This window comes from Sphaerodactylus townsendi, linkage group LG14 (genome assembly GCF_021028975.2).
Source record: "Sphaerodactylus townsendi isolate TG3544 linkage group LG14, MPM_Stown_v2.3, whole genome shotgun sequence".
Classification (NCBI taxonomy): Eukaryota; Metazoa; Chordata; class Lepidosauria; order Squamata; family Sphaerodactylidae; genus Sphaerodactylus; species Sphaerodactylus townsendi.
The window spans coordinates 29795105-29866340 of record NC_059438.1 but is presented as its reverse complement, the minus strand read 5'-3'; the positions used below and the strand labels follow the sequence as shown (position 1 = coordinate 29866340).

The window sequence follows — 71236 nt, the reverse complement described above, 5'->3', positions numbered from 1 at the left end:
GACTCAAAGCTGCCTTTGGCAGATAGTTTGGATTATATAAGAAGAAGAATTTGGATTTATACCCCACTTTTCTCTCCTGTAAGGAGACTCAAGGGGGCTTACAAACTCCTTTCCCTTCCTTCCTCACAACAAACACCCTGTGAGGTAGGTGGGGCTGAGATAATTCTGAGAGAACTGTGACTAGCCCAAGGTCACACAGCAAACTTCGTATGTAGGAGCGGGGAAAGAAATCCAGTTCACCAAATTAGAGTCTGCTGCTCTTAACCATTACACCACACTCATGTGCAGGAGTGGGGAATCACACTTGGTTCTCCATATTGGGGACTGCCACTCTTAACCACTACACTACACTTCCTAGTCACTAGGAAGGGCCAACCTTTTAAAGAGTGTAGTCTTGTTCATTTATAATTTGCGTATAAAAAGCTTGATACCTTCAGTGGCACATTCCACAGAGTTTCCAACTCTGTACGTTGTTACATTGACATATCTCATTCTAAAAAATTAATCTGAATAATTATATACTTCAGTTTTGGGATGATGTTGCTCTATCAAACTACAGATGTTTTATATTTACACATGCACACAGACCAGATACAGACCACACTCGTTGGAGTGTCACAGAACAGCTGTACTAGAAAACTTCATGGAGATGTCTTGTTGTATGTCTGCTGTGGAGAGGAATGTGTACTACTTTGTGAAGTGGCAGCGATTAAGGCTGTAGGCTGTATGTTTAATTGTTCAAAAATTAATCATAGATTTTTAAGAAGACTGACAATGCGGATCTGCCAGTTTCTGCTATTTCAGGAAACATTACATAAACTGGGGTGTTGTGTGGTTTCCGGGCAGTATGGCCGTGTTCTGGTAGCATTTTCTCCTGACGTTTCACCTGCATCTGTGGCTGGTATCTTCAGAGGGTCCTCTGAAGATGCCAGCCACAGATGCAGGCGAAATGTCAGGAGAAAATGCTACTAGAACACGGCCATACACCCTGGAAACCACACAACACACCAGTGATTCTGGCTGTGAAAGCCTTCGACAATACATTACATAAAGTCCCAAACAGTGTCACAGTGCTGGTTGATAAGTCTAGGAGAAACAATAAAGACAACTTTCGAATTCTTTTTGGTTCATTATTACACCTTTAGATCCAACTTAATCCAAGGCAAAATAAGATGACAGAAACTATAGTCCATGTAAAGGTGCACGTCTAATGATAATGGCAGAAAGATAGTAGAGTCTTAGTAAAAAGTTGGAAGAGAATCAAAAGGAAGGGGACTACAGTACATAAGGGAAGTTTGGGGATATGAAAGCCTTCTGCCTTGAGAAATTTGTCAGGGTTTTCCCCCTTGATTCACACTGACAATTTCCTTCCTGACTATTTATCCCAGGTTGAAATTGACAGCAAGCAAGAAGTGGTGGTGTATGATCAGAGCTCGAAGAATGTGGCTTCTCTTTCTAGTGACTCTTTTCTGACTGTACTTCTTGGAAAGCTGGAGAAGAACTTCAGCTCCGTTCATCTGCTTATAGGTAGGAGACTGCGCAAAGAGTTGCGTAATACCCAAACCTTTCAAGCAGGATTCTGATGCCAACATAGCTGAGGCCAGGATGCTCGATAATGATGTCTCTCTCTTCCTGTTTCGACATAGAACACAGGAAATACAAATGTAATTTGGGTGGAGTCTTGTTGCTGGCTTCCATGTGCTGCTAAAGTTCAGATCAGTTCATTCCATTTCAATCTAATGACCATTTAAGGATCAAACGTCATAGGTCTTGGAACACACGCAAAACACCCTCTTACATAGACTTAGTCCTTTTTAATTGTATTCTAACTGCAGTTGATAAGAATTTTGGCCCTGAATTTTGGCCCTGATCATGTACACTCAGAGGTATAGCTGGGCCAAACTGCACCCAGTGCTAAGTCTATATTTTTTACACGCACCCACCCACCCACAGCAACCCCCCTTCCCACACTTACCTTAGTTCCTTTCCTTTTCCTAGAACTTTTTCAGGATGAACAAAATGCCTATTTACAGTTCAGGCTTAAAAATGGTCTGATGGGAACTATACTTCCCAGGACACCTTGTGAGCCCCAAGGGGGAGGGGCCTGGGGAGGGGGTTGGGGTCGGGTGTGCCCAGTGCATGGTGCAACCCCTGTCCCCTGGTAGCCCCGCCTCTGTGTACACTTGTCCTCCCTCCCCCATGAAATTACAAACTCAGTGAGTTTACTTGAAACTTCAGAGGTCCAGGGCACCATCCAATTAACAGCCCCATTCAAAATGTGGGTAGGGCTTATGGGAGTGGTGCAGCCTTGTGCCGGCACGTTTGCCCTCCCTGGGGCACTGATCCCAGAGGAGGGGGCAGATGCGCCGGCAGCTGCCCATCATGTAGCTTCACCTGCGAAGAATCTGGAAGTCTGGCCTGTGGCAGGGCTGCCCTGGTGTTCCTGGGAGCAGAGCTGATGTCACCTGGCTCCCACCTGAGGCTGCAGGCCAGCAGCACAGCGCCCCGGTCCTCAGACTTACACCACTCTTTGGGTGGCGTTAGTTCTGCATGCTCTATGGGACTTTTTAGCTGCTGGAGGGTTTCTGGGCTTTTTCCTGATCCTTGCTATGCCGGAAAGCCACATTGTCACAGCGTCCCGCCGTGTCCAGGTTTGGATGGGGCTGCCCACCATGGTGCAGAATAAAGACGGTGAGGGATCTCCTGTGAAACAGACTCTACAGCATTACTCTCTAGAAGACATAGGCTGTTTCCGCATGGCCCATAAACGACGGCCTGGGGGCGGTAAAAACGCCGCCCCCAGGCCGCCGTCCGCACAGGCGCCGCTGCTGCAATGCAGCAGCGGCGACCTGACTCCGCTTCCCTTCCCCCAGGGCGGCGTCAGGCCGCCCTAAACAACAACCCTTTAAAGGGTGGTTGTTGGGGAGGAAGCGTCTTCCCGACGGCACGGTGTGAACCGCGCCGCCGGGAAGACGCTGTCTCCCTCCTCCGTCGGACTCACGATGTCCTCGTCATCGCCTGCTGGCCGTCGCAGCCCTGCCCACACTGCATGCCTCAGAGCCTCCAGGGGTGAGGAGGGCAGAATGGGCGAGGCCGATGGCCAACAGGCGGCAGCGAGAACATTAATGAGTCAGACGAGAAGAAGGCGGAAAGAGGCGGCTCCGTCGCGGAGCCGCCTCTCCTGTCAGCGACCTCTGCTTGGCCTGCTGCGCCGCGGCTTGCCGTGCTGCGGGCTTCCGACCCTTACGCCGCCAGAACTCTTGCCGGCATTAGAGTAGCCGCGAAGTAACCGTCGCGGAAGCGTATACTCTCTCAGATCAAGAAATCTGCTTAAATTTACTCTCCAACCAAACCATTAGTAAGGCTTGATCATCTTCCTAGAGTCAAAACCTGTTGACATACAGGGTCAATAAAAAGCATGATCTTCGGCTGAGCAGCATATTCAGATTGAAGGAGAATCCTAGGAGTCACGGAGAGCATGAACTTTTCGCTTCTGACTCTGAACTTTAAGAGTCAATACCACTCATTCGTGGTGTGCACCGCCTCTGCATAAAATAACCCAAACTAAGATTTAAAAAAATATTTTCACAGGTGTCAAACTCACGGCCCTCCAGATGTTATGGACTACAGCTCCCATCATCCCCTGCCAGCATGATGCTGGCAGGGGATGATGGGAACTGTAGTCCATAACATCTGGAGGGCCGCGAGTTTGACACCTAAGTTCTGAATGCTTCCAGAGTCAGTGCCTGGCAAGATCAGTTAGCCGTGAAGGTCAAGGATTGACTATAACCCACCAAGCCCAGTTGGGCTCTAAATACCCCCTTCCTGTGCTTGGGAGGCCTGTGACCGGACTGATGCAAATAATTAGCTCATACTGAGGGAGGGGCCCACAGCCAAGTCCCACAATTTTTCCAAAAGTTTTATGCAGTATCAAAAAAAGTAATGAGAAGATTCAAAAGCAGCTACCTCAGTGTGTATTTTTTTTGTGGGGTGGGGATGTCCTTCAGTTGCTTTGTATTATTTTTTTTTATCCTGTCCTTTCTCTGAGATGCTCCCTGGCTCTCTCCTTAATCTGTTTTGGCTCTGCTGAAATTGACAAGACTTGAAATAAGCTTGTAGCTGAGACTGTGTATCCTGTGTCCTTCAAGCGAGCGAGAGAGATCACGTGTGTAGACAAAACCAGCTCTGCATCGAGAAAATCTAAATTCTGCATCCTGTATAAGTTGAATATAATGTATCTTTTTTTTTTCACCATGTGCAAAATTTGGGCATAACTTGTTTTGATTCAGTTTGATTCGGTTTTTTGATTCAGGGAAGAGCACGGAGCTAAGCAGTAGTGGAAGGTCTGTTGCAACTGCAGATAATTTTATTCAGCCAGCTATGTGTGTAGTTATTTTTTGTTTTGTTTTAACTGGAAACCAACTTTCTCAGAGCTCAGTGTATATGCAGGCATATCTATATGTACATACATGGACATTTGAATGAATTAAGTAAGCTGCTTTGGGATCCCCATTGGAGAGAAAAACAGGGTATAAACAAAGTAAATATTTAGGCTGAGATTCGCCCATTGTCACCTGCTTTCATGGCAGAGCGGGGATTTGAATCTCGCGGATCTAATCAGACACTATCACCACTAAACCACACTAGTGTTTATAGCACCATTTATATAGCTTGTGATTCTAGATTAATTGGCGTCTTGTATAGTGTTGGCTGGTGCTACTGGAATACTTGAGTGAGTTTCGACTGGCAGTGCAACGGTCTGATAAATGTGGTGTGTACTCTTTTCTCCCTACTTTGGTAACTAGATAATATAGTCTGCTGTTCATGGCTGTAGAAATGGAAAGTTGTTAAAATCAGAGAAATAGCAGCCAGCTTACTACCTGTTGCATTAGCATTTGTACACTTCTTTGAAATTCTGGGTGAACTATTAAGAAAAAAAAGTTTATATAACACGTAGCACTATTCAAGCCACACTCTGGTGAGTTTCCTTATCTTTTGTTTCAGTAGCCTCTAGATTTTTTTTTCTTACATAAGAAAATAACTTGCAGGGTCAACAGTTCTGTGTTATCTTTTTAGCCTAAGATTGGCAAGTAAAGAGAAACAGCTCTTACGCAAATGGTACAGTGGTCCGTATGCTAAATCACCGTAAGAAATGAAACACTGATAGCATTCTGTTTCCTCCAGGAATACCCAAAAATTCTGAGCTTATCCTGTTGTGTTTTCTGCCCTCCCCCTGAATATTTCCATTAAGGTGCAGCTTAACTGAAGCACACAAATGATTACAGAAGAGTGAATAAAGTTGTCATCTCAGCAAAGGGATTACAGACATTTGCAAAATGTTTGAGTCCATCGGTCAATGTAGTGCGTGAAAGACTGGGGGTGGGCAGGGTGCCCGAAGGTAACATAGCCTCTGCTTTGTTTACAACAGTGTGACAAAACTTTTAAGTCACAAAGAAGTGGCAGGAGTATGCTTTGGCATATAATTGTTTCAAAATGTCCTTTAGTTGTTTCCTTGGCCTCTTGCATGGGTTTCTTGCCTTGACTATAGTCCATTTTCTTCAGCGTATTCCCATCAGTCATAAAAGTTAACAGTGGCGTAGTGGTTAAGAGCAGGTGTACTCTAATCTGGAGGAACCGGGTTTGATTCCCCACTCTGCCGCTTGAGCTGTGGAGGCTTATCTGGGGATTTCAGATTAGCCTGAACACTCCAAGACACGCCGGCTAGGTGAACTTGGACTAGTCACAGCTCTATGGAGCTCTCTCAGCCACACCTACCTCACAGGGTGTTTGTTGTGAGGGGGAAAGGGAAAGGAGTTTGTAAGCCCCTTTGAGTCTCCTACAGGAGAGGAAGGGGGGTATAAATGCTCCTCCTCCTTCTCCTCGTCAGCGTTGTCGTTGTCGGCTGCTGCTGCTGCTGCTGCTTCTTCTTCTTCTTCTTCTTCTTCTCCTCCTCCTCCTCCTCCTCCTCCTCCTCCTCCTCCTCCTCCTCCTCCTCCTCCTTCTTCTTCTTCATGCAAAGACTTGCCGACCATTGCTATCTGTTCTTGGCTTTAGTCTTTCCCCCACTCCTGTTTCCTGACATGAAATGGTCCATGGGTCTTTTGGTGAAACCTCAGGTAGTGCACTCCCAGGACTTTTGCTGGTCAGGAAAATGGCAATGGGGTGGGGAGGCTTAAGCTCCTTCTCCATCTGTGCCACACTGGTGTTCTGACTAAATGTGGAGATTGAGGAGAGCCTTCAACTGATACGTGTCTATTAAACAAGAGGCAGAGTGCGGCCTCCAAGCCCGACTTACGTTCACCATCATTTGTCAGTTGATTCTTTTGCTCAGCAAAAAGTGAGGGAGAAATGAAATAGGACCAAATAGGGGGTGTGGGATGTCACGACTTCTAAAGAGACAGGTCAGGCAAAACTAACACAGTGGCTGAGCAGTGAATCCTCACAACCCCAGGGTAATGAGCCACCCCCAGTCTTTTTTCTAACTCTCCAGCCAGAGACCAAGGGACAGAGTTTCTAGCCCTTCTGGCTGTTAAGAGAGCCAGAGTGGTGTAGTGGTTAAAAGCAGGAGGATTCTAATCTGGAGAACTGGGTTTGATTCCCCACTCCTCCACCTGAATGGTGGAAGCTTATCTGGTGAACCAGATGTGTTTCAGCACTCTGCTGGGTGACCTTGGGCTAGTCACAGTTCTTTGGAACTCTCTCAGCTGTACCTGCCTCACAAAGCATCTGTTGTGGGGAGAGGAAGGGAAAGGAGCTTGCAAGTGTTGCTAAACACTGATCATGTACTCTGCAGCTGCATGTAGGGACAATCAAGTAATCAACCCTCCTCCATCGAGAGGTCCTTGAGCGAATGAGATGGAATGTGGAGGCAAAACTCTGCCTCCCACCCAGTCCTCCGGCCTTGAAACTTCCAGGTCCCAATGATCCTACTTGCACCTGTGTCTCTTTCTCTCTCTAAAACTGCAAATTCTTTAAATTCCCAGAGAGAGGCCTTCTCTGATTTTACTAGGTGAAAGCCTGAACCAGTTTCTGAAAAACCAAGGAACTGCTATGTAGAGCCAGTTTCTTTACATGGAATGTTGCTTTCCAGTGTTTTCCAGTGTGAAAACAGCTTCCCTTTTGCCTCCCGCGCTAGTTCTACTGATATGCGTGTGCGTTTTCACATGGAGGAGTACTAAAAAGTGGTCGTGGAACTACCCTTTCATTTTTCTGCCTGGCCAGTCTTTGATGATGCCTGGCTTTAAGAAAATTGCCTCTGAGATAAAGGGGTTGTGACGTAGCATATCTAACATTGTGCCATTGCTGAAAAATAGATTCTTGTGTTAGTAATCTGGCTTGGCTTGTGCGGTAGAGGAGTGGAAGTCCGGTGGAAGTCCTTTCAACATATTGTCACGTGCATTAAGTGACATTTATTTCACAGGTTGGCAAATATGTGTTTCCACCACACTCTAAAATCTTGTGTCTGTCTACATCCAACCCCCCCCCCCCCCGCCCCAGCACAAGAATAGAAACCAACAGATGGATCCTGTAAATAGCCAATTGCTTATTTGCAAGCAGCTTGGTAACAGGAATCACAGCTGGAAACTCTCTGCCATTATTGGAGCTCTCCTACGCCTGTTGTATTCTGTATTTAGTTACTCTTCCATTAATTTAAAACTCAAGATGCCTGTTTGTTGTTTTGGTTAAAGATACACTAGAAAAAAATTTGTCCTGCAGTAGTTCAGAATACTTTTGTTCTGTGGAGAGTTCCAGGTGGTTTCCCATCTACAAATTGACCGGATCCAGATGTAGGAACAGTTGGTCAGGAAAAGTGGGTGTTCCTGGTAAATGGGGACAGTAGTAATGCGTGCTTTTTTTGGCGACGCAGGTGACCAGCTACTAGCCTCAACTCCTGTTAAATTGTTGGGGAGAAACACAACTGAAGCAGGATGGGCATCAGTGACTGCATTTTCTTTGACTTGCAAGTTCTTGATGGCATGTGGCCTTTAGACTGGATTCCACACACAGAGAACCTTTCATCAGGTGGAAGAGTCGTAGTTTTCCTTTGCAGAGAGAGGACTTTGTGAGAGATCGCTTTTCCTCACTTAGTGGTCTAGAGGCAGGACCAGAAGTCCAACATCTTTTCTCAGCCAGCTGTGTAGTGGTGGATGGCGTTGGGAGGGATCCCTGCCAGCTCTTGCCTTACAGCAGAGGGAACGGGCGTTTGAAACTCTGTCCCCAGCAAGCAAAAGCCAGGTGTACAGACCACATTTGCTTTCTTCATCTCTTTCCCCTCCAGCCAACGTGCAGAGTGGGGAAAGTCAGAAAGTGTGCACAGTAATAATAAGCATAAGCATTTTATTGTCATTGTGCACGCACAACGAAATTTACAGCAGCATTCCTCGATGCACACAATTTCAGACTCATACATCATACTCATACAATTTCATACAATACATCATACAATACATCATACTCATACAATTTCAGACTCATGCATCATCCTCACTTTCCCCTTCCTCCACCCATCCCTACACAGCCCCAAACACATCAACACGAAGCCGCGGAGTTTAGCATAGCCACAACTCTAGAGTAGAAGCTGTCTCTAAGCCTCTTTGTCCTAGTTTTGATAGACCTGTATCGTCTACCAGATGGTAACAGTTCAAAAAGAGAGTGTGCTGGATGAGATGGGTCCCTCAGAATATTTTGGGCTTTTTTTAGGCTTCGGGAATTATAGAGTTCTTCCAAGGAGGAGAGAGGAGATAGTAATACCTGTGAGGCTGTTCCAATGAGCTATACATGAGTGTTACAGTATTGGATTTTTTGTTTCCAGTACCTTTCCTAATATTCTCCTGCCTGGAATTCTCCTTTTTCATGGCTGCCACACACTGTCTGTTCCATACGTGCGAAGCTCCAAAATAGGGCTAATAACACCCCTCCTATGGCCATTTCAGCGTGGAAAATGCCACAGTCGCAAGCCAGCTTGGAAAATGATTTCCTGAGCCCAATCATGCTTTTGTGGTGGTTTAAAAAACAGTTGTGGGGAAAATGAGTAGGGTTCACAAGGCCCCCAACCCCAAAGGTCAACATGTTAAAAATGTAATGTGTAGTTTGTCCCTGAATTGATATTTTCATCAAATTATCCAGCACAACTTCAAAATCTCTTTCCCTCTCTGCCAATTCCGACCCCAGTGGTATATATATTTTTGTTTTAATGTGCATAGTTCCAACGTGGATAGTTAAGCTCATACAAGACACTGATGGCTACAAACTTTTGTGGACTCTCTTTTTGCAAGTCTGGAATCCAGGCCAAGTCAAATTTTGTAGTGATGAATCAACTTCAGCAAAAAGAAAAGAAAAGAAAAGTAACTCCTACTTTATGGGTCTGGTAGTAATTCCAGAGGAGTAGCCCTGTTCATGCTTTGCAACAAAAATAAGCAAGAGTCTTGTGGCGCCTTAAAAACAGATTTTTATTATATTACAAGTTTTTATGAGCTCACTTCCCACTTCATCTTACAAAGTGGGCTGTAGTCCATGAAAGCGTATTCTGGTCTCTGAGGTGCCGCAATACTCCCGTTTCCTTATGACTCTGGATTATTTTAATCCATTGTTCAATGCTCTTGGGATGCAATGTGAAATGATAACCTTTTAAGAAGAGAAACAAGTTTACAACAGGTACAGAGTTTCTCTTATGACTGACGAAGAGTCCCTGGAGTCGTCTCTTGCCAGCAATAGTTTGTCCTGAGAGAGACACATTTTGGGTTCTCTCCTTTCCCTGGGGCTATCACCTTGCCCGGATATCTAAAGAAAATTGTCTTTGCTGTTGATATTGAAAAGGGTTTGCTCAAAAAAGTTTGGAGCACAAAGCTGTCTGCCGTGTTGTTTTTAGCAGGGCTCTGTTGTATGAACGGCTTATGTAATGGAAAAATGGCACGCACAGCTGAGTAACCCGAGCAGGAATGCATCGGTCGTAACCGTTGGTATAAAATCAGCAGTTCATTTTAACAAAGTGGAAACATTATGAATTCATAAGAGGGCTCGAGTCAGGAAGTTCACAGTGACCTTTTAGCCATATGAGGTGTACTTTTAATTGAGGCCAGGGAGGAAGGTGTTGTAGTTGTTCCTAAAATGTTTTAGACTTATAAACTGGTGTTGTAGTTGTTCCTAAAATGTTTTAGATTTATAAATCTGAGTTTTTTAAAAGAAGAAGAAAAAGAGTTTGGATTTATATCCCACCTTTCTCTCCTGGAAGGAGACTCAAAGTGGCTTACAAGCTCCTTTCCCTTCCTCTCCTCACAACAGACACCTTGTGAGGCAGGTGGAGCTGAGAGAGTTTTGAATGAACTATAACTAGCTCAAGGTCACCCATCAGGAATGTAGGAGTGCAGAAACACATCTGGTTCAGCAGATAAGCCTCTGCCACTCAGGTGGAGGAGTGGGGAATCAAACCCTGTTCTCCAGATTAGAATCCACCTGCTCTTAACAACTACACCATGCTGGCACCACTTTTTACTGGATAAAGTTTGCACATGTAATATTGGGTGCAGAATTTAGATTTCTAGGAACTCTGACTTTCTATTTTTAAAGGCTTTCCTTGTCCTCATGGATGTCACGACGTGCTTCAAGGGTGTGGACAACCCCTGAGAAAACCTTAACAGACAGAAGCAAGACTGCAGAGGTTTTGCCAGGGGTATGTGAGGAGGGGAGGGGACTTCATAGCATAGCCTGTGTAGCTCCTTGGGCTTCAACCAGGCTAGCAAAAACAGAATAAATACTTCCAAATGGTAGACATTGCACAATATATTTCTTTTTTCAAAAAAAAAGAGAAGCTATTCAATTGTTTTCAACCTGCTTAATTTATGTAGGATATATAGTCATACCTCGGTTTTCGTCGCCTTTGGAAATCGTTGCTTTAAATTTTTTTCCGATGGGATCCAGCCGTTTGTTGCCTTCAGTTTTCGTCGGTCGCCTCGGAATTCGTCGGCTTACGTAAATTACTATGCCATTTGCGTAAGTTGCGACTTTTGCATAAATTGCTACGCCGTTTGCATTGTGCCTGTGCAAACGGCGCAGCCTCGGGTTTTGTCAGTTTCGGTTTTTGCGGAGGTAATCCGGATGGATTACCAACGAAAACTGAGGTATGACTGTATATAATTTCATAGAATCATAGAGTTGGAAGAGACCACCAGGGCCATCAAGCCCAACCCCCTGCTGTTTCTAAAGCTGTTTCTAAAGGCATAGAGTTTTAGCACTGAGCATTGCTCCGCCAATAGTGGCTGTCGGCCGGTTTTTATGGGAGTACCCTTGAGTAAAACATTTTTAAAAAATTATTGCCTGCCAGCAAGCCTTCTCCAAAAGGACAACTCTCTTTATGATGGCACTGTTAAGATGTAATGAATTTGAACAGTTTACACCTGCAAGGCATGCTCCTCTCACTGAGCCGTAAAGGAGCATCGTGTTTTCTCCCGGAAGTCAAGCTGTAAAAAGAAAAGAAATCTGCGCACTGCCAGGCGGCGCTGTGCCAACCCAATTGTCCTGGAGACACGTCACATCTTTACTGCAGCCGCTGCCGCACTGTGGGTTTGGTTATCTTCCATTATTTCTTTAGCCATCGTCCCTGTGGTGTTAACTCTACCTAGTCTTCCAAATGTTATAGAGCTGAGAGGCAGTGTATAGGCGAGAGAGCACTTAGGAGCAGTTACCTTGATCATAGTGGAAGGCCTCATGATTCCAGAACCCTGCTAACTGGTTCACTCACTGCAGTTTTCTAAGCTTCCTTTTCCTCTGTGCTACATCTCTGTCAGGAAACATGAACATGGAGCTCAGATTCCTTGCCTGAGAAAAAGGGCAAGGGGGGGGGGCGTATTATGCTGGCTTCCTGTCTCCCCTGAACATCTTGGCTTGGGAGTTCTGGGACAGGGGATGGAACAGGATTCTGGATTGCCTGACTGGGATCCACCCCACTTCCAGTTGTATATGGCCCCTTCCGTACATGCAGAATAATGCACATTCAATCCACTTTTACAATTGTTTGGAAGTGGATTTTGCTATTCTGCACAGTAAAATCCAGCTTCAAAGTACATTGAAAGTGGATTGAAAGTGCATTACTCTGAAGGGGCCTATAACAAGTTCCCAGTCTTTGGCTCAAATGCTGTAATTAAATTGAAAGGCTAAGCAGGGAGTCAGATTATCCCCAAAGGCTTCCTTTGGCACAGCTATGGTGTCTGGTGCCCCTGACACATCAAAGATTCCTACCGCAACCGGAGCTGATCCAGTAACTTCTGAATTGGGTCCCAAAATTTTCAGTGGCGGGTGTGTTCTACCTGAAGACACTATGGCCCCTTCCACACATGCATAATAATGCACTTTCAGTCCACTTTCACAACTGTTTGCAAGTGGATTTAGCTATTCCACACAGCTGCAAAGTACATTAAAAGTGGATTGAAAGTGCATTATTCTGCATGTGCAGAAGGGGCCTATGTAGCTTCACCAGACTGACGTGCATTGTTAGTATGGGGTTGGGCATCATACCATTGAGATTTTAGGTGCATATCTATGCATAGGCATCAAACATTTGTCTTTCACACATTCCTAACTGAAATGGGTGCAATCAAAAGCAGTCGGAGCAGGGATGCGTGAATTAGCTACAAGGGGGTTTAATTTTATTTGCGTTGTCATTGTCTTCTTCCCCTCTCGCTGATTATTAACTATAAGAGAGGACTAAGGGGGAAAGGCACTATTCCTTTGGCGTTCGGACGTCCTTTAAAAAGTGATCACGTTTTTATAATAAATAATAATACCTAAACAGTCTGTAGAAACTCTTGCCATATGTTGATCAAAGAGAAGTTTTGAAACCACCACATTTTAACACCCTCCTACCAGCTGGATAATTAAGTATTATATTGAATCTTGGCAAGATTTTGTGGCTGGAAGTGGGAAAAGAGTCTGGTTTTTGCAAGCAAAGATCTGGGAGGTATTCAGTTTCTGCACAACAAAAGCAATTTGGGCTCTTTCGACCACAAACGGCTTTTGGCGCCTTAAGTTGGTTTCATAGAAACTCCCATCTGCAAGTTGTAGCCACAAGTAATAAACTGAACAAGCCAGCACTGGAAAAGTTGCTCACTGCATTAACAGGGGGGAAATATCCACAAACCACAAACTAAATAAAACAGCCGGTTCTGTTAACTGATACCCTGAACACCCATTCATGGAAATCCTCTCTTCTACACGCTAGCAAATGAAACTGAGAATACTTTCATTCTTCTAAAATAATTGCAACTTTAGATTTACAACCACATGACATTGGTTAACATGCATAAGGGCATTGTTTCAAGAAAGGGACAGCGCAGTATGATGGACACATTTAATTTGCAACTCAGTGGGGGATATTGGAGTATGTGTGTCTCCAGCGTGGAAAACAGTCCATCCACAGCAGAGTAGGTTTCCCTTCCTGTCCACCCCAGCTATTTATGTGATCTGGAGTTCTGTTTGTGCATTTTTGTTTATAGACGCCTATGGGTCAGCAGCCGGAGGTGCCCGGTCGAAATCATTTTCTTAAAAGTCAGTAATGATGTTAACCTTATTTACTTCATTTATACCTACTCCTCTCCCCAATGGGAACTCAACGTGTCTTAAAGCATTCTCCCCCATGATTAATTGCCTTTCTGTAGGATTTTCAAAAAAAATATTCTTGAACAGTAATTTTGAAAATGTATGTGCATTGCTAGATCGTGCAGTTGATTGTGTGCATGTCACATGGAAACTTTCTCTGTGATGAGCCATTCATGCACATGATATTACAGTCCTTAAGAGTTACTTGTGGAAGAAGAGAAGAAGAAGAGTTTGGATTTATATCCCCCCTTTCTCTCCTGTAGGAGACTCAAAGGGGCTCACAATCTCCTTGCCTTTCCCCCCTCACAACAAACACCCTGTGAGGTAGGTGGGGCTGAGAGAGCTCTATAAAGCTGTGCCTAGCCCAAGGTCACCCAGCTGGCATGTGTGGGAGTGTACAGGCTAATCTGAATTCCCCAGATAAGCCTCCACAGCTCCGGCGGCAGAGCTGGGAATCAAACCCGGTTCCTCCAGATTAGATACATGAGCTCTTAACCTCCTACGCCACTGCTACTCCATGTATTCTTATGAGAAATGGTATGTAAATCCCCAAAAGGGTGTCTCACGCACCATGTTTTTTCTCCACGTATAAAACCGAAACGTCACTTGTTCCCTTCAGGTGGATTTGCTGACTTCTCAAGATGTTTCCCTAGCCTATGTGAAGAAAAGTCTGTTCTGGTGCCTTCCTGCATTTCTCAGCCCTGCTTACCCGTCTCCAACACTGGGCCAACCAGGATTCTGCCTCATCTGTATCTCGGTTGTCAGAGGGACGTTCTCAACAAGGTGAATTTTGAAATGTAGTGATGGTAGTATTGTGGGTAGGGGAATGTGTAATAATAGTAACTGAGTCCAAAAATCCAGGACACAAATTCTGATGTGCAGTAAAGTAATATAAACAAAATGATGTGTTTGTATACTAATAAGTCAGAATTGGTTAATTCAGTCATAACCTATTTCAGTGTCCATTACATTTATGCTAATTAAGGTTTCTGTCTAAAAAAAACCACCCCTCAGTAGGAGGGATATTTTGACCCTTGTGTGAAACCATAGCCAAGCCAGTTCTGAAATTATAAATCAGCCCTATTAAATGGAAGATACAAATTTAGTCATGCTGAAAGTTGGTCCCCAACTTTTTTTTTAACTTGAGAATCTCTTGGCAAATAATTTCCCTAAAATTGCAGTATATTAGCACACCTATTATGTAATTCCTTTCACATACCCCAAAATTGTACCCTGGGGGCATGAGTACCCCAGGCTGGAAACCACTGCTATATTCCCAAGGGCATGATTTACCCATTTGAGCTTTCTCCCTGAATGTGTAAATTTCAGGGTGCAGAATTTGTAAAAAAATATCTTCTATATGTGCATAGTGACACGTAGTCAATATCTGTCATTGTCACTGTACCTTAATGGGGAGTGAGTAAAAAAAATCTGACTGTAAGAAGTTGTTTACTGTCATATTCTTACAAAATGAAAGGTGATGTTGGTTGCCAGAAATGACATTCTTCTATTTTTTTTATTACTCTCCAATGGCACTGCAACAGATAATTTAAGATGTGTAAAAGCCTTTGCGAGAACTTGCCTTTAACCCTATTTTAGGAATGGCATTATGTCACACTGTTACATAACCGATCAGATGGGTATCAGCAATCAACTGAAATCAAGGCCAGAGGGGATGATGTAACGAACTCTGGTTGCTTTCATACAACAGTGGTCCTCTGTGTAATTTTCATGGCCACCTGACAGTTCCCCCCCCCTCCCTTCCTTCCCTCAGCCCCCCCCCCCCCCCCGTGCTCCTTTCTCTCTTATTCCAGTAGAGATCTCTTTAACAATTCGGCAGTTGGCACAGGCTATAACATAATGATCTAGCCATTAGGTTCTCTGGATCTCCGGATTTCCTTTCCTAAATATAATGCTCTTGCCCCTTTTATTGGGGATATATAAGAGGAAAGGCATGCGTACACAATAAAAGGAGTTAGGAACCTGCCTTTTAAAAAAAAAGCTGCGTATTCAAAGGAGCTAGTAGGTAGCTTGAGGAGGTGAGGCAAAAATGGTACCAAATGTGGGCAAGACCTGAAAAAACATGCATTTTCCTGCCACAAGGCATTCAAACATGTTTTGACTATGAAGTGTCCAAAAAGATGATACCAAACCAACGCTCATTCCACACATGCAGAATAATGCACTTTCAAACTGCTTTCAGTGCTCTTTGAAGCTGTATGGAATAGCAAAATCCACTTGCAAACAGTTGTGAAAATGGTTTGAAAACGCATTATTTTGCGTGTGCGGAAGGGGCCCAAGTTTGGGAAAGATCACAGTAATGGGGGGGACACAGGAAATAGATGATTTCATGGATGCTAAGAAAAAGGGAAAGCCTGCCCTGATTTTGATCCAAACCAGAGTAAAATGACGTAAAAGCAGTGGTCTAGGCAAATATGTTGGGGTGGTAGTCTTTTGTCACCAGTATTTTCAGCAGTGTCAAACCAGTTCTGGCTCCTCCCTAATTATAAGTATGATTTAACCAACTCTTTCTTACATTGATTTGCACCTACTGACTGTGGCTGTGATGGTGACATTTTACAGGAGCTGATGAAGCAAAATGACATTGGCTATGTACTGAACGCCAGCAATACTTGCCCCAAGCCGGACTGTATCCCAGACTCTCACTTCTTAAGAGTCCCTGTGAATGACAGTTTCTGTGAGAAAATTTTTCCCTGGTTGGACAAATCTGTGGATTTCATAGGTAAAGCTTTTAGAGAATGCAATCTCTCTCTCTCTCTCTCTCTCTCTCTCTCTCTCTCTCTCTCTCTCTCTCTCTCTCTCTCTCTCTCTGCGTCTCTTTTTTAAATGTACCAACTAATTTAATTCTACTAAACATGTTGCAACAGAGGCATGGACTCTGAAAGAATTCTCGGGGAAAAACACGGCTAGTTTCAATAATAAAAGCACTGTTTGTTTTAAAAACAAACATGTGATGCTTGCACATCTAAAACCAGAGGCGAAGCTTGCCTGTTTCACGACTCTTCGTTGAAAGTGTGACCATCCTATTCAGTTGAGGATAACAAGCTCATGAGGGTACCTCTTCCCCTCCAAAGTTTTATCAGGAAGATCCACAAGCATCCCCTCACATGAGCAACTTTGCCTCAACTCATTTTCCCATATTATTTTGAAAGGCTCTCAATTGAACAATCATTTATTTACAGTCAAGGACCAGTACAACAGAACAAAAGTACAGAAAGGCTCTCTGTTCAATCAGCTGTGTAAACCCCCTGCATCTAACGAAGGGGTGGGTGAGCTGCCATTGAAGTTTGTCCTCAGATGGATCTAGTTGGCAGTTCTGTATGCGAGCCAATGTGAGTAGTGGTTAGAGCATCAGGATCTGGGATCCCCACTCTGCTTGCTTTGGGTGACTGAGGGCCAGTCAAAGACTCTGATCCTGCCCAACCACGTAGGGTTCTTGTGAAAATAAAATGGAGGGGATGAGAACTATTTGAGCCATTGGGGAGAAAGGCAGGGAATAAATGACGGCAATAAATAAAAATATGAGGCAGCGGGCTCTGAAAACAGGACGTGACTAAGTTGCTTTCCTCTTTCGGTGCCTCTAGAATACAGTGAAAAATGGTAAATCTGGAAGAAGGGCATGGCCATTGCAACGTTGGGCATGCTGGATCAGTCAAGTGGCACTTCTGGTCTTGCATGAACATAAGAACAAGCCAGCTGGATCAGACCAGAGTCCATCTAGTTCATCTCTCTGCTACTCGCAGTGGCCCACCAGGTGCCTTTGGGAGCTCACCTGCAGATGTGAAAGCAATGGCCTTCTGCGGCTGTTGCTCCCAAGCACCTGGACTGTTAAGGCACACCCTTCCTTTCACACAGGGGCTTGCAGGGGACACTTTTCCTCACTAAGGAAGGGCAGCATCTCCCCCACCCCCCTGCCCCTTTCCCAAGCACTGCTCTTGGAACTGCAAACAGGGGAGGCAAACTATCTTGTTGTTGGTGTAAAAAAGATAAGTAGTTAGCAGAATAAATTATCAGAAGCTGCTGCTGGTTAGCTTAAATAAAGAAGAAAAATAGAAGGGAAGGGTAACATGGTACAAAACAAGCAGTCTTTTCTAAGCTGAACTACATGCGGCTTCTACACTGTGAAAAGGTCTAAGGCCCCTTTCGCACATGCCGAATAATGCACTTTCAATCCACTTTCACAATTGTTTGCAAGTGGATTTGGCTGTTCTACACAGTAAAATCCAGCTGCGAAGTGCTTTGGAAGTGGAATTGAAATTATTATTCTGTGTTGTTATTCTGTGAACAAAGATGAGAAGTTACTTTTACAACTTCCTCTCAGTTGCATTTGTGCATGGAAACACAAGGTCTGTGACAGTATATTGATTAGTCAACGACAATCAATGGATCACTTCATTAATGCAGGAAACGATGCCCCATTGACTAAGCTAATCTAGCTATTGTTTACTAACAAGCAGCATCATTTAACTATTTCATGACTGAAAAGCTGACATTTGCATATGCCAACACTTAGCTTCTTTTCCGGCACTTCTATACAACATGCAAAGTTAGCGAGTGCTCAATTTGTGACAACAAAGTGATCGCTATAGAAGAATTTAATGTAATATGTCCATCCAGAACCATCTTGGGACTGTGATTTAGGGGCAAATCTGCTCTTTGAAAAATACTCCCCCCCCCTCCCCAATTCCTCTAAAAGAGGTTGCTCTGTGTTTCCAGTGCATTGAAATGATAAAAACTCTCTAACTTATGACTTTACTTTGCAGTTTCCTTGGCTAGGAAGCTGGGCCCATATGTCTAAATGGAATGAAATTTTTGTGTGTGAATGGAATGAAATTAATATAGGGCAGCGCACACCAGATGCTTAAAACATGAGGCTTAATTCTGACGAGAATATTGCGTGCCAGCTCCTAGAAACAGCCGCTTGTTGAGTCTCGCTCCGCATGGAAAATAGGTTGCCATGCTTTTCTGTAATACCCCATGTTTTGTCTAAGCAAAAACAAGGCACAGTACATAGCTTTTTCTGTGGAGAAAATCTTTTAACCCTATCCCTTCTCACATCAAAATGTTGTATAAGTAGACATTCATCCCTGCAAAAGACTTTCTGTTTACAACACTGTCCTAATCTGAGTTGCATCTTTCTAAACTCATTAATTTGGATGGGCTTAAAAAAAGGTTAGTGTGTTTAGGATTGCATGTTCTTATGACTTTCTCTGCTCAACCACAAGATTATTTGGCACTTGGGCTTTTTAAATAGGCAGCAACTTGCTTGCCTCCAGTTGGTAAGAGTTGGCCCCAAGCAGGGAACATTTTGCCAACTGGAAGACATTTTTTCCCCCGCTTTAGGAATGATCTGTGTGGGCAGGTAAGACTAGCAGAGTTGTTTGTGATCTTGTCACTTTTAAAGACTTCTTTTTTGTGTGTTAACAGATTGAGAAGGATGTGGAGGATGGAAAGATGTTTTCCTTAGGTCCTCCCCAGGAACTGGGTGTCTCATGTACCAACGTGTGTGGCCTACCTAGTTCACTTTTAGCCTGCCTTCCTTTCGAGACTCTTAGCTGTAGCATGCGTGGTTGTCCATTTTATGCTTGCTGAGAGAGGCTACCCTCAGATCAGCTAGTGAGCTTCATGGCTACACAAAGGATATGAATCCAGATCTAACGCGCTAACCACTATACCAGACTGACTCTCCAGACCAGATGATTAGTCATGGTTATTCTGCCACTTCTTGCTAGGTCAGAACTGCCTTTTGTTGGTCTCCACGCGTACATGTGTCTTTGCCGGCTATATTTGATGTTGGAAGCAGAAAAAGGGGACATCAAGAAACAGCCAATGACAGAGGTGGATTTTGCATGGGCCAAAAACAGTGGTGTGAAAACGGTGTAAAATGGTTTAAAACAGTGTAAAAGGGTTTAGAAGAGAAGAAGAGTTTGGATTTATATCCCCCCTTTCTCTCCTATAAGGAGACTCAAAGGGGCTTACAAACTCCTTGCCCTTCCCCCCTCACAACAAACATCCTGTGAGGTGGGTGGGGCTGAGAGAGCTCAGAAGAACTGTGACTAGCCCAAGGTCACCCAGCTGGCGTGTGTTGGGAGTGCACAGGCTAATCTGAATTCCCCAGATAAGCCTCCACCATTCACACTGCAGAGCGGGGAATCAAACCCGGTTCCTCCAGATTAGAATGCACCTGCTCTTAACCACTACGCCACTGCTGCTCATGTTTTACACCGTTTTCATACTACTGTTTTTGGCCCATACGGAATCCGCCTTGATGTGGGACTTCAGTTTACCATTCATAGTTCAATTTTCTGGTTCCAGACACAGGAATAACATAACGGTGATCGATCCAGAGATTATAATTTGATTCATGTTTAGTTTTATGACGCTCGAGATGTTTGGCATTTTGAAGTTTTGTGGTTATTATTCCAGCAGACATGAGCACATGAAGAGCTGGGGTGTGGTTGTTTTAAATAAATAAATAGAAACATCTATATGCGAGGTTGCAAATTCCCTCCCTCTTTGATCCACGCTACAAGGGAGATTCTGCAATTGTTTGCATTGGTGTTTTCCAGTTGAGGATCCCTTGAGCTTAGATTTCTAATTCCAATGACTTTGAAAATATCATTAACCTTAATTTTTGGTTGTTCTCTCCCACAGAAAAAGCGAAAGCCTCGAATGGTCGCGTTCTGGTACACTGTTTAGCTGGAATATCTCGCTCTGCCACCATTGCAATAGCGTACATAATGAAGAGAATGGATATGTCCTTAGATGAGGCTTATAGGTAAGGAATTGGGACTTTTTTCCAGGAGCAAATTAACATTGAGGGCTGGCTTCAAACATCTGGACAGTGGCTTGGGGGGTTGAATCAATGGCTTTTGTACATCTAGGGCTCTCCATGGCTACTGTGATATTTTAAGTGGCTCCCGATGCCTGTTTAACCAAGTATATCGTAGTCACCCAAGGTCACTGCTGGCCCCAGGGATCTATGGTGGTCCCCAGGCATTGCCCCACCCCAAACACACTAATTTGTCTTACTGCAGAGAACTCAGTGGGAGATACTCTTGATATGGAAGAAGTATATCATACTGTTCTGGGAGTTCAGAGCACTTTGGAAGAACTGTGGCTGTTTGATGCAGTCCTTGTAAAGAACTGCTGAGAAAATGTAGGGCAAAATGTTTTCTATACTTGGAGCAAGTGTTTACATAAGTGTCAGCTATTGTTATTTAAGCTAACCAAGGAATCTGTGGTAGGGACAAAATGCTACTGCATTTATACATTCAGCCCCCTCCTCTTTGGATTCCACAGTAATTTACCTGCATAAAAGCAGGTGTTATTGGGCTGGCTCAAATGTTTCCAGCTAAAAGGTGGGCTCACCTTTCAGTAGTTTTTTAGACTTGCAATTCTGGGGAAATATACAGGACTACCACCTCTGGAGTGATTCTACTTGGGAGCCTGTTGCTGGTATATTGGTAGGTGGCTTCTTGGTCTGTAACCTGTGGCTCTCCAGATGTTCATGGACTACAATTCCCATCAGCCCTCCCAGCATGGCCAATTGGCCTGTCTCAAGTCAAATGTCTTGGTCTGTATGCTATACCTCTGATAACTGTGATATCAGGGTTCAGCATTCAGATTGCTGAGATCGCAGCTTTTATTGTTTGAAAATTAAGTCACTAGTCCTCATGGATACTGTGATATAAATGAAAGCATGTGGACAAAGTTTGACATCTTGGGTGCCAGGCGTTTCTTGTGATCAGTGCTCTGGTGGTATTTCTTTTACCGTCCCCATGATCACAAAAGCATAGTAACCTGTGTAAGACTGGAAAGAAAGCTGCAGAAGAAATCATGCAAAGTCATTTCTGCTGCATTTATATGAAGCAGGACGTGAAAGAGATTAGTTTCTGCCCCGAGACATTTAGAATTGGAATTTCTTCAACGGAAATGGACATGTGCAAATGTAGTTTGCCAAGAAAGGACTTTGAGGCAGAGGCGGAGCAAGGGGAAACTCTGCCTGGGGCGCATATGCTCCCTTGCCACGATCCCTCCGCGGTCTGGCCACGCCTCCGCCATGGCTCTGCCCAGGGCGTCACACGTGCCCCTTCCCCATAGGTGCTACGCCACTGCTTTGTGGGCTGAGCAGCTGGCTTCATTGGGATATGGTGGGAAGGGGAGAAAGATGGTATCACAAAAAGAAGTTCTCTAGGCAAGAGGGAAGTTGAAGACCATTGACCTGCCAGCGTGGTGTAGTGGTGAAGAGCAGGTGGATTCTAATCTGGAGAACTGGGTTTGATTCCCCACTCCTCCACCTGAGTGGCAGAGGCTTATCTGGTGAACCAGATGTGTTTCCGCACTCCTACATTCCTGCTGGATAACCTTGGGCTAGTCACAGTTCTCTGGAACTCTCTCAGCCCCACCAGTCTCACAAGGTGTGGGGAGAGGAAGGGAAAGGAGCTTGTAAGCCATCTTGAGTCTCCTTACAGGAGAGAAAGGTGGGGTATAAATCCAAACTGTTCTTATGCTCCCTTCCTGTAACCAGCATGCAGAGAGTCCTGTGGATCACCTTCAGGTGTCTTCCTGGGGGCTCATATATGGGGCTTGGTTTGCCATAACGTACCAATATGCAGGGCACCAGTTTTAATAAGCCAACACTGTGTGGCCTAAAATATCTTTTAAAACCTCGTTTTAGATTTGTGAAAGAGAAGAGACCCACCATTTCTCCTAACTTCAACTTCCTCGGCCAGCTTCTGGACTTTGAAAAGAAAATCAAGAAGCAGACTGGCCAAACGGGGCCCTTCAGCAAACGGAAACTTCTGCACTTGGAGAAAACCGGCGAGCAGGGACTGGGTTCGGACAGCGGGCACAGCAGCAGCCTCCTTTCCTCCCCGCAGCTGTGTGCCCCTGCCTCTTCCTTGGAGACTGTGGAGCAGTCTGTGGACTCACTTAGCCTGGCAGGCCCGCCTCTGTCATCTCTTGAAGACAGTCCACTGATTCAGGCCATCACCGGACTCCGCGTGTCCTCAGATAAAAAGGTGGAGGACAGCAACAGACTGAAGCGGTCGTTTTCCTTGGATATCAAATCCGTCTCATGCATGGCAAACAGTAACTGCCTTGCAGCTTCGGGACAGGGGTATTCCTCTCTGGAGGATACGTTAGAATATTACAAGCATTCAGCGGCCTTGGAAAATAGCACCAAGCTGTGCCAGTTCTCACCTGTCGAGGAGGTTTCGGAACAGACGCCAGAGAGCAGCCCCGACAAAGAGGAAGCAAAGATTCCCAAGAGCTCCCAGAAGGCCCGGCAGCCTGACAGTCAAAGCAAATGGCAGCATTTAGGTCGAACCACTACCACCACCACCCAGAGGTCGTACCCCCTGCATCGGAGCGGCAGCATGGAAGACAACTACAGAACAAACTTTCTCTTTGGCCTCTCCACCAGCCAGCAACATTTGGCCAAGTCAGCTGCAGGGCTCGGGCTGAAGGACTGGCATTCGGACATTTTGGCCCCTCAGACCTCGGCGGCTTCCCTCACCAACAGCTGGTATTTTGCCACAGACCCCTCTTGCGTCTATTCCGCATCTGCTTTGTACGGGAGCAGCGCGGCCTACCCCGCCTATAGCTGCAGTCAGCTGCCCACGGAGGGCTCTTGGAAACGCAAGCCCTCACGCCAGTCGCGCCAGGAGGAGAAAAAGCCACGCGATTGCTTTCGGGGAAGACTGCCTTGGCGCGGATTAGCCGCGAACGCGAGCTCTTTCGAGAAGCAGTTCAAGCGAAGGAGCTGCCAGATGGAATTTGGGGAAAGCATCAGGTCAGAGAACAGGTCCCGAGAAGAACTGGGGAAAGTGGGCAGCCAGTCAAGCTTTTCGGGCAGCATGGAGATCATAGAAGTATCCTGAGCTTGTTCCACAACTGCGTGACTTTCCCCCTTTCGGGGGTCGGACAATTCCCTGTAAATCTGAAATTTCAAAAACAAAATGCAAACCGTGGGCCTTCTGTGTGAAGGAAGTGAACCTATACAATGAGAATGAGAGAGTGAATATATATGTATGTATGTATATTAAGAGTAATTAAATGATAAACCTAATACCTGCACGGGGCAATCAGCTATTTTCCTCCTGGTCCCTTGCCCGCCAAACACCCTTCACCTTCAGTTTGTTTCTTTTGAATTCTTCCCGACAAATGAAGCAGTTGTATACAAAGAATTGCAGGTTCTTATCGTCGTTAAGGAATCGTTGTAAGTTGGGGAAGTCTTTTCAATTTTACTGAATTATTCTACTACAAAGCCAAATGAGGTGTGTCCCCCCCCCTCTCCGATTCTGTTCCCCAAGTTCTTCAGCAGTGCACCTGAGCCAATCTGATGAAATGTCCTATTTCGAGGAAAATGAAAATGTAACCACCTCCCCAGCTCTTGTAGGTACCCAGGCTGGGCTGAAAACCAGCAAGGCCTCTGGCCGGACGCTGTAAGTGCCGATTTGGTGGACAAAGTTTACGTTCTGTGTAACAAACCAGTACCTCAAATGAAAAACATGGGCAAGGTGAAGCAATGTGAAAAAAAAAACCCAGCAGAGTGCTTGTTCGTTGGTTTCAAGCATGGTATTCAATGTTGATGGTGATCTGTCTGCCTCCCTGTCCATGGTTCATTCCCCAGTGGCGTGCCCCAAGAGGGACTGAAATGTACCTTGAAAAAAAATTAAGCTATTTTGTTGGATGTGTTTTTTGCTTGTGCCGCTTGGACTGGTTCCATATAGCATTGGTTTCCCGCTCTGCTGATATATGAGCAAGAAACCGAACGCCTAGAGGTTCTGTCCCTGTGACTTGGGTCGAATCCCCACTACCGTCTTAGCCAGGTTTCAGAACACAAACTAACCAGGTTTGAGGGATGACCTCCCCGGTCGAATCCCCACTACCGTCTTAGCCAGGTTTCAGAACACAAACTAACCAGGTTTGAGGGATGAGCCTCCCCGGCGGAGTCCGCACTACCGTCAAAGCCAGGTTTCAGAACACAAACAAACCAGGTTTGAGGGGCGACCTCCCGGTGTCCGAATCCCCACTACCGTCTTAGCCAGGTTTCAGAACACAAACTAACCCGGTTTGAGGGACGACCTCCCCGGTCGAATCCCCACTACCGTCTTAGCCAGGTTTCAGAACACAAACTAACCAGGTTTGAGGGACGACCTCCCCGGTCGAATCCCCACTACCGTCTTAGCCAGGTTTCAGAACACAAACTAACCAGGTTTGAGGGATGACCTCCCCGGTCGAATCCCCACTACCGTCTTAGCCAGGTTTCAGAACACAAACTAACCAGGTTTGAGGGACGACCTCCCCGGTCGAATCCCCACTACCGTCTTAGCCAGGTTTCAGAACACAAACTAACCAGGTTTGAGGGACGACCTCCTCGGTCGAATCCCCACTACCGTCTTAGCCAGGTTTCAGAATACAAACTAACCAGGTTTGAGGGACGACCTCCCTGGTCGAATCCCCACTACCGTCTTAGCCAGGTTTCAGAACACTAACTAACCAGGTTTGAGGGATGACCTCCCCGGTCGAATCCCCACTACCGTCTTAGCCAGGTTTCAGAACACAAACTAACCAGGTTTGAGGGACGACCTCCCCGGTCGAATCCCCACTACCGTCTTAGCCAGGTTTCAGAACACAAACTAACCAGGTTTGAGGTCGTTTGTGTTCTGAAACCTAACTTAAGCAACTTGTAGTGGTGAAATTCGACTGCTGGAAAGGGCTGGCCTTATCCATGATCTCTGAGAGAATGGAAGGTCTTGTCACCAGCCTGTGATGTTAACCAGCTTACCTCCCAAGTGCGAACATGTCTGCCTGCATGGTGTCGTGGTTAAGAGTGGTGGACTCTAATTTGGAGAACCGGGTTTGATTCCCCACTCCTACACATGATGCCTGCTGGGGGACCTTGGGCCAGTCACAGCTCTCTCAGAACTCTCTCAGTCCCACCTTCCTCACAAAGTGTCTGTTGTGGGGAGAGGTTTTTTTTTTAGCTGCCTTGAGTCTTCTTACAGTTGAGAAAAGTGAAGTATAAATCCAAACTCTTCCTCTCAGAGCTGATTGAGAAAACAGTTCTTTTTCAGGGCACGAGGCAGGCTTTCACTTCTAAGTGACAGAAACCAGTTCAGGAGGCTCTGCTCTCAGTGCTGTTTGGAACAAAACTGAAAAAGGAAACACCCTTTTTTGTTTGTTAAATACGGAGTTAATGTGGTTTTCTTCAGCATCCCAAGAAAAGTTAATGCTGCTGTTACTGATCTGGGGGAGGTCTACTTCGAGAAGGGGAAGTATGTGAAACTTAACATAGTAATATTCTTTCTATTCTTGATGTCAATTTTCCACTGGGGGCATCTCACTGCATCCCTGTGTTGTACACCCATTTTGTGTGAGAAACTTAAACAACCAAGCACTGGACTAATTCACACTTGAACTGGTGTCCAGATGTGAACTCACATGTGTTTAACTGAGGCTGTGGTTGTGGCTCCTGCATTCAGGTGCTGAACCCAATCCCTGCTATCTTCAATCCATGGAACACTGCTGCCAGTCAGAGTAAACAATACTAGACCAATCATCTTGCTTGGTACAGGGCAGCTGCAAGTGCTCAGATATCCAGTTTCTCTTGCAGAAGTACAAAATCAGGGCCCTCACTGCTTCTGTATCTAACCCATGGTACTATGGCCATTTCAACAGCCGTTGGCCCTTCAAAACTGATCTTAACTCCTTCCCTTTCCTTCCCCCCTCTTCTTGATTGTGGTATGTTTATGTGAGGAGGGGGAACTGTTTTTAGTTTAAATTATTCCATCCCAATTGGATTTTTAGGCGCAGAATGCATTGTATATATTTTTATTGAACAGGTTGGAAGCCGCTCTGAGGCTGCATGTCAGAAAGAGATAAAAACTGAATGAATAAATAAATGTTGTTCATACATAGAATGGGAATGCTATGCACTCCCTTTGGGTTAACAGTTAAGTAACAAATTTCCTGGTTCAAAACTCACCTCCAGAGCAACCTTACTAATTCACAAAGGCATTATCCTCACAAAGGGCAGCTGGAGAATTGTGGAGTTTGTGTAAGTGAAGTGCTACACGAATGCAGGAAATCATCACTTATTGGTACTCCTTTGTTATCTGCCTGCCCCAAAGGATTTCTTTAATCACCTGTTTCCTGTATGGTGGAAGAGTCAACCACAGGGTTGATACTGTACACACATTTCTCAAGACATCTGTGGATACAACTGGCTTTTTTTCCAGGGTAAGAGTGGTTCTCATTTTCCCATATTATGTTTCTTTGTGGGGGGTTTGGAATATTAAAATCTAGTTGATCTTGGATCATAATAAATGACCATTAATTTTTTCAATCCATTGAGCCTAGCTTTAGGACACCTATAATCACAGGATCTCTACACTGTACCTTCAACTTGAGGCCATCCACTCAAACGCAGTCCCCTAAGAGGATCCGGTGTGGTCTTCTCAAGGGTGCATAAAGTGGACCATGGAAGCAGTGGGGGGTGGGGGTAGCTGGGCCACGGAAGCCGCATTGGGTGGGGGGTGGTGGAGTTGGCTTTGGGGTTGAATCAAGACAGGGAACATTTCCAGCTACTTAACAGGACTTGTGCCTGGATGGCAGTTTTAAAATAAATATTCCCTTTTCGTACCAGGCAGTTGGTATGACTCACCTGTCCATTTATTAACAAAGTCAAAACAATAAATATTTCAAGTTGAGATTACATACCATGTTCAGAGAAGTAGCACAGAGATAAGAGCTACATTTGAAGAAAACAGCAAGCACAAATCAGGCAACCTGCACCAAAACCGCCTTTAAACTACAAAAGTACCAGGTTTTTTTGCCTGAACAGTCAAGATGAAAGCAGCTTCGGCAGTAGCGTTCTAACTTCAGGGGGACGTCTGCTGTCAGAATCTTAAAGGACCGCAGAAATTCTGGGGCGTGCAGGTCTTTGGGGTGGCACATCCGATCCCTGAGAACAAAGCATCCATTCTGGTCCAGACAGCCGAGTCTCTGGAGCAAGTTATCTTTCAGGGAATGTTTTCTGCTGTTAGGGACTGCTGAACGAATCCTTATCACAGGAGTTTCTCAGTCTTTCTGAAACGCCACCCACTTTCAAATGTTGGCCCCTTCCGCACATGGAGAATAAAGCACTTTCAATCCACCTTGCAGCTGTGCGGAATAGCAAAATCCACTTGCAAACAATTGTGAAAGCGGATTGAAAGTGCATCATTCATGAGGAGATAGAAAAAGGGCAACAAGGATGATTGAGGGACTGGAGCACCTTCCCTATGAGGAGAGGCTGCAGTGTTTGGGACTCTTTAGTTTGGAGAGGAGGCGGCTGAGGGGGGATATGATTCAAGTCTATAAAATTATGCATGAGGTAGAAAATGTTGACATAAATTTTTCTTTCTCACAATACTAGAACCAGGGGGCATTCATTGAAAATGCTGGGGGGAAGAATTAGGACTAATAAAAGGAAACACTTCTTCACACAATGTGTGATTGGTGTTTGGAATATGCTGCCACAGGAGGTGGTGATGGCCACTAACCTGGATAGCTTTAAGAGGGGCTTGGACAGATTTATGGAGGAGAAGTCGATTTATGGCTACCAATCTTGATCCTCTTTGATCTGAGATGGCAAATGCCTTAACAGACCAGGTGATCGGGAGCAACAGCTGCAGAAGGCCATTGCTTTCACCTCCTGCATGTGAGCTCCCAATGGCACCTGGTGGGCCACTGCGAGTAGCAGAGAGCTGGACTAGATGGACTCTGGTCTGATCCAGCTGGCTTGTTCTTATGTTCTTATTCTGTATGTGCGGAAGGGGTCTTACTGTGCCGTTCTGGACCCACTTCCAAAGTAATTCCGCGCTATCTCCCCTTTGCCGCCCCAACATAAAATGCAGGAATTGAACACTTGGTATATTTATATTCTCTTTTGTTTGATATGTGTAAATATATATGGCATTACTGAGTAACAGGCTATGTTTTATGGCCATTTTCACACTGCGCAGAGCGATCCCAGGTTTGCCAACAAACCTTCAGCATCTCCTTCGGTCCTGACACCACCTGTGAGAAAGTCATGACAAAATTATGGGTCTCAAGCTACAGTCTGAGAACACCGGCCTACAGCAGAGGTCTCCAAACTTTTCAGTACCAGGGTGTATTTTGCAGATATCAGCAGGCTGGAAAAAACTGGTTTTATGGGAACACTCATAGCCAGGCCTCTTAACCAGCGTATCATTCATATAAGAGTGGAGAACAGTTCAATATAAAAGCCACGTGATTTCACATACAACAGCGAAGGTGGGTAAACATGTGAGTCACAGTGGAGGATTCTAGCCCAAAACTACTTTCTTTTATTACCCTCTTCTTGGAAATAAACACCCGAGTTCATTTCTCATCGAAAGTGCTACAAAAAAACCCAGCTAAAGCTAAAACCAGACCAGGATGAGAAATGAACTCTTCTAACTCCAGTTTGCATTGTGGCCTCATGGTTAGAATGTCAGACTGGGATCTGGCAGATCCAAACTGGAATCCTCCTGCTACAGAAACTTATTGGGAGATGTCCGGCCTATCACACACTCTTAGCTTAATGCCCCTCACAGGGTTGCAATTGAGAATAAAATTAAGAAGAGGAGGAGTTTGGATTTATATCCCACCTTTCTCTCCTGTAAGGTGGCTTACAAGCTCCTTTCCCTTCATTTCCCCACAACAGACACCTTGTGAGGTAGGTGGGGCTGAGAGAGTTAGGAGAGAACTGTGACTAGCCCAAGGTCAGCCAGCAGGAACGTAGGAGTGCGGAAACGCATCTGGTTCACCAGATAAGCCTCTGCTACTCAGGTGGAGGAGTAGGGAATCAGACTCAGTTCTCCAGATTAGAATCCACCTGTTCTTAAGAGCCAGCGAAGTGCAATGAATGGTTAAGCAAAGAAGAAAAGGCAGGATATAAATGAAGAATATGAGTCTGGAATTAGCATTTGGCAGCTGCTTCTGCCATCTGAACAAAAATCAGCACCAGCCTTTTCAGCAGAACCTCCTCAAGTTATGCTTTGTGCTTCCAGCACTTTGAAACAGCCACCTACAACAAAACTAGACAAAAGCAAGCGAGTTTCAATGAGTGTGCAAAGCTCTTTATCAGCACCAAACTTAGACCCTTTCCGCAACGATGCGGGGGTGCGTCGGCATAAACAATGCCAACGCACCCCCCTGGGTTCGCATGGACGGTCCCAGGAGGGCGGCAGGCGACAGCGCAGCCTTCGCACACGCAGCGCCATCACTGAACGCCTACCTTGTCTCCTGGCTTCCGGCTTGTTGCAGAGGCCAGGGGACACGCCCCCGCAGCCTGGAGCGATCCTAGAGCATAAAGGTGGTTTTCCAGTCATCTGGAACCATTAGGTTCCTTGCATGGTTTGGCATGCCCTCTTACCGGGCTAGTGACTCTACGCCCCGCATTGCTTTCTATGGAGCTCGGTAAGGATATTATAGCTCAGGGGGGGCGTAAAAATTCGGCTAAATCCGCCGAACCATGCCATCCCTCCCAAAGCATCTGTGAAGTGGATAAAGCAATGCAAGAATATCGCATCGCTTCCGCCAGGGCTTCTTCTGCAGATTGTGGCTAATACGCTCTGGGCGAAAGAGTTTGAAACCCAAGGCCATTACGCGGGCGCTGACGGAGGTGCAGTGGCTTCGAAAAGGAAGGCGGAGCAGTGGGGAGGGGCGGCTGAGCCGCTGGGAGAGTTTGAAATGGGTGAAGGAGCCAGGGGGGTGAGGACAGGCCCACCAGTGGATAGGAGAAAAATCTGGGTTGAAATTGAAGGTGAAAGATCGAAGGAGGGCGGCCTACAGCAAGGGAGCCGAGGGTCTGCAGGCTGGGATGGTGGCGACAAAACATTGTCTCCATCGCCAGTAGCAGCTACATCAAGGCCGCTGGCTCTGTGCGTAAGAGGCGCCTGATGTTTTCCCAGTCCTTAAGATTCACCGTCCCCCCCTCTGGGTACCTGGCGGACACTGAGTTTCAATCTCCTCAACCAATTCTTATGCAGCCTCTTTACGGGACTCCTGCCGCATTTCGCTAACGCCAGTTCGGCCAACGGCTTGTCATAAGCCCTGCTTTTGCAAGCTCCTCTATACTCACCGGGTGTTCCGGCCGGACGAGAGTGTCCTAGACGCGGTCTCTGGATGCGCACATCCAGAGGACAGGCGATACTAAACGGTGGTCCCTGGATGCGCCATCCAGCGGGACTTCGTATCGCTGCCCTTCCTGCCTAATGTGAGCAGGGTGGGAGGTTCGGGAGGATTCCTGTTTCGCACCAGCTTGTGTACCACTCCACGCGTCAGCGAAGAACGAGACGAGACGCCGAGATAACATCTCTCCGGTGGAGATCACAGCAGCTGGAGACCGAGGTCTCAGGTTCCTAGCGAAGTCTCCCGGCCCGCCGGGTTCCTGGCACCTTTATTGCCGCCCCGCCAGGGGCGCAGGAGGGAGTGACTGGGGAGTTCCGGGAGAGCGGGAGGTCGGGAGATCATCATGTGATGCATGATCTCATCTGCTACGCAGGAGAGGAGCTGCTACTGCCTGGAGCTTCCAATCCTGCACCTGGGGCAAGACCATTGTCCCCAAGGTACTCGTGATTTGAGCCAGACAGTTCATGACCAGGACTCATGGGGATGAGGGAGGGTGCGAAGGCGACCGCAAGCACAAGCAGGTCCGCTATATCCCAACGTTCTACTACGGCACTGCTGGGTCGGCAGTGCACTACTACACTTTCACTTCTAAGTGACAGAAACCAGTTCAGGAGGCTCTGCTCTCAGTGCTGTTTGGAACAAAACTGAAAAAGGAAACACCCTTTTTTGTTTGTTAAATACGGAGTTAATGTGGTTTTCTTCAGCATCCCAAGAAAAGTTAATGCTGCTGTTACTGATCTGGGGGAGGTCTACTTCGAGAAGGGGAAGTATGTGAAACTTAACATAGTAATATTCTTTCTATTCTTGATGTCAATTTTCCACTGGGGGCATCTCACTGCATCCCTGTGTTGTACACCCATTTTGTGTGAGAAACTTAAACAACCAAGCACTGGACTAATTCACACTTGAACTGGTGTCCAGATGTGAACTCACATGTGTTTAACTGAGGCTGTGGTTGTGGCTCCTGCATTCAGGTGCTGAACCCAATCCCTGCTATCTTCAATCCATGGAACACTGCTGCCAGTCAGAGTAAACAATACTAGACCAATCATCTTGCTGGCAATTTGGTACAGGCAATGCAAGTGCTTCCAGATATCTCAAAGCCTTTGGTAGAAGTATGGAAAATCGGGGCTCCCTCACTGCTTCTGTATCTAACCCATGGTACTATGGCCATTTCAACAGCCGTTGGCCCTTCAAAACTGATCTTAACTCCTTCCCTTTCCTTCCCCCTCTCTTGATTGTGGTGTGTTTATGTGAGGAGGGGGAACTGTTTTTAGTTTAAATTATTCCATCCCAATTGGATTTTTAGGCGCAGAATGCATTGTATATATTTTTATTGAACAGGTTGGAAGCCGCTCTGAGGCTGCATGTCAGAAAGAGATAAAAACTGAATGAATAAATAAATGTTGTTCATACATAGAATGGGAATGCTATGCACTCCCTTTGGGTTAACAGTTGGCAACAATTTATGGTTCAAAACCCACCGTTCCTAGAGCAACATACTAATTCACAAAGGCATTATCCTCACACAAGGGCAGCTGGAGAATTGTGGAGGTTTGTGTAGAGTGAGGAAGTGCTTCACACGAATGCAGGAAATCATCACTTATTGAGGCGCGTCTGCTGGTATATGGCACCCAAGGATTTCTGTAATATACCTGTTTCTGTATGGTGGAAGAGTCAATTCCACAGGGTTGATACTGCACACGATTTCAAAGAACCATCCTATGGGCCATTCCCATATTGTCTGCCTTCCATAAGAGTGGTTCTCATTTTTTCCATATTATGTTTTTAGCGTTTTGTGGGGGTTTGGAATATTAAAATCTGGTTGATCTTGGATCATAATAGATGACAGAGCCATTAATTTTTTTCAATCCAGTGACATTTCCATTTTAGGACACCTATAATCACAGGATCTCTACACTGTACCTTCAACTTGAGGCCATCCACTCAAACGCAGTCCCCTAAGAGGATCCGGTGTGGTCTTCTCAAGGGTGCATAAAGTGGACCATGGAAGCAGTGGGGGGTGGGGGTAGCTGGGCCACGGAAGCCGCATTGGGTGGGGGGTGGTGGAGTTGGCTTTGGGGTTGAATCAAGACAGGGAACATTTCCAGCTACTTAACAGGACTTGTGCCTGGATGGCAGTTTTAAAATAAATATTCCCTTTTCGTACCAGGCAGTTGGTATGACTCACCTGTCCATTTATTAACAAAGTCAAAACAATAAATATTTCAAGTTGAGATTACATACCATGTTCAGAGAAGTAGCACAGAGATAAGAGCTACATTTGAAGAAAACAGCAAGCACAAATCAGGCAACCTGCACCAAAACCGCTTTTAAACTACAAGGTACTCAGGTTTTCGCCTGAACAGTCAAGATAGAGAAAGCAGCTTCGGGCAGTAGCTGCTCTAACTTCAGGGGATCGCCTGCTGTCAGAGATCTTTGAAGGACCAGAGAGGGAATTTGGGCGGCAGGTCTTGCTGGGGTAGTAGCATCCGGATCCCTCTGGTGAACAAAGAGCATCCATTCTGGTCCAGGACAGCCGAAGCCCCTGGAGCAAAGAGTTATCTTCAGGGAATGTGCCTTTCGCTGGGGATTAGACTGCTGAACTTAATCCCACTTATGCAGGAGTTTCTCAGTCTCTTTCTGGAAACGCCCACCCACTAGAAATGTTGGCCCCTTCATTACATGGAGAATAAAGCAGTTTCAATCAACCTTGCAGCTGTGCGGAATAGCAAAATCCACTTGCAAACAATTGTGAAAGCGGATTGAAAGTGCATCATTCATGAGGAGATAGAAAAAGGGCAACAAGGATGATTGAGGGACTGGAGCACCTTCCCTGAGGAGAGGCTGCAGCTGCTTGGGACTCCTTTTTTTAGTTTGGAGAGGAGGGCGGCTGAGAGGGGGGATATGCGATTCAAGTCTATAAAATTATGGCTGAGGGTAGAAAAATGTTGACATGTAAATTTTCTTTTCTCACAATATACTAGGAACCAGGGGGCATTCCATTGAAAATGCTGGGGAAGAATTAGGACTAATAAAAGGAAACACTCTCTTCACACAATGTGTGATTGGTGTTTGGAATAATGCTGCCACAGGAGGTGGTGATGGCCCACTAACCGTTCTGGGATAGCTAGCTCTTGCAGAGGGGCTTGGACAGATTTATGGAGGAGAAGCCCATTTATGGCTACCAATCTTGATCCCTTCTTTGATCTGAGAGATGGCAAATGCCTTAACAGACCAGGTGATCGGGAGCAACAGCTGCAGAAGGCCATTGCTTTCATACCTCCTTGCATGTGTGAGCTCCCAATGGCACCTGGTGGGCCACTGGCGAGTAGCAGAGAGCTGGGACTAGATGGACTCTGGTCTGATCCAGCTGGCTTGTTCTTATGTTCTTATGTTCTATTCAGTATGCGCGGAAGGGGTAACTTACTGTGCCGCTCTGGGACCCACTTCCAAAGTAATTCCGCTGGCCTCCCTTTGTCGCTCTAAACATAAAATGCAGTAAGGGAATTGGACAACACTTGGTATATTTATATTCTCTTTTTTTGTTTGATATGTGTAAATATATATGGCATTACTGAGTAACAGGCTATGTTTTATGGCCATTTTCACACTGCGCAGAGCGATCCCAGGTTTGCCAACAAACCTTCAGCATCTCCTTCGGTCCTGACACCACCTGTGAGAAAGTCATGACAAAATTATGGGTCTCAAGCTACAGTCTGAGAACACCGGCCTACAGCAGAGGTCTCCAAACTTTTCAGTACCAGGGTGTATTTTGCAGATATCAGCAGGCTGGAAAAAAAACTGGTTTCATGGGAACACTCCAGACTTTCAGGCCTCTTTAACCAGCTTATCATCATTCATATATATATAAGAGTGGAGAACAGTTCAATATATAAAGCCACGTGGATTTCCCTACATACAACAGCTTAAGAAGCGTGGGTAAACATGCGTGAGTCACAGTGGGAGGATTCTAGCCCAAAACTACTTTCTTTTATTACCCTCTTCTTGGAAATAAACACCCGAGTTCATTTCTCATCTAAAAGTGCTAAAAAAACTCAGCTAAAGCTAAAACCAGACCAGGATGAGAAATGAACTCTTCTAACTCCGAAGCTCTTTGCATTGTGGCCTCATCGCGGTTAGAATGTCAGGACTGGGATCTGGTAGATCCAAACTGGGAATCCTCCTGCGTCCAAGCAGAAAACTTCTATTGGGAGATGTCCGGCCTATCACACACTCTTAGCTTAATGCCCCCTCGCCAGGGTTGCAAATTGGAGAATAAAATTAAGAAGAGCAGGAGTTTGGATTTATATCCCACCTTTCTCTCCTGTAAGGTGGCTTACAAGCTCCTTTCCCTTCATTTCCCCACAACAGACACCTTGTGAGGTAGGTGGGGCTGAGAGAGTTCAGAGAGAACTGTGACTAGCCCATGGTCACCCAGCAGGAAGCGTAGGGATGCGGAACGCGATCTGGTTCCTACCCGGTGAATAAGCCTCTGCTACTCAGGTGGAGGAGTAGGGAATCAGACTCAGTTCTCCAGATTAGAATCCACCTGTTCTTAAGAGCCAGCGAAGTGCAATGAATGGTTAAGCAAAGAAGAAAAGGAAGGATATAAATGAAGAATATGAGTCTGGAATTAGCATTTGGCAGCTGCTTCTGCCATCTGAACAAAAATCAGCACCAGCCTTTTCAGCAGAACCTCCTCAAGTTATGCTTTGTGCTTCCAGCACTTTGAAACAGCCACCTACAAATAAAAAATCCAGACACAAAAGCAAGCGAAGTTTCAAATGAGCGTGCAAAGCTCTTTATCAGCACCAAACTTTAGACCCTCTGCAACATGCGGGGTGCTGGCCGTAAACACGCCAACGCACTCCCCTGGTTCGCGCATGGACGGTCCCAGGAGGGCGGCAGGCGACAGCGCAGCCTTCGCACACGCAGCGCCATCACTGAACGCCCATTTTAGCCTCTGGTTTCGGTGCCAGAGGTTAGGACACCAGCAGCCCGGGAGCGATGGCTCTGGAGTTGCAGGCCAGCGGTCCCCGCCTCCCGCGACAAGCCGGAAGCCAGGAGACAAGGTAGGTGTTCGGGAAAGGGAGGGCGGGAAATGGCGCCTCAGGGAGTGAGGTTCGGAAACAGCGGCTTTGCGCCGCTCAGGGGTTGCGAGGCCGCCACTGCTGCAATGCAGCAACAGCGGCCGTGCGAACCCCTCCCCAGGGACGCTGTTTTTAGTGTCCCTGGGACGCTGTATTCCGCCCGTGCGGAAACAGCCTTTGTTCCCGTAGAATTACCAAAATACAAAACTGGATGAGAATGGGGCACTTCATGCATTGCTTGTTCCAGTCTGTTTTTTCCTCAGGTGTGGAAACAAGCTGGGCCGTGAAAAAGCATTCCCGTAACCTTTTCCTCAGCTAAAGTTGGAGGTGCAGAGAGCTAAGCAACCTATGCTGGTCCCATGGTATGGGGAGGCTAATCTTTCAGGAAATACGTATTTGGGGGGAGGAGGAGGGGAGGCCTCACTCTAAACCCCAAACAAACAATCAGCAGAGATTGAGTTTGGGACATGAGCAGAAACTGGATAGTCCTCAAGCTGAGACACGGATTCTTGTAAGCTGAGACTCAATGCTTGCATGGATTCACTCAGTTTGGCACGCAGCTGTCAAAGAACTGGAGGATATAGCAGCGTTTTCACATCACAGCAATACACATAATCATGCTTTATATGTGCTTTATATGACCAAAGAGGGGAAAGTTCAGCCACGTACAGAAGATGCCACTAACCACAAAGGTCTTTTTAAAGACAGGGATTGGCTCAGAGGCAGCTTTTAACACCCGGCCACTTCCAGTATGTTCCTGTTGAGTGCAGCTGTGAAGCTTTGCTATTATAATAGCAGTAAAAGATCTAATCTAGCAATGTCTTTGCCACAGGACTGTTTGAGAATATAATGGGCGCTCCTGCTGGACAGAGATGTCAAACTCCGTAGAAAACTACTGCAGCCCATCTGTCCTCTGCTTGGTGACTTTTCCAGGTGCCTTCCTCACAGAAGAAAGATGTTTCTTTCTTATTTATTTCTTACGCTGATCCCCCACCATATCTTTAAGACTCAAGGCGGCTTGAGTTGTTGCCTTCTTACCAGCAGGAACCTTTTGACAGAGGCACAAAACAGCTCCTTTTTAGCTACAGGAATTTGGGGGCTGGGGTGGGGAAAGAGACCAGCCTAACGCGTCACTTCTGTACAGGAGACCTTCACCCTGGATTCCACATAGCTGTGACGGTCACGTGACTCAAAAAGCTATTCGTTTAATAGCTCCATAAAATAAAAGCCTATTAAAATACGCATGGAAACCTCAAGGATAAAGGAGCCGTCTAGACCTCGGTTGCCACAAAAGCCTCTTTACAATAACACTAGGTGGGTTTAATAAGCCAGCTTCTGACTTAACAATTAGCTGTAAAATATATACACACTCATGGCTTCAAGGCTAGAGAACCTCATAAAAGATCTAGCCGTTAGTAGCACGGGTTGCAAGTTTCCCTGGGTCTAGATCGCTTCTAAAGTTTCTCCCTTAGAAACCCATGCTGTTCCTTTATTCACCTTTTAATCTACATCTACTACTTAAAGTGCTCTGCTGCTACAAAATAAATGGCGTGGGGGAAGAGTTTGCCCTTACAGACAGTGATGGATTTAGATGAAGAGAGGCCCTAGGCCACAGGTGTCAAACTCGCGGCCCTCCAGATGTTATGGACTACAGTTCCCATCATCTGGAGAGCCGCAGGTTGCAGACCTCTGCTGTACTTCCGGTATCCAGTAAAGAAAGGGAAGGAGGCAATAAACGGTAACTCTCCTTATTTCTGGCCGTTTCCGCATGGGCCAAAAACGGCGGCCTGGGGGCGGTAAAAACGCCGCCCCCAGGCCGCCGCTTAGACAGAAGCGGGCGCTGCTGAAATGCAGCAGCGTCATTCGCCCTCCCACAGGTAGGGGAAGGGGAACCCTTTAAAGGGTTGTTTTAAAACAACAGCTGTTCCCGCGACGCTGCGCGTAACAGCACGCTGGAACACGTTGTGCTTCTTCACCTTTGTTCCGACAGCCAGCTTCAGCTGCCCGGCTCTCCTCACTGTCCCTCCAACCTCTGGTCGGAGGGCAGCGTGGGCAGGGCTTCGGAGGCCAGCAGGCCGATGACGGGGACAAGGTGAGTGGGAAAGGGAAGGGGGCAGAGGCGGCTCCATGCGGAGCCGCCTGTTGTCCGCCGGCCTCTCCTGAGGCCGCCCGCACGCTTGCGTGCGAACTGCCTCCGTCCCCACGCCGGCAGAATTCTTGCCGGCGTGGGGGCGCCTGGGGGGCCGTGCGGAAACGGCCTCTGTTTTTATTTCTGTCTTAAAATGTATTATTTTGAGTTATAAGGGGCTTTTCTGTTATAGGAAGCATCTTCCTCCTCCAGACTGCTCTATCAATTAAAACCAAAATAAGATTTGAATCCTGGAGATATTAATTGGACTGCCAATATCTCCACTGAACTGTCTCTATCTTGCTAAGTAGGAGTGAAGCAAACACAAAACTCAATTCTCACAAGGAATGTCTCTTGGTCTCTATCTCAGTTCATCCCTCCTTAACAATGGACTAGCTGCCTCATGCTAAAGCAAGTAAATTGACAAGGTTCTCTGTAATAGAAAACTTGTTAAATGTGGAATAGATGACAGTACCATCGAGTGGATTCACAGTTGAAGGAAGAAGAGGAAGAAGTAGCTGTAGTAGTTTGGATTTATACCCCATCTTTCTCTCCTGTAAGGAGAATCGAGGGGGCTTACAAGCTCCTTTCCCTTCCTCTCCCCACAACAGACACCCTGTGAGGCAGGTGGGGCTGAGAGAAGTCCGAAGAACTGTGACTAGCCCAAGGTCACGCAGCAGGAACGTAGGAGTGCGTAAACACATCTGGTTCACCAGATAAGCCTCTGCCGCTCAGGTAGAGGAGTGGGGAATCAAACCCGGTTCTCCAGATTAGAATCCACCTGCTCTTAACCTCTACACCATGCTGGCTCTCATACCATATTTGAAGCGCTCATCGAGTTTTCTGTCCTCAGGCAAAGCTTCTGGTTTGTGGAGAGAACCACAAGGAATCACGGCACGTTCCTTGCAGAATCCTTGGCCCCTTCCGCACACGCAAAATAATGCGTTTTCAAACCACTCTCACAACTGTTTGCAAGTGGATTTTGCCATTCCGCACAGCTTCAAAGAGCATTGAAAGCAGTTTGAAAGTGCATGTGCGGAATGAGCCCAAGTGTATGGCAAAGGATTCCGGGGCACATTTTCAGTTTCTACTGAGTGGCCACATGGCTCATAAAACCTCATGGTCAGTCACGCAAAAGGAGAATCCACCCAACCATGGAGCTAACAATCCCCAGCCATCTGGCAGAGGAAAACGGGCAGCTAGGTGGGCTGCAACTGTTTTGCTTCTAGTCCTCACCTCAACAAAAACTCACACGATTTGTAGGAACACAGAAAACCACTGCCTTGGAAAGTGCCCCAGACTCCTTTGCCACTCGAAAGGCTTCTGTGGCCCAAACACTTCCTCAACAGCTCCTGTGAAAATAAGGTTAAAAAAAAAGTTTAAAATCACTACAGGAGAAGAATGAGGACAGAGAGGTCTGAACCTCGTAAACCACGTTTGGCCAGCATGTGGCAAGTGGAGAGACCCAGACACAGCGAAAAACCTAATGCTCCACTTAGTGCTTTATTCCCAGTTTGAAATTACCATCCTTGCAAGCGAAGGGCACTCTCCCGACCACAGTGCTTTGGTGAAGGAGCAATGCCTTCTCCGGCAAGCGTACGAGGCTTCAAGCAGGCTCCATGAAAACATGACACAAGCAGAGGACTACAGCTTGAGTTCCCGCTCAGGTTTCATGCTGAAGGGCTCCAGTCTTTCGCTCTCGGGCAGCAGGCCGTTCAGCCGCTCCATCAAGGGGACCGTCTGGTCAATGCCCATCTGGATGCGACGGAGGATGGCCGACATCTCATTGACCTTCTGGATCTGCTCCGCATACTTGGCGTACCTTTTCTGGCGCTCTTGCATTAAGCTATACAGAGTTTCTACTGAGAGATCCATCTGTTTGCAAAAAAAAAAACAAGTGGAAAGAAGGTTGATGAGCACCGAAGAGACTTTCACCACAGACCAAAGCAGCAATTCGGTAAGATGATTAACAGAACCATCAATTTCCTGGTCTTACCCTGGTGGGCTGGAACCAGCTGTCTCTTTTATGCAATCTCACTCATCTTGCACCACGCTGAAAGCCAGCGTAGTGTAAGTGTTAAGAGCATGTGGATTCTAATCTGGAGAACTGGGTTTGATTCCCCACTCCTCCGCCTGAGTGGCAGAGGCTTATCTGCTGAACCAGATGTGTTTCTGCACTCCTACATTCCTACTGGGTGACCTTGGGCTAGTCACAGTTCTCTCAGAACTCTCTCAGCCCCACCTACCTCACAAGGTGTCTGTTGTGGGGAGAGGAAGGGAGTTTGTAAGCCCCCTTGAATCTCCTTAAGGAGAGAAAGGTGGGGTATAAATCCAAACACCTCTTCTTCTTGTGGAAGAAGAGTCTGGATTTATACCCCGCCTCTTTCCTGTAAGGAGGCTCAAGCAGGCTTACAAATTCCTTTCCCTTCTCCCCACAACAGACATCTTGTGAGGTACGTGGGGGTGAGAGAGTTCAGAGAGAACTGTGACTAGCCCAAGGTCACCCAGCAGGCTTCAAGTAGAGGAGCAGGGAAACAAATTCAGTTCACCAGATCAGAGGCCACTAGTCATGCGGAGGAGTGGAGAATAAAACCCAGTTCTCCTGATTAGAGCTCACCAGCTCTTAACCACTATACCACCTTGGCTTTCATACACTGGTCCAGTGATCACAGCCCTTTGGAAGTCAAAGGGGACTCCTCCTTGCTTTCTCCCCAGCAGAAAATCTGGCTGTGTCCGACTCTGTTTGCAACACACCAGCATCCACATAGTGTCTCTCATTTGTCCTTCTTCCAATTCTTCCTATAAAGCCGATTTTCCCTCATTTAGTTTAGGCTCTTGAAGAATGGGCTGCGGGAACATCAACATTAGGGCCTCCCACCGGCTAACTCCCAGCCAGAGAACTTCTGTTATTGCTCCTCAGTAAACTCAGACTCTGGTTCTGCTCTTTTCACAGTTAATGGAACACCACACAGCTAAACAGAAGAAGAAGAAGAAGAAGAAGAAAAAGAAGAAGAAAAAGAAAAAGAAGAAGAAGAGGAGGAGGAGGAGGAGGAGTTTGGATTTATATCCTCCCTTTCTCTCCTGTAGGAGACTCAAAGGGGCTTACAATCTCCTTGCCCTTCCCCCCTCACAACAAACACCCTGTGAGGTAGGTGGGGCTGAGAGAGCTCCGAGAAGCTGTGACTAGCCCAAGGTCACCCAGCTGGCGTGTGTGGGAGTGCACAGGCTAATCTGAATTCCCCAGATAAGCCTCCACAGCTCAGGCGGCAGAGCTGGGAATCAAACCCGGTTCCTCCAGATTAGATACACGATCTCCTAACCTCCTACGCCACTGCTGATACAACCCAGGACACAACCCTGACAGAATAAAGGTGGCACCAACAAACCAACAGTTCACACAACAGAATTCTAAGCACACAACTGGAAGGTCATACGAAAAAACCCATTGTTTTGCTTTTCTGAATTAATTGGCACAAACTATAAAAACTACTGATCTTACAACACCTCACGAAAACTGCAGAATGATTAATGGTCCATAACCACCTCTCTTTAAAAGTAAAACATATTAAAGGGGGGGGGGGCTTCAGCTATTTATAACAGAATAACTCCAGGCTATGTTTTTGCTGTGTCAGTCATCGAACGCTCTTGAGCCGCGTTCAAAGTTGGCAGGGAAATTCCAGCCCCTCTGGAATCACCAAAAGCTGAAACAAATGACCCTCGTCAAAGTTCAGCCAGCGAACCCCACAGCTTTGCACATTCCATGGAGCAGAGCCCTCCCGCAAATTACCAAGAGGCATTATTCTGAACTGGAAGGCAACCAAGCCCTGCGCAGCCCCACGGCTACACCATTACATACCCTCTCTCAGATGTCCCGACCTATAAAGGAACGCTCTACAACTAAAAAACAATGTCTGTTCTTTTATGTTTTATGAACTTTTAATGTCATCTTGTTAGTAAATGGTTTTAATGTTTATATATACTGTTTTTAGTTTATTGTATTGTTTTGTTATGTGCGTATATGTAAGCCGCCTCGAGTCCCCTTGGGAGAATTTGCAGGATAGAAATGAAATCGACAAAATTAGCATCTGTCAGATTTAGAAGGCAGCCACGCTGGGATCTAAACAAAGACTAATTGTAATGAGAGGCCAACAACCAGCTAAAGAACCGGCAGCTGTGAAATCAACCATGATTAACAACAACATATTACTGTCATTATTTCTAATGATTTGGCTTATATCGCACTCTGCCTGCAAACGGGCTCAGAATGGTAAACAAGAAGAAGAAGAGTCTGGATTTATATCCCCCTTTCTCTCCCATAGGAGACTCAAAGGGGCTTACAATCTGTACAGGCTAATCTGAAAGACAACCTGCTTTAAAGGGCTTTAAGGGTTAGTATAGGCCAGTAGTTTTCAACTTTCCTAATGTCGCGACCCTTTAATACAGTTCCTCATGTTGTGGTGACCCCCAACCCTAACCTTTATCCATTTTACAGATGGAGAACACTGATGCAACCCCTGTGAAAGGGTCGTTCGACCCCCAAAGGGGTCCCGACCCACAGGTTGAGAACCACTGGTATAGGCCATCAGGAGCTCAACTAGGAACACCCTTACAGCAAAAAATTCCCTCCCCTTACTTCTGGTACAAATGCCCCTCTCCCTTGCCCTGAGAAATACATTCTCCCCATGTGGGCACAGAAGGGGCATCTGTCTATCAAGGATACACTGCAAATGCTTCTCCTCTGGATAGTCTGCCTAAATAGAGACTGGTCCTCAGCCCGCATGGAACCCGCACATTCACAAATTCAGGATTCATAGAATCATGGAGTTGGAAGAGACCCTCAAGGGCCATCAAGTCCAACTCCCTGCCGTGCAGGAACACACAATCAAAGCACTCCTGACAGATGGCCCTCCAGCCTCTCTTTAAAAATCTCAGAAGGAGACTCCACCACAAAGCTGTGATTCAGCTTTGTGCAGCTGAAACCGAAAGCCCAACTTGAAACACGCCAGACCTGAAACCCATCAACTTTCCCCCAATTTTTTTCTGCGGCTTCCTCCCTTTTTCGCACAAATGATAAAATAAAACCTCGCAGAGCGTGCCATTCCACTGGGTGTGGAAACCATTTAAAGCTGCTGCAGAAGTTTCCACTTGAAAAACATTCAGCTTAATAAAGTTTGTACGCTGCGGCTAGCCCTGTGAGTTGCAGCATGTAAAGCAGACCACCAGCATGTCTACCCTTGCACGAGAGGGAAACGAACAGAACGCCAGGATTCTAAAAATGGATCACCCCACCTAATAAGAGAGGAGGCTGTAGAATGGGAGGCCGCTGGGTGGCTTCCAGGCTCTTGCATATCCCATTAGAGCAACATAAGGACTCGGGTATTTTGAAAGGCTTACTCAAAAGGAATGCCTAAAGATTGTTCTACAGCCCGCCTTAACAAGAAGAAGAATTTGGATTTATATCCCCCCTTTCTCTCCTGTAAGAGACTCAAAGGGGCTTACAATCTCCTTTTCCCCTCACAACAAACACCCTGTGAGGTGGGTGGGGCTGAGAGAGCTTTGAAGAGCTGTGACTAGCCCAAGGTCACTTAGCTGGCATGTGCTGGAGTGCCCAAACTAGTCTAGCTGACCAGATAAGCCTCCACAGCTCAAGTGGCAGTGCGGGGAATCAAACCTGGTTCTCCAATTAGAGTGCACCTGTTCTTAACCACTACACCACACTGGCTCTTACCATTACACCAGATTTACTAGGTAAATCTGACTGAACTTAGGCTTACAAAATAGCACCAGTAATAAGCAGTAACTCCTTTCATGCTGTAGCTTCCTATTAGATGAAGATAGGCCAGAGAGCACCTAGATTAAGTCAGCGTCTCAGCCTAAATCTTTTACTCACCAGAAGCAAGAGGCCACCTAACAGATACACAAGATCAGGGGGCAGGTCCTCCAACAAACCCAGATGCCAACTCTGTCCACAGATCCAGCCAAGCAATGCCATTACAGCACCTAAAACCATCAGAAGTGACCTCAGCCCTCCAAAATCATACATGCAAAGCGTAAGTCAACCGTACCTTTCTGCAGTCTATGGTGGACAAGCAAGTACCACAAGCCAGCTTCCTTCCTTCCTTCCTTCCTTCCTTCCTTCCTTCCTTCCTTCCTTCCTTCCTTCCTTCCTTCCTTCCTTCCTTCCTTCCTTCCTTCCTTCCTTCCTTCCTGATTGCATTTTTAGACCGCCCTCTCCCGAAGGGCTCAGGACAGAGTACATCAAATATATATATTTCAATAAAATCTGCTTAAAATAGTGAATTGAAATTTCCAACATAACAGATTAATACCAACACCGATGGCAACTTTTTCTCCTTTATGAATATGACTGATGCTCACTGGGACAAATTTCAACAGCTAAAGAAGACTCACTGTGCCTGTACTGTCCTTCTTTACAGACAGCCACTACAGGGCAGAGAGCCTTCCATTAGCTTTACTTTCCATCTGCAACAGCAGCGTCTCCCATACCTCTTTGATTCGCTTGACTAAAGCATTCTGGTCAAAGGTCACGGCCTCTGCACACTGGTGAAGGTGGTCTTGGTACCGGAGGCAGAGCTGCAAAACTTGCTGAGAATCCAGCTTCTCCAGTTTAATGTTGGTCGGAGACGTCTGCCCACTGAGTAGACCTAGAAGAGAACGAATAGCAGCCGTAAGCAATTGCAATCGCTCACTGTAGAACAAGCCAGAAGCAAAACATCTGTAAAGATTAATCTGTGGGTTCGTCCGTAGCAGGCATAGCTCATTAGGAAACAAAGCAAGAGCCTCAGCATCGGAGACTGGATTCAGGATAATTGCAGGAGTTGAAGTGCCAAATGTGAAAGTAATCGAAACATCCCAGCCCAGATGATCTCCAGAATACACCCACGGTATTTGCAAAGGAAGTAAAAGGTCCCCATCTGTGGCAGGCACAATACCACAAAATAAAGCCAGACAACTAAGAATTGGTCACCAACTTCAGGATTGGCCATTTTTGGCCAATGCCAAAAACGAAGTGAATTTTCAGGTCTACGAGGGCTCTCCTTTTGATGTTGTGCTTGGCCTGTGAGGAGGAGGAGGAGGAGGAGGAGAAGAAGAAGAAGAAGAAGAGGAGGAGGAGGAGGAGGAGGAGGAGGAGGAGGAGGAGGAGAGAAGGAGATATTTATATTCCCACCTTCTCTACTGTAAGGAGACTCAAATGGGCTTACAATCTCCTTTCCCTCCACCCCCCCAACAAACACCCTGTGAGGCAGGTAAGGCTGAGAGAGCTCTGAAGAACTGTGACTAGCCCAAGGTCACCCAGCTGGCATGTGTTGGAGTGCACAAACTAATCTGGTTCACCAGCTAAACCTCCACAGCTCAAGTGGCAGAGCGGGGAATCAAACCCAGTTCTCCAGATTCGAGTGCTCTTAACCATTACACCACAATGCCCTTAGCAGTGCTATAATTCCTCTAGAACACCCTTGGGTTTACTAAGGAGTCTGGAGTGCTGCACAGTCTGGAGCTCTGACGACAGTGAAAGACTTTCGCTTCTCTGCCACCCTTGTGGCCACATAACGCAATGCAGCAAAACTTTTTCAGGTTGCATGTTTTTTAAAGTTAAACTGCAAGAACATTTATACCAGATCTAGAGCAGGGTCGTGTGGGAAGGGATCCATGTCTATACGGCTTCTACTGAAAACAGACTGGAATTCAGTGAGGAACCAACCAAACAGATGCAAGCATATAATAACTACAGCATATAGATAACTACAGAACATAGAAGGATTGACACACCTGTATCCTCCCAATGTTATGCAAACCGGGGCTTTTCATTTGGCTGCAATTTAGCAATTTTTTAAAAAAGATTTAGTCTGTTTTAATCCTCAGTACCAGTGAATACTTTCATGCCGGTTATTAGAAGATTCACCAATGCTCAAAAAACGTTTCATGAAGGTCCGAGTCAATGTAGAACCATCAGCCCTCCCCCCCAGCCGCAATACTTAAGAACATAAGAACATAAGAACAAGCCAGCTGGATCAGACCAGAGTCCATCTAGTCCAGCTCTCTGCTACTCGCAGTGGCCCACCAGATGCCTTTGGGAGCTCACATGCAGGATGTGAAAGCAATGGCCTTCTGCAGCTGCTGCTCCTGAGCACCTGGTCTGCTAAGGCATTTGCAATCTCAGATCAAGGAGGATCAAGATTGGTAGCCATAAATCGACTTCTCCTCCATAAATCTGTCCAAGCCCCTTTCAAAGCTATCCAGGTTAGTGGCCATCACCACCTCCTGTGGCAGCATATTCCAAACACCAATCACACGTTGCGTGAAGAAGTGTTTCCTTTTATTAGTCCTAATTCTTTTTTCAGGTGTTGCAGCAAAACAGTTGCACAAGAGTTCCGTTGGCCCGTGATATGCCCAGAGAAGCTGCACCACACCTTTGATCCACGTGATACCAACAAACAACAAACCGATTTGTAGCACTTTCTGGGGCATAATGGCCAAAGAACTGAAATCTTTCAAGGAGGAAGTAATTGGATTATGGAGCACAGAGGGAGAAATGGTGGGCAGGGAAAGCTGTAAGCAGCCTCAAGGAAGGGGGGGGGGATTTAGCTTAGCACTGTACCCACCCCTCATTTATGTACACATCCCTGGTAATTAGAAACAAGACTAGAGTAGTTCCAGAATTTGGTGGCAGAATTGGGTTTTTAATTGTCTTACTGCATGCTATTTGACTTTGATTCTATTGCACGCTGTCCTCGGCAGGGTGGTCTAAAGGGTGACAAATTATGTTTAAAAATAAAATCACAAACATGCAACTCTATTATAAGCTGCTGTTTATATGTGCAAAACTGTATGGCCATTCATGCTGTAAGGAAGATTTGATTAAATGCTTACTTCCTACTTCAACAAAAATGGAGAGGGGGGGGGGGGAAGCCAATTTAGCCATTTTATACTTTAATAAAACCTCCCCTGAGACTTTCCAAGTAAGTTTCGTTTTGGAAAAATATTCTGGGAGGTAGAGACGACATGGGTGGCTGAATTATTAAAAAGGAAGGAAACCCTGCAAGAGAGATCTGCTAACCATCCTATTATAGCCCCCTTGAAGCCCCCGTCCCCACACTTCTAGAAGGTCTAAACCAGTTTCACTCAGGCACAGCGCTTCCAGATGTTCCACTTCCAAAACCAAAGCGAAGCAACTGAGTCCTCTGATTCTTAAACTATGCACTGCGAGAAGACCACTGCTGGGTCAGGAGCAAAATCAAAAATGAAGACTCCTACAAGTCCGGAACCCATTGTGCACAGAAAAGGATGCCTACTTGATCTCTGCATGATGAGGTCTACCCCTCAATTTTGTTCCCCTCAGTGCATCTGGCCCCATCCAGACACTAGATGGGAAAGACAACAGAGGAAAAACAACCTTTCAAACTGGGCAGCCCACACGTCCCCGCACTGCCTCCCCAGTACCACGTTGCTGTTCATCTGCTATGTTCATAGGAAAGGTGGGGAGCTCAGTAGCCTTCGTTCAGCTCATGCAGGGAAAGCGGCTGAGGAGCGAGTTCAGGGACACAAAAGACCCTCCCTCAGGAACTGGGCTTGGCTGGACTGAATAGGGATGCCCATCTCCAGGTGGGACCTGGGGACCCCCCCAGAATTACAGCTCCTCTCCAAGCAACAGAGGTCATTTCCCTTGGAGAAAGAGAATGCTTTAGAGCAGACATGTCCAACTCTGGCACTTCAGATGTTCATGGACTACAATTCCCACCAGCCATGCCAACCCGCAGGGGCTGATGGGAATTGTAGTCCATGAATATCTGAAGCGCCAGAGTTGGACACCTCTGTTTTAGAGGGTGGACTCTATGGCAATGTAACCCCTCCCTCAAAGTCTCTTCCCTCCTCAAGTTCCATCCCCAAATCTCCACGAGGCTCCCAACCTGGAGTTGGAAACCCTAGCCCCACCCCACCCCCCACGGCCAGGAAGGATCTGGGAACCCAATGGCTCAACCACTGGCCCGAGCTGAGCCAAGGAGACACGTTTCATCCCTGGACGAGCGCCCGAAAGCATGATGCAACTTTAACAACAGAATTCTGCGCAGCTGCTACCTTGGCAATGAGGGCCAAGATCACTGAAAGCCTCATTCACGTTTGTCTTCTTATAACTTCAAACTTGCAAACTGTGCAAGAACTCTAAAACTACGCTTCCAACTGAACTATTTCTGTCTCCTCCGTCTCCTTTTCTTTCCCCTTCCCCCCCCCTTCTCCTTTTCATGTTGTGCTGTTTTGTGTGGAAAGAAACAGAGGCCTTTTCTTGCCAAGACTGACCTCAGCTCATTCTTATTTGATGATATGCAGGCAATTTTCACTCTCACAAACATTTGCAGAGGTTGGAAGCCCCAAGGCTCCTGGCTGTCTTGGGCCGTGAATGTTTTCGGCCGGCTTTTCAGGAGTGGTCGGCTCTCAACCGGTGACTGAAGGAACAGTAACATTCAAGAGACCCTTCTTTCCCAACCGAATTTAGGCTCCATCCGCACAGGCAGGATAATGCACTTTCAATCCATTTTCACAACTGTTTGCAAGTGGATTTTGCTATTCCGCACAGCTGCAAAGTGCACTGAGAGTGGATTGGAAGTGCATTATTCTGCATGTGCGGAAGGGGCACAAGTCTCTCCCCTCTTCACACTCCGAACACAAGAAGAGCTCACCTATATAAAATGTGCAACAGTAGTGCAACAAGATGGCATGAATCCTGCTTGTTTTGATTGTTTCACAATTCCCTCCCTCCCCAAATAGTGTTTTTCCAAACACATAAACAGAAACCATCTTTATCAGATTCATTTATCTGAATATTAAATGAAGTTTTGCCATGAGAGAAGGGCAAAGAGAGACTACAGTTTATCTGCATGTTTAAATATCTGCATTTACCATTTTACCATTTAACAATGAGGCAAAATGGTAGACCAGACCCACAGCCCAACCTACTCTTCCAAACTGGGGATCCAACAAAAAGGAGAAGGAAAATCCCCTCTTTCTCACTCTGGTACAGACACATTCCCCTAAACAATCTCAACACAACTATAAAGTCACGGGTAGCACTCCACCATGACGTACACCATCACCCCATAGGATCAGTTTTCATTGTGGTAGTCAACCACGATACACACATGCACCACTAGAGACCACAGATTGGAGGCCCAAGTTCCTCCTGGATTAAAGCAACTGCCCGGCCCTTGAAAATGGCTAACCCTTGGTTGTGTTCACTGTTCACTCTAATTAAAACGTATCAAAAGGGCAGGAAAATGTTCCAAAGATGTCGAAGGCTTGCATGGACGGAATCAACTGGCTGTTGTTGGTCTGGTCTGGTCGTTTTTGCTTCTGATGTTTTGCGGACACCTATGGCTGGCATCTTCAGAGGTATGTCATGGCGAGAGGGGACATACCTCTCATGGTGGATATCTCTGAAGATGCCAGTCATAGATGCACGTGAAACGTCAGGAGAGAAAAAAACTACCAGACCATGGTCACACAGCTCAGAAAACTCACCACAGCCAGTTCCAAGGTTTAGTGACAAAAAGCACTCAGAAAGACAGTTAGCGCTAATTCTAGGGAAATAATTTATTCTCCACACAGTTGAAAGAAATGCTCATTTAGGGCACAAAGACGAGCACCCCACAGGGCAACCTCAGGAGTTTAATTAGCTCCGGAAGAACATCAATAGAAGATTATCAGTCCTTTATGCCACCCCCAAAGGCGGGAAAATGACTGGTTTAGACAGGATTGGTGAAGATAAAAACATAACAGACGTAACTGTTCAAGCAAAGATGCTCAGGAGCAGCAGCAGCAGAAGGCCATTGCTTTTATATCCTGCATGTGAGCTCCCAAAGGCACCTGGTGGGCCACTGCGAGGAGCAGAGTGCTGGACTAGATAGACTCTGGTCTGATCCAGCTGGCTCGTTCTTATGTTCTTAAAGAGTGAACGACATCTGAAATGGCACCAGATGAAGTTAGACCTGTCCAACACCCTCAGAACAAGACAGAAATAAACAGTTTGTCACATCGCACACACATTCGTATACTACCATTTCACACTAATTATAAATACAACAGGTTGGATCCTGTCACTCCTTTTGGCTAAGATTCTCTCCAATGGAGAAAGCCTTCCTCTAATGGAGGAAGACCAGATAGAAGGATCCCACTCAGTATTATTATCATGCCTGCTTATTTTATTTATTATTATTTTTATTTGTTGGATTTATATCCTGTCCCATCCCTGAAGGGCTCTGACAGATTTTAGTCAGAAGACACATACTGAACTAGTGGTTAAGAGCAGGTGCATTCTAATCTGGAGGAACGGGGTTTGATTCCCCGCTCTGCCGCCTGAGCTGTGGAGGCTTATCTGGGGAATTCAGATTAGCCTGTGCACTCCCACACACGCCAGCTGGGTGAACTTGGGCTAGGCACAGCTTTTCGGAGCTCTCTCCTTCTCCTCCTCCTCGATCTGATTCTGTCCCTTAAACACCAGGAAACCGCTGTTCTCATCTGAAAAGCCTTTGGTATTTGGCATGTATTGTCATCAGTGGTTCTGTGTTAGCTCAGAAAACCAGAAAGTTGTTTATTAATCTTATCCTTTCACAGACTGGGCTCCCGTACCCTGTTATTTTGCAATATTAATCTCTGTAGCGAATGACCCTGAAACAGAAGCAGTCTTCGTTTGGGGTCCCTGAACCAAAGTCAAGGATGGGCACCCCAACTCCAATCCTATCAAGTACCCAAATTTCTTAATTCATCTCCCTTCATAAATGCACCATACTTTGTGTTTTGATTGTCCTTTGTTTTCCAATATTCACCAAAACAATAAATAAAAAAGACTGCAATTACTACAAAAAATAAAAATTAATATAATATTCTGGGAATGACTGGATTCATTTAACCTCTCAGAGTGAGTGCATCATACTGTGCTTCAAAAATAACACACTGTAGCTATAACTGGAGCTGGGCAAAATAAGTTCACGGGGGGAAGAAGAGGATGAAAGCACAGCAAATAAATTGTGAGTAGCAGTTGCGGCATCCAGTTCTATAGGTTCTACCTCTCACCACATGTCCAGTGTTCTGGGAGTTGAGAAGATCTACTCATGAGGGGCTCACACTGAGAAGACCCGCTAAGGGCTACAGCTGGTCTACCTTGCTGCAGAGGCTCTCTCTGCAAGCCGGAAGTCAGTGTCTTCCCCAATGAGCACTCCCAGCAACAGTGGAATCTCAGGCCATCTTAAACTGCCCTAAGCCAAGTGGATTCTGATCTGGAGAACCAGATGTGTTTCCACACTCCTACATTCCTGCTGGGTGACTTTGGCCCAGTCAAAGTTCTTCAGAACTCTCTCAGCCCCACCTACCTCACAAGGTGTCTGTTGTGGGGAGAGGAAGGGAAAGGAGCTTGTAAGCCACCTTGAGTCTCCTTACAGGAGAGAGAGGCGGGGTATAAATCCAAACTCTTCTTCTTCTTACCCTGAACAAACATCCCTTAAAACCATGTTTGGGTTGCTGAACTATGTTCTGCACCTTGAAGGCATGCATGGACAGAGACCAGTAAGATCTGCTTATCACTTCCTATGCAAAGGTTCAGGAAAAGTGGACCTTAAAACATGGTTTGCTCAATGCAGAGAAGATCCTCACGCAGATCCTGGAAACCCACTTCAAGTAAAGATCCATATTCTACTTTACAGTCAGTCATTAAGCAGAGTGTAGACCAAGGTCAGGGAAACCAAAGCATGATTAAGCATTATGCGCGCACAGGGTTTTATTCATTAGTTCCTCTGATCCTTCTGGGTATGAAGCACTCAAAAATCAGCCACAAAGGATTCTGGGAAGGAAGGATGGCTCGTCTCTCATCCTCTTGGAAGGAACTCTCAAGCATACTCAATGTTGCCAGCACTATGCATGCCTTCTTCCCAGCCAACTTAAATCCTGGGGGGAAGGGGGAAACTCAGTGGAACGCCAAAGCATTGTTATTGCTGCCAATGAAAGTCTACACACTGTCTACATTTTTACAGGCACAAGAGAGAGTACGCAGAAAATGTCAACCATCCTTTCAACTGCAGAGACATTAATGAATCCTTGAGCAAGCAGAACCCCTGGAGGCCTACATTCATTGCCATGCCCTAGATTTGAGCCAAGTGGTGGTGGTGGTGAAGAAGAGGAAGAGGAGGAGGAGAAGTTTGGATTTATATCCCCTCTTTCTCACCTGTAAGGAGACTCATAGGGGCTTACAGCCTCCTTTCCCCTCCCCCCCAACAATAAACACCCTGTGAGGTCGGTGGGGCTGAGAGAGCTCCGAAGAACTGTGACTAGCCCAAGGTCACCCAGCAGGCATGTGTTAAAGTGAACAAGCTAATCTGGTTCACCAGATAAGCCTGCACAGCTCAAGTGGTAGAGTGGGGAATCAAACCCGGTTCTCCAGATTAGAATCCACCTGCTCTTAACCACTATACCATGCTGCCCCACAGGAGCTCCACTGGCCCTTGGTAAGTTCAAGGGGCCCATCTGTCCCTGGGGGCGATGCTGTGCTTTCACATTTTCTTTCCTTTGCAGGCAATCGAGACAGTGGCAGCATTATCTTCATTATCATGTCTGCAGGTCTTCAAGCTCTCACAAAGACTGCCATTAGGTCCTGTTGGAACCCCCAGGTGGAGAAGGCATCAGCCAAAAAAGCAATCCAGATCCTTGCAATGATTGCATTTTCACCCACTTCCACTCACTCCAGCTTTCAGTCTCTGAGCTGACTCTCACAACCACAAAATAAAACCCTTAAAAATGTGCTTTGGCCGCGTGGACGGCCCACAGCAGTGCAAGAACCGACTGCACACCCAGTGTGGATTATGGTCCCATCCTCACAAAGGTTTACTCTGCTTTAGCAGGATCAGACTTGCTTTCAACCCCCAGAGGCAAAAGTTAGACTTTGGGGAGGGGGCGCATCCTGCTAACTCAACATTACAGTCCAATGAGCTGCAGTTCTCCCAGGTCCCAGGAAGAAATCTTCCAGCGTGGTGTAGTGGTTAAGAGCAGGTGGATTCTAATCTGGAGAACCGGGTTTGATTCCCCACTCCTCCACCTGAGTGGCAGAGGCTTATCTGGTGAACCAGATGTGTTTCCGCACTCCTACATTCCTGACGGGTGACCTTGGGCTAGTCACAGTCCTCTCTGAACTCTCTCAGCCCCACCTATCTCACAAGGTGTCTGTTGTGAGGAGAGGAAGGGAAAGGAGCTTGTAAGCCACCTTGAGTCTCCTTACAGGAGAGAGAGGTGGGGTATAAAACCAAACTCTTCTTCTCTTCCCTGCCCCCTGATACATTTTATCAAGACATGCTGGAGACTGAACCAGGAGCTCTCTCTATGGTTTTTGAGGATCAGCGACGTGGAGGGGTTGGCTGGGGCGGGAGTGGAAGGCACAGTGCCTTGGTGGTTCAGTTTCACGTGTGCAGCCAGGTACAGCAGGTGGTCCTGAGAATCTGTAGCTTAAGGAACTGTGACATCCCTGGTATGGAATCTCTCAGGACTCCATCTTGCCCCCATCTTGTTTTAACATGCATTGGGAGAGATTATCAGGGGATTTGGAGTGAGGTGGTACCACAAACGTGGATGACACAAACTCTTCATCTCCTACGCAGCTAAGCCAGGTGGGTCTGTGGAAGTCCTGACAGGTGCTGGAGAAGGTAATGGGATGTATGAGAGCTAATAAACGAAAACTCAAGTCCAGTCAAGCCCACTGTGCAATTGGTCAATGGAGAAGCTGCTCGAACAGTGAGGAGAACAGTGAGGTTACACCCCCCCTCCCAAGGAACAGGTTTATAGCTTGGGGCCCTACCCTGAAATCCAGCTAGGACCTGCTTCACGGATCAGCTAACAAAAATGCTCTGCAATGCACAAAGGCAACAGTCAACAGTGCCACCTCGTGGAGACAATTTTTGTCTTTTTCTGCCATCAAGTTCAGCTGGAAGAATTCTTTGGCCCAGTTTAACAAGACACTAAGCATGTGCAAACTCACTCCAGCAAAGTTCACTGCTCTGGAAGCATCAAACTGAAATTAAGCTTCAATGTCATGTGTTGAGGGGAGGGAAAAAGGATACCCACATGAACTGTCCACCAACAAAACAGTCTTCCCTGGCAGAGAGTACAAAAATGATTAATTTGCCTACCTCTGCAGTGTGAGAAAGCCAAGCCAAGTGTAGCAACCCTGCCCAACCAAAGTTCGTGCACTGTTTTTAAGGAATGGTCTCCTGTATGTTCTTGCTTTGTCCAGGGCACCAATAACATTTTGTCTAGCAAACATGTTGCCAACCCCCACTCGCAAGCACACACTGAGAAAAGCTGGTGCTTCAAAAGAAGGAAAAAGTTCAAAAACACAGGCATAAAGATCTAACTTCAGGACACAGGTGGGATTCAGCCGGTTCGTCAGAACAGGTAGGTAACCAGGTGGAATCCCACCACCCAAGGGCAGCCACAGATTGGGCTGTGCGCCTCCCCCAAAGGCCACGTCACCAGCCCAGAGGCATGCGGCCTGATCAGCAGCCGGCCACCCCCACAGCACACCTACCGCCTGGACTTCCGCCTTCCCAGCAGCCAGAGCTAAAAATAAGATGCATCCTACCTTTCAAAAGGGGTTGGAAAGTTGGGATTTCTTGCAGCTTGATGACTTCAGGGTCATTGCTGACATTGCGCGATGACTGAGTCCCTTGTGCCACCACAACAATATCATCCATTTTGGCTCGTTGTTTGGCTGGTGAAGGGGATGCTGGGAAAGATGTAAAACCAGTAAATAAAGGAAGCACCAATAGTACAATTACAGTTTGTCTGTAAGATCAAGATGTTCCAGGGGGCTTATGGCTGAAGGAAGTGGTGGTTTTACAGCAGTTGATTTCCCTTCCCTTCCTGTTCCTCTTTCCACTCTATTTTCCTTTTCCCACTCCCACCCTGCCAGACCCTCTACGCATATTTCTATGCATGTTTTATCACTGCCTTCCTCTACGCATGTTTCTATGCATGTTTTATTACTGACTGCCTCTATGCATGTTTCTGATTCAGTTTATTACTGATTGCCTCTAGGCATGTTCCTCTGCATGTTTTATTACTGATTGCCTCTACGCAAGTTTCTACGCATGTTTTATTACTCACTGCTTCCATGGATGCTTCTACGCATGTTTTATTACTGACTGCCTCTACGCAAGTTTCTACGCATGTTTTATTACTCACTGCCACTACGCATGTTTCTACGCATGTTCCATTACTGACTGCCTCTACGCATGTTCCTATGCATGTTTTATTACTGACTGCCTCTATGCAAGTTTCTACGCATGTTTTATTACTCACTGCCTCTATGCATGTTTCTACGCATGTTTTATTACTGACTGCCTACGCATGTTTCTATGTATGTTTTATTACTGACTGCCTCTATGCAAGTTTCTAACCTTGTTTTATTACTCACTGCCTCTATGCATGTTTCTACGCATGTTTTATTACTGCCTGCCGCTATGCATGTTTCTACGCATGTTTTATTACTGACTGCCTCTACGCATGATCCTACGCATGTTCCATTACTGACTGCCTCTACGCATGTTTTATTACTGACTCCCTCTATGCATGTTCCTATGCATGTTTTATTACTCACTGCCTCTACGCATATTTCTACGCATGTTTTATTACTCACTGCCTCTAGGCATGGTTCTACGCATGTTTTATTACTCACTGCCGCTACGCATGTTTCTACGCATGTTCTATTACTGACTGCCTCTACGCATGTTCCTACGCATGTTCTATTACTGACTGCCTCTACGCATGTTCCTACGCATGTTCCATTACTGACTGCCTCTACGCATGTTCCTACGCATGTTCCATTACTGACTGCCTCTACGCATGTTCCTATGCATGTTTTATTACTGACTGCTGCTACGCATGTTTCTATGAATGTTTTATTACTGACTGCTGCTACGTATGTTCCTACGCATGTTCCATTACTGACTGCCTCTACGCATGTTCCTATGCATGTTTTATTACTGACTGCCTCTACGCATGTTCCTATGCATGTTCCATTACTGACTGCTGCTACGTATGTTCCTACGCATGTTCCATTACTGACTGCCTCTACGCATGTTCCTATGCATGTTTTATTACTGACTGCCTCTACGCATGTTCCTATGCATGTTCCATTACTGACTGCCTCTACGCATGTTCCTACACATGTTCCATTACTGACTGCCTCTACGCATGTTCCTATGCATGTTTTATTACTGACTGCCTCTACGCATGTTCCTATGCATGTTTTATTACTGACTGCCTCTACGAAAGTTTCTTTGCATATTTTATTACTGCCTTCCTCTACGCATGTTTCTATGCATGTTTTATTACTGCCTTCCTATTTGCATGTTTCTATGCATGTTGTGCGCCATCCGAGTCCGCAAGGGGAAGAGTGGCCCATTCAATTGAATCAATGAATGGAGGGCAAAAGGCAGGAAGTGAAAGCGGGGATTCTGCACGCGCCTAAAGCCCCCCTCGCCTTTCAAGCAGCCCCCTCTACCTACCGGACACGCTGGGCTCGTGAGGCCGCCCGTCCGCATCCGCGCTTTGCTCCGCGCCCATGGCTGCCAAGGATGGGGCGCTGCGCCTGCCCTGCCCTTTCCGGGCGCGGCGCTTTAGGCGGGCGGCGGAGGGCGGCTGGCGGAGCTCCCCGAGGCCGGGCGCATTTCCCGGGGCTTGCAACCCAGCGCGGCCGCCTTCGCTCCGGCTTACACCGCCTCCCGCGGCACACCCACCGCCTGGGCTTCCGCCTTCCCGACAGCCAGAGCCGCTTTCGGTTCCCGGGTCAAGCCAGGCCCCTCGCCGGGTCGGTCTATCCTCCTGCCGCCTTCAAGGCGCCCGGGTGCGGGAGTTGCAGTGCCAGGGGGCTGCCTCCTGCGAGCCGGGCATTGCAGCCCGCCAGGGACGGAAGCCTCTCGCCTCCCGTGGGGCTCGCGGTGGAAAGGATCCTTCAAGGATTTGCGGGCACCGCGTCTCCAAGGCTGCAGGCGCAAGCGCGATTGCTCGGGAGGAAGCCCCTTGAACGCTCACACGCGCACCCGCAAAGATGGGTGCGAGCTGGCATGGGAAAGATGCGTTAAGACGAACCACAGACATTCCCATTGGGAACGAAGGGAGGGATACCTGAAGGTCCATTGGATGCAATGGAACCCAGGAATGCCAGTAGACTTGCATTGAAGACATTACAGCACACAAATGAAAATGCAGAACAAATTTGGAGAAACCTGTTTTGCGCCTGGCATGACAGCCCCCAGGGGGGGAGGGCTGTAGAACCAGCTCAACTGCTGGGGATCTGGAATGCCAGCCCCCAGAAGGAAACAGGAGTCTCTGGGGTTAGTATCAGTGTTTTGGGACTGGAATGGCTTGTGCTTTCAAAGTAAGACCCTGCAAATCAGAAGGGCTTTGCCTAGGGCTGGAGGTCCCCACAGATACAATAATACCCATGATACCTTTTCTGGGAACCCCCCCCCCCCCAATGTATTTAGAGACTATGCAGGACTGGGGGTAGGGGTTGTCCTTGTATACTATTATATGTATTTTTACTGAGAATTCATTTTTTAAGAAAGAATCTTATTCACAGGAAAAGGTTGTAGTGTTTGTTGATGGAAAGTTGTTTGGCAGGGATCCCTTACCTAAGGCAGCTCAGGGATCTTGCCAATATTGTGTGATCCTATGCATGATCACTTAGAAAAGAACACTCAACATAGGAATGCCATTTATTTATTTATTTATTTATTTATTTATTTATTTATTTATTATCCTATGTAATTTATTTATTTGGAGTCCACCTTTCTCACTGACATTCCATGCAATCAATTTAGAAGAGACAACTAATAAATAATGCAAATAAGACTAGGATTACTGCAATTTGAAACAGCAAAAATCATTACACCATGTGTCAAACAATGCAGCAAATGGTGTTACGAAGGTACAAAGCGATGGAGAAAGAGCAAGATAATACATGGGGCCAACAGTTTCAGGTTTCATGCTATTCAATTACATTGTTTTACACCACGTAATCCACTTTGAGCCTCAAGTCAAAAATTGATAAATAAATAACCATGTATACATAAATAATAAAGAAGTAAATAAAGATGGGCTGACCCCCACTGTACTCATTCCCTCCGCCCCAATAAAAAAATTTTGGGTCTGCCGTGGCAGGCACTTCCTTGTCATCACCCAAACTCAAAAAAATCTTCACACAAGCACTGTTTCCTTCACCTATCTGCTCTGCCCCTTTAAATTTTCAGGGAACCGAGCAGTGCCTCTTCTGTGGGTCAGCCCCCCCCCCCCCATTTCAACCAGACCAGGTCTGATTGTTTTGTCTTGACCATCCCCAATGCCTCCTTTCGGTTCCCCTCCCTCTCCTCTCCCCCTCTGTGCCTTCTCATTCCAGCTTTTCTCCCTCACCCCACTAGTTTCTCCCCCTTCCTCTTTTGACACCTGCCTTTTTATCCCTGGGACCATGCAGGCCATGTTCACCGCTGCTCCCCGTCTCTGAAGCCTGGTCTTTTAGTCCGCTACTTGCTTTGCCTCACCACAACTGTGATGGCATCAGGCTAGCCAGAAAAATCCTTCCTGCCAACCTTGCCCAGCCAAAGGCTTGGGCTGGTGAACCTCCTGCCACTCCAGCTGTGCTCAGCAGCTAATATGTGGGAAGAGGCAGGATTTTCTGCAGCTGGAGCATCCCCCCCCCCCTTGCTGGAGCCAGCCCTAAAACTGCTCTGCTTATGTGTCACGCGTGGCTCAACAAGGCCTCTTCAGTTTGGAGAGGAGACCTTTGAGGGGGGATATGATTGAAGTCTATAAAATTATGCATGGGGTAGAAAATGTCGACAGAGAGAAATTTTTCTCTCTTCCTCACAATACTAGAACCAGGGGGCATCCATTGAAAATGCTGGGGGGAAGAATTAGGACTAATAAAAGGAAACACTTCTTCACGCAACATGTGATTGGTGTTTGGAATATGCTGCCACAAGAGGTGGTGGTGGCCACTAACCTGGATAGCTTTAAAAGGGGCTTGGACAGATTGATGGAGAAGTCGATCTATGGCTACCAATCTTGATCCTCCTTGATCTCAGATTGGAAGTGACTTTGCAGTCCAGTTGCTCGGGAGCAACAGCAGCAGCAGAAGGCCATTGCTTTCACATCCTGCATGTGAGCTCCCAAAGGTCACTGCAAGTAGCAAAGTGCTGGACTAGATGGACTCTGGTCTGATCCAGCAGGCTCTTTCTTATGTTCTTAAAATAAGTGAGTGAGCTTGTCTGAGAGATGGCAAGCAAAAGATACAATTTCTTTTCGCAAATGGCTGGAAAACCAATCCCATCTTTCCAAAATAGAAACTTGGTTTGATAATGCATGCGTTATCATTTGTTTTCCAGACAAACTGATTAACGCTTATCAATAATATGAATAACAAACACCAGAACTATAATAAAACAATGCAGTAATAATGATTACAAAAACAATAAGAATTCCAACATTAATATTTATAGGAAGGAAAGCCAATGATCAATAATACAAATAAGAAACACAGGAACTGTAAGAAGGAGAAATACGGTGATAATTATGATAAATACAATAACAACTGCAATGTTAATAATTTCAAGATGAAGAACCACAATAATAACACTTGAAATAATGTTAATTACAATAACAACTGCAGGCATAGGAACTGTAATATTGTAATTGTGATTGTTCTTATTGCAACAGTAAGGATTACAATAATCTGAGAGCGAGGCATTAGCCCTATCTATAGTCAACTGGGCTCCAGGGCCCTTGGTGGTGAGAAGTCAAAACTTGGTGGTCAGAAGCCAATACTCACCTCCTCCTTCCTCTCCACCTCTCTGTTGTACTGTTTGAAGAGACCAGCTGACCTCTTCTCACAGGCTCCATCCTCCCTCTTGTCAAGGCCATCTAGCTGGGTGGCTGCACATTCACTTTATAAGGCCTCCCATCATCCCATGGGGCATGATGTGGCATAGTATCTCTGCATGTGTCACTGGACCTCCTTTCCTGACATAGTGCTGGAGCCAGATGCTGCACCGTAGGATCCTTTTGCAGAAGAAAATAAGTGACAGACGTAAGCTGTGGACCATAGGTGTCAAACTCGCGGCCCTCCAGATGTTATGGACTACAGTTCCCATCATCCCCTGCCAGCATCATGCTGGGGATGAATAGGGAACTATGATCCTAACCATCTGAGGTAAAACAGTTAATGTGGACAAATGTGGAGTCTGCAGAGAACCTGTCACAAGACAGAAACGATCAGTCAGTGTATTGAGGATAGCCCAGGGAGCAGCAGGAACAAGCACAGCCTGCAGCATACGTGCTGAGAGACAGCCTGTGATGTTAAAGGAGTTCTTGCTTTCACCTGGGGAGGCAGGGAAAGAAGGACAACCATTTTCATGGTTGGGAAGACAGATGGCATAAGCTGCAGAACGAGGAGGAGGATCTTCAAGTTCTGCTTAAGCATGTCCTACCGTGCAGACAGAATTCTCTGCCAAGCAGAGGAATGCCAGAGATTAGAACGCAGTGGGGAGCATGTAAACACCCTTCAGCAAAACAGGAACAGCCTCCATAGATCCAGGAAGGAAAGTCGAGGCATGATTTTATCCCAACCAAAGAGGGCATGTTGAGGGTCAAGCAAGCAACATTTTGTTTATTATCGAAGCAAAAGGCTGAGGGCGGCCAAGAAGAAGAAGGCAAACTAAAACCACACCTTAGGTTTCCCTGAGCTGTTTTTTTTTCTCTGTGGTCTTCTCTGCTTTCGGTTCAGAGGCATGGGTTCTAACTCACCTTCTGCCTCTGTTCTGCCAACAACTTCAGTTTTTCCCTCTTGTGAGAAAAGGTCGAGGACTATTCACAGGGGAGCTGGAAGTGGGAACAAAGAGAGCGCAGAAACAAAATCTCAAGATCAAGCAGCCAGAGTGAAGAATGGAAAATAAACCTGCCTGGAAAAACACAACATCATTCAAAAGGGTAGCAAGCAGATCTGGCTTGCCCCCACAGGTGATACCAGGCCAAACTGATCTCAGAAGTTTTGAAATTTGGGTTGAATATTTCCATAAACTTTGGTGCCATTTGACATCTGATCTTAGGAATCAGTACAGGCCTGGAAGGCTGATGTTAGTCAATCATTTTCTTGCGACCAGCAAATGTCTGGCATCAGAAAGTGTTTGACATCGGTCAAAATCTAGCTGAAATTCGACTGCAGAGCTAACATGGCATGAGCCAGCACATTCTCCTCAGATTCACGGCCCAGGCTGGGAGGTAACCAAACCTTACCTGGGTTGGGTCTCAGTAATTCCCTAAGCAACGTAAGCCATAGAGCAAAACAAGGCTTCACGGAAGAAATTTAAAAAATATTTTTATTTACAGTAAGCCTTTATTGGCATAATAACAGAAAAAAGAATATATATAGAATATATTTAGAATATAGAATATATTTAAAAATTACTAATGACTATATTATTTCCAAAAGAAAATCTGCAGCCATAACACAAAAAGAGGGATCTGGGTTATCTAACAAATAGTCTAAATAAATCAGAGAGATCAGTTTGGAATAAGGCAGTGGTGGGATCCAAAAATTTGCACAGTAACAGGTTCTCGCGGCCCCTCAGCAAAGGGAGACAGTGCTGAGCAAACCTGAGCCCTAGGCAAAACCTGGTGGATGCCCCATGGGCAGCCACCTACACGACTTAATTTTTTTTTAGGTCATTCTAAATCATCATCACATTGAAAATACCCCAACTCACAAATCTGAACAGCAATGGTGAAACACACAGGTTCTTTGATGAACTGGTGAGATAAAATCAATGGTCAGCTATGCCTCTCGGGGAGGTGAGGGCTTGGAGATGGAAAAGCGGACCCAATTAGTAACCCCCTCTTGGCACACACAAATAATTAGTAACCACTCTCGGGAACTGGTGAGAACCTGCTGGATCCCACCTCTGGAATAAGGGTGTAAGGTTCACAAACTTAGATCTAATTCCCTTGAATCTAGAACAGTGCAATAATTGATGGGCCAACGATTCAACTTGTCCAGTATTGCAAGGGCACAATCTGTTAGATTTTTCTATATTGTTGAATCTGCCTAGCAAAAAAGCAGAAGGCACAACATTAAACCTAGCAAGCATTAAGGCTCTCCTTGGAACAGAATTAACTAAACAGAGTAAATAATGGGCCATGTGATCCTGTTGAAATGGGTTTGAGAAATGCATAGGTGAGCAGGATTTCATGGCTGCTGTAACTGAACTGGAAAACCCCCTACCCAAATTTAAAAGATATTAAAACAAGGCATATGTTAAAAAGTTGGACACCCCTGGGGAGAGAAGTCAGTTGAAAAGTTAATCCCTTAGTGAAGCCTGTTGTGGTATGATGCATACCCAGGAACTGGAGCAAATCAGCCAACCGATCTTTAGAGTCCCTTAACACATAACCTACCTCTCTCCTCCCCAATTTAAGTGAACTGGGGAGGCCAGCAGTTAAGAGTTTGCCACCCAAATTTCACCTAACGCTAAAAATGAACGTGTAAGTTCTCCATGCGTGACGCTACCAAAGACACTGGAGGAAAGCCCAACATGCTTTGTAACCGCTTGCAAAATTTTTCCCAGGGTTTCCCTTGTTTGTAACCAGATTTCACTTCAAGTGCAATTTGGAATGAATTAGGATGTCCTTTGGTGTGTGAAATAACAACAAACTTTGCACTAAGCCAAAAGATGATACTAGCATATGATAGAAGCTAGCATTCATCTGGCACACAAAGAGTTATTCAGTCAGGGCACTGATCGACAGATTGATGTGAAATGTATAATACATAAATGTATAAATCCATAACACAACACACTACCGATTTTCAGTGGACTGCAACAGTGGTAACTTGAATTATTTTATTACACAAAATACATGGGTGCGGTGTAATGGTTAAGAGCAGCAGATGCTGATCTAGAGAACTGGGTTTGTTTCCCCACTCCTCCAAATGAAGCCTTACTGGGTGACCAGTTCCAGTTCTCTCAAAACTATCTCAGCCTCACCTACCTCTGGCGTGTGTTGTGGGAGGAAGGGTGTGACTGTAATACAATAAGACTCTTCTTCTGTCAACATAATCGTTTTCAAACCACTTTCACAACTGTTTGCAAGTGGATTTGCTATTCTGCACAGCACAAAAGGAAACGCTAGAAGCAGTTTGAAAGTGCATTGGCCACATGTCTGGAATGAGCCTAAGATTTCTGGAAGCTCCTCAAAGTGAAGAGGAAAAAACAGGGCGGAAAACCAACTCCCCTTCTCTGACCAGCAGGTGGCACTCTGGAACTGACTTAACAATTCCTAGCCAAACAGGAAGACTTTTTTGACCACTCATTGGGTACACTTGTTAAAATCGCAAGGATGCAAACTGTAGAGCAAAAAAACTGACTTATTCAAACGTGACAAAAGCAACTCCACAAGAAGACATCTTGAGAGCTGTATGATGAGTTGGCTTGGGATTTAATCCATGTGAAATGGATTAAAAGAGAGGGAGGGAAGAAAGTCACTTCAGCATGTTCCAAAGGGCCAAACAGAAGAGTAATTAATGTATTGTCGAAGGCTTTCACGGCTGGAATCACTTGGGTGCTGTGGCGGTTTCGGGCTGTATGACCGTGTTCTAACATGGCATTTTGTGGAAACCACACAATGTCTCTCTAAGCAGCTGTGAGACGTTTTATGGTTGGGCATACTTCACTGGGGTAGAAAGCTAACCCTCCTGCTCCCAAGAGAAGCAGCATGGTGTAGTGATTAAGAACAGGTGCACTCTAATCTGGAGAAACGGGTTTGATTCGCTCTACCCATGAGCCTGCGGAGATATCTGTGGAACTAGATTAGCTTGTGCACTCCAACACATGCCAGCTGGGTGACCTTGGGGTAGTCACAGTTCTTCAGAGCTCTCTCAGCCCCACCCACCTCACAGGGTGTTTGTTGTGAGGAAAGGGAAGAGGTTTGTAAGCCTTTGAGTCTCCTTGCAGGAGAGAAAGGGGGGATATAAATCCAACTCTTCTTCTTCATACCATGTTCCCTACAGTCCTCCAGGCGGGGCTTGGAGGTCTCCCAAGATTGCCAGTGATCTCCAGACAACAGCGGGATAAATGGCTGCTTTGGAGGGCGAACTGTATGTCATTTTAGCTGGGATCTTTCCCTTCCCCAAACATTATCCCCCCTTGCTCCACTGCCCTAATCTCCAGGAATTTTCCAACAACCCTACCTCCAGGTGATTCTGCCTGGAACTGCAACAGATCTCCAGTCTACAGAAATTAGACTCTATGGCAGGGCTCTGCAACCTGCGGCTCGCCAGATGTCCATGGACTACAAATCCCATCAGCCCCTGCTCTATGACATTGTACCACTATGAGGTCCCTCCCATCCCTAAACCCTGCCCTGCAGGAATTTCCCAGTCTGGAGCTGGCACCTCCAGGCTCTGCTGGTGCTTAAATTGACTGTGAGGGGGGAGATGATTGTGGAAACCTCCCTTCATTCTCCAGCATATAATTGCCCTGATCTAGATCTCTTTCCTGACTGGCCGAGGCAGTCAGAAACAAATTCTGCATCTGCAGTTCCCAGGATTGCCTTCATAACATGTAATAGGTTCTTAGAAAGGCATCTTCCCAGCCGTGAGGGGGGTGGGGGGTGTGCGTGCTGGAGGCAGTGGGCTTCTTTTCTGCACCACCATTGGGGAGACAGTAATATCCCTTGGTCCACGATTCATATCTGGAATGTACTGTGCTTAGTCACGGATGGGGAGAGAGTGGGGAGTTGAAAAAATAAGGTCTTCCCATTCCTTTTCCTCCCGAAGAACTTCTCTTCCTCAAGCCCCCTGCACTTAAGAAAAGGGAACAGAAGAGGCCCCTTCCACACATGCAGAATAATGCACTTTCAATCCACTTTCACAATTGTTTGAAAGTGGATTTTGCTATTCCGCACAGTAAAATCCAGCAGCAAAGTGCACTGAAAGTGCATTGAAAGTGCATTATTCTGCATGTGCGGAAGGGGCCAGAATAGAACTTTTTAAAATGTGCATTTTGAGCACAAAAGGGGCTATGAAAGGTTAGCAGGGCGTGCATTTTGGATATGGGATAGCTAACGAGGAGTCGAAGCCAGCTGCAAAAATGTGGCTTTTTCAGCTTGGGGGGATTTTTTTTCATAGGCTTCTTTTTTGTGTGTTGACCAATCACAGCTGACTTCTGGTGACCCTGTAGGGCTTCAAGGCAAGAGACATTTGAAAGTCGTTTGCCATTGCCTGATTCTGCATGTTACAGTTTTTCCCTGTCTTTCAATTCCTCTCAATCAAGGGGACACGGGAATGTTCTGAGGCAGCCCAAACGTGAGGCAAAGTGGGGTCAGTCAACTCAGGAAGCAGATTTTGTACCCCACTGAAAGTGGTCAAGGGGGAAACAGACACATCTCGCTCATTACACAAAGTGAGAAACAGACATTACAGAGGGGGAAACGGACACAACTCACAAATTGCAGTTGATCTCCAGTAGGAGCAGAGGGAGGAATGGTGCCCAGGGCACTTATCGCATGCAGCGCCCTACCAGCCAGAGCAGCCAGCCTCGAACGCCCCACCGTTGACCATGTACAGGTGCGTCTGGGAAATTCCACCCTACCCGTTGGTAGCTATGCCATGATCTCCAGCCCTACGAAATCAGTTTCTCCTGGAAAATGAAAAGCTTGTAGGAGGGGGCACTGGATGGCACTATATCTTACTGAAGTCCCTCCCTTTCCCCAAACCCTGCCTGCCCCCAGGATCTGCCCCCAAATCTCCAAGAACTTACCAAGCCGGAGTGACCACCCCAAAGTAGGGCCTGAAGTTCTCCAGGGAGAACAATGGAAAGCTTTGCAGAACCAAAAGATGTCCAACATGATTGTTGTAAGAACACATGTATATATGACTGATTGACCTGCATTGAAAATACCACCCACTCACGAGCCTTTGAAGATTTCTGAATATATCCGGAAGCTCCTGTTGGGTTTTCAGTGTTCAATATTCAGACAGTGGCTATACCTGTCAAGATTAGGGAAGCAATTATAAAAGTGCTGATTAGTTCTTATTAATGCATCCTTGTCTGTATGTGAGACTTACTTGCATATGTACTGGGGCATTACTGAGACACAACCCCTTTAATGTATATATTGTATCAGTCACTCACAGGTATACGATCTATAGTTGCTTCGACGTTGTGTGCAAATATTTGCTTGTTTGGTTTTAACTGATTTCCAGACTACAGAGATGAGTTCCTTTGAAAACCATGGCAGCTTCAGAGTGTGGATTCTCTGGCATCCCATCGCAACTGAGCCAGAGTGGTGTAGTGGTTAAGAGCAGGTGGATTCTAATCTGGAGAACCAGGTTTGATTCCCCACTCTTCCCACCACCAGTGTGGGAGAGCTTATCTGGTAGGAGCAGAGGTGTTCCGCACTCCTACTTTCCTGCTGGGTGACCTTGGGCAGTTCATTCAGAACTCTCAGCGTTTACCCAAGCCTCATAAGGTGTCTGTTGTGGGGGAGAGGAACGGAAAGGAGCTTGTAAGTCACTTTGAGGTCTATCACAGGTGAGAGGGGTGGGTTATGAGGCCAAACTGCTACTACTACTGCATGTGACTCTACTTTTCCCAACTCTCCAGGAATTTCCGCAGCTGGAGTTGGCAACTCTATGAACAGCAGAGGACCTGGCTGGATTTTCTTTTTCAGACACCAAAATGACTCTGTTGAACAGCAGGAGAAAAATAAAAACCGGATTCAGGTTCTGAAATACCTAAATAGACATGATAAGCAATTCTGCAGCAGTGTTATTTACACTGGAAAGTCACTCTGGTAGGAACTGATGTGATATTATTGTTATTGATATGTGTGTGTGTGCGTGTTAGCGTGTTTAGTAAGTTACCACTCACTGATGGCACTAAAAAAAAATCAAAAATAACAATCCAGGAACTAAAGTTTGCAGATTCATCTTCAGGACGAGTCATTGCAGCGGAAGTTATTAGTGGGTTTCAATCTCCACCCAACTGAGCAGCAAGTCTCTGGCTTGCCTCTCTTTCTGTATCCTTCTGCTACTTTCCTTTGTGCCTGGTTCCCTCCCCCCCTCCCAGCCCCACCCTCAGGCTTCCACCAGGTGTATGAATCTCTTTATTTCCTTACTAGACTCTGTACCGTGGAAGAGACCAATCAGCCGAGCTCCTCAGGAGCTTCGTGGCACCCATAATCTCTGCTCCAATGGGGTGTGTCCGTATTCACCTGAAAATTTTTAGACACAAATGAAATACCTTCAGCCTCAGGGAAGACGGAAAACTTTCAACCTGGGATTTACACTGGAGCAATGAAATTCAGCTGGGTCCTCAAGCAGCCGGACCTCCAAGGATGTGTGCCGTCACCAGGTAAGAGCTCTGGATTCTCGGCTGTTCAATTGTTCCACATAGGAGACATAAACTTTATCTGTTGCCACATTCCAGAGAGAATCGGGGAGGGAAGGAGGGGGAGCAGAGGAGAGAGAGAGACGCACGGGGCCTTGCACAGAAATTCCAGCTGAACTGTGTCAGATTTAATCAAGATCGTGATGGGATTTGACAGGCAACTTCAGAGGAAGGCAGGAAAGACAGGGACTCACCGGTTGAAAAATAAAGGGCAATACCTGGCCAGTGTTTTCTTCTGTGAGATAGTAGTCAGGAGCGTGGTTTATTCCCTGCTTCTCATTCCTATAAAGACGGTCTTCCAGGGAGGCTGGGCTTATTTCTCATGTTAAGACAGGGGCTGACAACCAAAGGGTCAAAGAGCAGGCCAGGTAGGAACCTCAGCTGTCCACTCTCAGATGTTCAGGGAACTACGATTTATCAGCCCTACCAGCATGGCTGATGGCCGTAACTTGTAGTTCCTGAACATCTGGAGAGCCACAGGTTCCCTACCCCTGGTCAAGAGTCTAGTCTTCTTTGGAGAAAAACCTAGTAACAATGGGGCTCACAGAATTTGCCTTTCTGGGTAGCCTGTCTGGATTTGAACCCCACTGCATAAAGATTTGGCTAACAGAGCAGCCAAGTGTAGGGCTGCAACTGGAGAAATGGCTAGAATTAATAGTGGGTTTTGGAAGTCTGATCAGTTGGCTGTTCAGTAGATTCCTCGTCAACCTCTTGCTGTGGCCAAAATAGGATGGGGGTGGGGTTCCCTCAGCTTCCATAAAAGGGGGTTTCTTTCATCTTCCTGGAGGACCACCTCCTTTGACTTCTGTCCTTAGAGATGAATAATTCAGTTATCAACTCCCTGCTGAGGACAGTGGCAGAGATGCCGGGAAAGGGTTTAAACTCCAGACACCGCCGTGTTTTTCTCCCTGGTTTTATCTACTGATGTCCTGTGACTTTTATGGTGTACTTATAGAGAAGATTATTATGCAGGCAAAGGGGCAAGAGAACTGTCTTCTTTCACATATGATCTTCAGGAGTTGCCTCAGCTACGTCCTGCCATTAGAAGGTGTTTCCCCCTCCACTTAATTCAGCATATCACTGTTCTGCATAGAATAATGTAAACACAGAATCATAGAGTTGGAAGAGACCACAAGGGACATTGAGTCCAACATGCAGGAATACACAATCAAAGCACTCTTGACAAATGGCTGTCCAGCCTCTGTTTAAAAACCTCCAAAGGAGATTCCACCACCCTCCGAGGCAGCGCATTCCACTGTCAAACTGCCCTTACCACCAGGAAGTTCTTTCTAATGTTTAGATGGAATCTCTTTTCTCATAGGTTGAGTCCATTATTCCTAGTCTTAGACTCTGGAGCAGCAGAAAACAAGCTTGTTTCATCTCCAACATGACATCCCTTCAAATATTTAAACGTGGCTATCATGTCACCCCCTTACTTTCTGTTCTCCAGACTAAACATACCTAGCTCCCTAAGCCACTCCTCGTGGTACATAGTTCCATTTATTATTATTATTATTATTATTATTATTATTATTATTATTATTATTATTATTATTATTATTATTATTATTATTATTATTATTATTATTATTATTATTATTACAGACTTTTGCAAAATGTTTGAGTCCATCGGTCAATGTAGTGCGTAAAAGACTGGGGGTGGGCAGGGTGCCCAAAGGTAACATAGCCTCTGCTTTGTTTACAACAGTGTGACAAAACTTTTAAGTCACAAAGAAGTGGCAGGAGGATGCTTTGGCATATAATTGTTTCAAAATGTCCATTAGTTGTTTCCTTGGCCTCTTGCATGGGTTTCTTAACGTTGCCTTGACTATAGTCCATTTTAATTTATTATTATTATTATTATTATTATTATTATTATTATTATTATTATTATTATTATTATTATTATTATTATTATTATTATTATTATTATTATACAAATACACAACAGCCAGGTATCACTGTCGGTGTTGGTCTACGTCACCATCGATTTATAATGCAATATGTTGGTTAAAAGTTAAGGCATTCATAATTATTTTGGAAGCGAGCAAAAATTAAAGGTGGCAGCAGTTGTGAACAAATCCTTTAGGATGTGCTAGATTGAACTGCACTGGGGAGAAGGCTTAATTCCTACAGGCATCCTGATAGAACAAGAAGGACCGGCATATGTAGCTGATAATAGTTAAGTGTCATCAAGTTGCAACCAACCTATGGTAACCCCTCCTTGGGTTTTTAAGGCATGAGATGAGCAGAAGTGGCTTGTCGCTTATTGCCTGTATCTGCATAATGAATGGTTCACTGGATTCACTGTGAACCCAACCTTTCTTGGTGGTCTCCCATCAAGTACTAACCAGGACTGACCTTGCTTAGCTTCTCAGTTGTGACATACTTGTGTTAGTCTGGGCCATTTGGCTGCTGTAACTGATAGGCCGTCCACATCTGCACTGAAAGGATCCCCCAGCTCCTTTCAAACTTCTGGGGTCATTTGTTGATATGGACCAAGATGCACATAGTCCATGTAGAGCCAGAAGTTAAGTACAACTCACACCACCATTAATCCTTTAGATCTAATTCATTATTTAGCAGGCTATGATATCATTCTATAAAACTGACTTTTGATGGCAGAGCAATAATATTTTTTGACAGTCAAACTAGGGTTGCCAGCCCAGCACTGACAACCCCTGAGAGACCTGGGGGTGGTGGAGTCCAACCTTGAAGTGATGTCACTGCATCCAGGGAACACACTAGGATTAACCAGAAATGGTGAATGATTGTTGGGTGAATCCTAGAGCGTCATCCTAACACAGTGATGTCACATGAGAGTTTGCTCTGGATGCTATGTAGTAGCAGTGGTACAATTGTTCCATTGTGGCAGGGGTGCAATGCGGATTCCCGTCCTCCATTTTGAGCCCACTACATCAACTAACCAGGTACTGCCAGAAGACCTAAAAGCAGGGAAAGAAGCACAATTGGCTCCTGTTGTTGACTCTCAGCACAGGTATTCAGAACACAGAAGCTGCATGGCAGATAAACAAATAAACCACCATTGATGGTTCTGTCCTTCATAAATCTATCTAATCCCCTCTTAAATACAACTAAACTGTTGATCATCATCACTACATCCAGTCTCAGAGAGTTCCACAAGTTACTTTTTGAGCGAAGGAGCTATTTTTCCTTTGTTCTGAATCTACTGCTCATTAACCTGGGAGTACAAATATTATGAGAGGTAGAAAAACTAATTGCTATCCGCTTTCTCCTTATCATACATAATGTTCTAAATCCATTTTCTCTCCTCCACCCCTTAGTCATCTGCTCTGAGCAATTAAGTCCCCAAGCCCTTATCCTTTTCTCATTAAATTGTTTTCTCCAATCCCTTAATTATTTTATTTTCCATTTTCTGCACTATTTCCAGCGCTCCGATCCCCTTTTTTAGAGGTATAGCGGCCACAGCCTGGCCTGAAGACAGACTGAAAAGAGTGTAGAGCAAACGGGTTATTTAAATAAGATCAGGAGTTGGCCTGCTACGGCTCCGTGAATCACTTTGCCCTGAAAGGACAGATGAGAGACTGGACAGTAATTGGCCACATCATTTTTATCTGGAGGGATGGTTTTCTAAGTAGCGGACAAATAACTACCTCTTTGAGTCGCTGAGGGAAAGTGCCCTGAGTTAGCAGCTGATTTAGAATAGATATTCAGCGTTTCTTGATGTGCGTTTTACATCA

General features: G+C 46.0%; 2 protein-coding genes and 2 long non-coding RNA genes across 5 annotated transcripts in view; 2 read left to right on the top strand and 2 right to left on the bottom strand.

Moving 5' to 3' along the window:
* DUSP16 (dual specificity phosphatase 16) overlaps positions 1 to 24214 on the top strand; it is a 56245-nt gene extending 32031 nt beyond the window's left edge. For both annotated transcript variants that reach the window (XM_048515782.1, XM_048515781.1), the window contains exons 3-7: positions 1389 to 1527; positions 14210 to 14373; positions 16174 to 16333; positions 20266 to 20389; positions 22292 to 24214. In XM_048515782.1, the coding sequence (XP_048371739.1) occupies positions 1389 to 1527; positions 14210 to 14373; positions 16174 to 16333; positions 20266 to 20389; positions 22292 to 23495 (1791 nt within the window). In that variant the 3' untranslated portion in view covers positions 23496 to 24214. The remainder of the gene's footprint in view (positions 1 to 1388; positions 1528 to 14209; positions 14374 to 16173; positions 16334 to 20265; positions 20390 to 22291) is intronic.
* A 1385-nt stretch (positions 24215 to 25599) lies between these two features.
* Positions 25600 to 29504, top strand: LOC125443528. The gene is made up of 3 exons (XR_007246137.1): positions 25600 to 26043; positions 26200 to 26205; positions 29494 to 29504. It is a non-coding gene; the product is annotated as an uncharacterized LOC125443528 (long non-coding RNA).
* LOC125443527 lies at positions 27274 to 33580 on the bottom strand. Its single transcript, XR_007246136.1, has 2 exons — positions 33511 to 33580; positions 27274 to 27776 (listed from the first exon to the last, which is right to left on the bottom strand). It is a non-coding gene; the product is annotated as an uncharacterized LOC125443527 (long non-coding RNA).
* A 5923-nt stretch (positions 33581 to 39503) lies between these two features.
* BORCS5 (BLOC-1 related complex subunit 5) lies at positions 39504 to 57006 on the bottom strand. Its single transcript, XM_048515721.1, has 4 exons — positions 56580 to 57006; positions 54653 to 54796; positions 44527 to 44684; positions 39504 to 39894 (listed from the first exon to the last, which is right to left on the bottom strand). Exons 1-4 carry the CDS (start codon positions 56635 to 56637, stop codon positions 39664 to 39666), a joined length of 591 nt encoding a protein of 196 aa, XP_048371678.1. The 5' UTR covers positions 56638 to 57006; the 3' UTR covers positions 39504 to 39663.
* Positions 57007 to 71236: the final 14230 nt, after the last annotated feature.

Coding starts and splice junctions, on each gene's coding strand:
- BORCS5 (XM_048515721.1), bottom strand. CDS start 56,637: ATGGGCGCGGAGCAAAGCGCGGATGCGGACGGGCGGCCTCACGAGCCC. Junction 44,685..54,652: donor TTTCCAACCCCTTTTGAAAG/GTAGGATGCATC, acceptor GTTCTCTTCTAG/GTCTACTCAGTGGGCAGACG. Junction 39,895..44,526: donor TAGTCAAGCGAATCAAAGAG/GTATGGGAGACG, acceptor TTTTGCAAACAG/ATGGATCTCTCAGTAGAAAC.